The 63185-nt window shown below is 44.4% G+C and overlaps 1 protein-coding gene across 1 annotated transcript; it reads right to left on the bottom strand.

The window, feature by feature from the left end:
* Nucleotides 1–11383: 11383 nt before the first annotated feature.
* On the bottom strand, nucleotides 11384–20279 carry LOC126563525 (chaoptin). The gene is made up of 5 exons (XM_050220174.1): nucleotides 20006–20279; nucleotides 17895–18208; nucleotides 14782–17755; nucleotides 13019–13308; nucleotides 11384–12175 (listed from the first exon to the last, which is right to left on the bottom strand). Exons 1-5 carry the CDS (start codon nucleotides 20277–20279, stop codon nucleotides 11459–11461), a joined length of 4569 nt encoding a protein of 1522 aa, XP_050076131.1. The 3' UTR covers nucleotides 11384–11458.
* Between the last annotated feature and the right edge of the window lie 42906 nt (nucleotides 20280–63185).

The following is a 63185-nucleotide window of genomic DNA, read 5'->3' on the forward strand; positions in this document are numbered from 1 at the left end:
TCAAAAAGTAGATGTTTTATTGTCAATTCAATTTTTTTCAAGTTCTAGATCAGCACAAGAAGATGTGGAGAAAAGAGAAAGAAATAATTGTCGCATCTTAAAAATAAAACAAATTAAATCATCCGATGGTCCTTTGCATCAATAGCCTTTCGAAGCAATCAAAATCGTCGTTAACGTCGAAAAATCAGCTGTTGCACTATTTTGTATACACAAGGATAGGAAAACGGCCTGGCTGTCGTTAAAAAAATGATAACTTGTACTCTCAAACAAAAATTCATATTCCCGTCAAAATATTCAGAATATTAAATGAAATTTTGTTTCCCTAATAGATTCTGTTCAATCTAACTGTGTAAAGAAGTGCCCCTTTCTGCTAGACTTGTTTGAGCGTTTCAGTTTTATCTTTTTTCAGCTTTGCGTTTTCGTTTTGCGTTAATAAAATGGCCAAAAGGACTGACCGTTCATGTTACATTCCGTACAATGTTACTTGCCTAGCGCCGTGTGCGGGTGTCAGTGCTTTGAACCTTGGGAAAAAAAACGTTCCATCATCGATGTCGTTATCGTCCTTGTTACGAGTGTACGTGTACCAGGACGCAACAAACCGAAACCAGTACATCGGCCGGAAACATAGCACGACCTACTAGCACCAGCGTTCGGTATGAGTGTTTAATCGATCGATTGTTTACGCTACCGAGGACGGAGGTTGTTCATTCTACCCATTTTCAGCTCAGTTGACATTGACTATTATGCTTTTGCTACCACTGCTGACACCAAAAAAAAGATGTAAGAACAACATCAACAGAGTGTGAAGCACGAACCAAGCAGAAGTAAAATTTCAGTCACATTAAAAACACTCACCAAACGGGTAAAATACTCTCAAAATGTTGCTAATTTGTTTTAGACAGCAACATCGCAAATATCCGTTTTTTTTTAACGACAGGGAAGAGACAAAGTGAAACAAAATCGAATTGTGACTGTGCCATTAATGCATCGATACGTAAGCATGAAAGGAAAGCAACTAAAGCGCACCCCTAAAGGCACCTGTGGTTGGGGGAGCGAAAAACACGTTCGCTGAAATACACTCGTAACGGGCACCGGGCGCCTCCATCCTAACCAGGCACGGCAGTGAAAGGCACCAGGCGCCTCCATGCAAAAATTCCACCACGCTCATCTTACGCTCCGCTGTTCGGCTGGAACGGGGAGGAACAAAGATGGATGCTCTTTTTGCCTGTCGGCATGCTTGCAGCGTACGAACGGCCGGGCATCGCTGACGGGCGTATTGTTATTTAAAATAATGGAAATGTTCGCGCGTGGTAATGATCTTATTTTACGCTCCAAGTTTTACATTCCATCCCAGACAGAGAAGTAGCACCAACATTCCAATGGTTAGACGGTTTCGGTTTGTTTTAGTTTCTCGTACTGTTATCCCCCCTGTTTTGTTGCTGTTGCTAGACGTTTGGATTTTAAACGGACACATAGACACCGGCACCACCCACACAGACAATTTTTGGATGGTTTGGTGGTGCACTTCACATTATGCCACTCATTGTACGGTTCGCGGGGACATCATAATAACGAAGCACACACAAAAAAGAGGGGGCAGTCACATACTTTGCGCTCTTTTACGCTTGCTCATCGCTCCGGAACGAAATGATTCACAGTAAAATGACACACACACACACCTACACCCAACACTCACAAGCACAATAAGTGTTTTGTTGCAGGTCACAGGATACGACCGTTTCGAGTGGTTCATGTTCGCTGCGATGGTCCGTTTTCACACAAAACCCCGAGCCCCGAGTAATGAGATTCCAGCTTTGCTTCAAACCCAAAAACACGTGAAACGTACCCCAAGTGAGACGCAGGGGATGTTATCAGAGGAAAGGGAGGGGAGGATCCAGTAGTACTTAGTTGTCTAGAGCATCCAGTATCCTTCTGCGTCACCAAACCATGCTAAACCATGAAAGGGAGGAGGGCACATACACCCCAAAAATTGGCATAATGGAAAGAAGGAAGCTCTCCCCACTCTCTCACCAGCTCTCTCTGTCTCTGTCTCTCTATCTCTCTCTCTCTCTTTCTATCCCTCTTACCTACCCCTGGCGGTGAAACTATCGGCAGCAACAGCTGCAGCTCGTTTGGCGTAGAAAACATTATACGACTTAATTTCCAACCCTCCGAACGCGAACCGGAGCAAAAAAAAACATCGCTTTGATGCCGTGACCAGGATACCGATAGCAGTGTGCTGCTCCAGATCTACCGGACAGAGATCTCGTTTTGCGGGGCATCTTAGTTTTTGAGGGAATGCCGTTCCTTTTTGGATTCGCGAGCTGAATGACAGCCTCTAAACCAAACAGACTGCTAGTTTTGTGGCGTAGCTTGGCGCTTGTGGAGTAAATTGAACTCTCTCGTGTTCCTTGATTTCTTTACAACTTATTTTTGGTATTATTGGACCTCTCAAATAGCCCAGCTTTTGTTCCACTACAAACTACACACACTCATCGTTTGCCAAAACCCGTTAATCTAGCGTTAAGATTTCGGGTTTCCTCTCTAAACCTCATGCCCCAAACCCAACCGATTCATATAACCGGAGGGATGAATGCGGCTTTTTCGATGCTCTTTTTCGTACCGCTCCCGAATTGTCGATTGTTGAGGCCCATGCGGCATCAACCCCCTAGGAAGAGGTTATACTAATGAGACAAAACTAGCAGCACGAGTCGAATTGGGTGCTTAAAGTTGAATGCATTTTCGTAATGCGGTACCAGCGGCTATCGCTCGCTACCAGAGCTCGATTGTTGGTTAGCGGAAGCAGTTGGTAGATTGTTTGCCTTCAAGACACAAAAACGAAACAAAACGTAGTGAAGAACATCAGAAAGACCTCATACATTATGCCTCTAAATTGAATCCCTGGTTTCCTGGACCACCGTTCCTCCACCACCTCGACTTTCGATAAACTTTTCCCTACCGGAAAATTGCAGTATACCGTGACGTTTCGTACCTTTTGCATCGCGAATAGTCTAACTTTAGGCGCCGGGCTTTACCTTTACTAACCGACACACAGATCGCGTCTGGCAAAACGCAGATAACAAGCAACAACCGGGCTAGTAGGCCTGTCTGTGGCTGTGTGTGTTTTCTAGTTTCGCTCTACTTTACTCCTTACATCCTACGTCGTTGCTGTTGTGTATGGTAGTTAATTTTGTGCTTCCGCGTGCCAGCACAGCCGGAGAAAATTCTCCAAAAGTGGCAGCTCTGATAATGATGCGTTCAGGGTTTTGTTGCTTCACCAGCCACGAGTCGGTGCATCACTGGTTGCAGAACGTTACGCGCCAGCTTTTGCGCTAGACACTACCGGTGAAGGTTTGCTAGCTTGCTTCTTTCAATTGTTATCTAAGAAACCGCTTTTGCGCTTCCTTTGTGACCGTGTTGAGTTGGGTTTTTGTGGGATGAGTCAGTTTTGTTGTTCTTGTTGTGTGGCGCCCGGCACTTTTCTATACCTGTATGCATGCTGTACGGTAGGATGATGGGAAGACCCACCTGTGGGCTGCTGTTCCTCGGATGCCAGTTGATTGTGGGATCGGACTTCGGCTCGTCGGCTGTCGACAAGCTTTCGGTGAGGATATCGTGCTCGTCATATCTTGAGCAAGCTGGTAGATGAAGATATTTAGCCGATAGAAGCTTTAATTCACATTTGGTTACGTTTCCGGCCATAAGGCTGCCTGATGGAAAAGACGATTGAGTAAATGGAGTACAAACAAAAGTGATACAAGTTTTTTGTGCAGATCGCGTAGAGCATCGTTACTTTAAGTATCATTGATATATTTGTGGCTAATCATAATCATGCTTATTCTTGGCATAATAACTTCTAAGGTCACCCCGTCTTCACTACAGGGTGACGGTGTAATAATAGGGCGGCCCTTTGTTCAAAAAGGATCCAGTCTTCACACGGTAGGACCGGGGCTTAAATCTCATCCGAATCACCCCCCACCCCCGCTTCCCCTCCTGACCCGTAGTTAAGACTGATTACCATTCGATGAACTAGGTCGTTAAGCCAAGAAAAAGAAGTTTAATCATATGACCGTTAAAAGGTTGGATAAAATGTTTGAGGGGTTTATGATTCAAAAACCCTCACATCCTATGCGAAGTCTACGAAATTCTTCTGCAGATTTGTGCCGTTTTCCTACAACTACCACTTACTAAATCGACCACCGACCAGATCTTTGCTTTACATGAGAGCCGCTTGCCATGGCGAGAGCCAGAACCTAGCGCACCTGTTCATTGACTTCGAGGCGGCCTACGACACCACAGATTGGACCTAACCATGGAGCACCATGCAACAGTACGGATTCTCAAGCAAGTTGACAGACACTATGGTCGAGGTGTGAGAGTTTCGAGTGTTCGAAACTGTTGGTATCTATGGCTTTGCGGAAGACTTAGACATCCTCGACTGGACATCTGGATCTCTGGAGGATCAATGCTACGAGCACAATTAACATGCTTCCTGGAAGCTTTGTCCGTGATAGAGCCCGATTTGGAAGCTGAGTTTCAGTAGATCATTTTTGAACGACGGTAACTTCGGACAACAATCTGGACATCATCAAAATCTGAAGGCGCAATCTTGGCGCGTAACTCCTACAATCCAGAAGGCTTCAGCAACACACAAAGTGAATGATATGTTCCACAGTGATACCTCAGGTTGTTTTTTCTTGAACTTTAACGTAAGGACTTGCTTTGGCGGTTTGTGCGAGCAGCGCATGTGGAGACGGAGAATGAACCACGAACAAGCTAAGCTGCTTTTAAGGTACAGGTATCCGGATGAAAGTCAATGCTGGAAAGCAGCACAGCGAACTCTTTGTATGGAGCTGGTAGATATCTGTTGCAGTCCTGGACCGAGTTTCCTGGAAACGCATTGACGATCTGGCCATACCATCAAGACGTGCTCATCTCAGAGCAGGCCCAGTGTACGAAAAAGAATAAGAAGCTAAAATTTTCCCAGACCAAGCAGCCAAGCAGTTTCATATAACTTTCACATAAGTATATGTGCAGTTTTAGTAAGTATTTGGTCTCTGTTTCGTCGTAATTCGAAACTAATTTGCTATTCATTGTTTTATGTTCCAAGTATACTTACAATAAAATACTAAACTAATCACTACTTCTAAGCACACCAGCCTTTCGCGTGTGAAAAGCATTTAATCGGTAAAGGTGTTTGTCGCTACACTCACTCCATACGCCGCGCGTCTAGGCAGCCATCTTACTTTTGTGCAATAAAACGAACGCGTTGAACTGTGCGGCAAATCAAACACTTCCTAGAGCAGACCCGGGTTTTTGCCGTCCGTCCGCTACGGTTGCAGATGATTTGGGTGAATTTTAATTAAAAAGCAATGTTTCGCCATTTTCTTCCTCGCCATCGTTCCCCGTGGTGGGAAGGACACAAACACTGAATAGGGAAAAGAAGGTAAAAGAAAACCTCACCGGACGCTTGGGAAAGCGCGTTTTAGCTCAACATTGTAGCGCACGCTTCTGCGGCGAATGTACCCCCTCCGTCGGGAGGGGGGACGGGAGTAAAAACGGGGGAAAACCGGAAGCGACGAACCGGAACCAGACGATGATGAATGAAGCCCGTTGGTAAGCTTTTAATTGATTCGTTTCAAAAGCACAACACTACACCAGAGGCTCCACCGCTTGGATTTTCGGGCAGGGAAAACCTGAAAAATGGTTTGGTCGGCAAGTTTTGCTATCAAAGTGTGAGGGGGGGGGGGGGGGGGGGGGGTAGTGGAGTGCTGTTTTTCGGGATGATGAGTGAGAGACGGAAAGAGACGGGGAGCTTAGGTGTAATTGGTCAACCAAGAGTGTCCTACTGATCCGACACAGGAAGCGTGAGCGAAAGCGTAGTTTGAGGGTTCCGTTCGTGGAGGTCTTGGAAGCCTTTGAATTACATTAAGACGCTTTCTGTTGTATGTGTCTGGCGTTGTTGATTTTGAATTCTTTGCTGAAGAAGCATCATGGCTTGGAGAAGGAGTTGTCTTGCGTAATGTCGGCGAAATACTAGAATCTGTTGCAGGCAGCTAAAAAGAGGTACGATCTTCATCTTCACATGCCGTCAAGGACTTAAGGAGATCAGATGGAAATTATAGTTGGAGCTTATGAATCGTAGATTGGTGTTTGCAATGCCTTATGCAATGCTGATGCCAGGTAGGTTGAATGACGTTAATAATTTCATTTTGCAATTTTCTCAAGCATGCGACCGAAGAAATTGATGGATATATCCCATGAAGAGTTGAGTGAAGAGTTGAGTGAAAAGTTGCCTCGGTGTTGTTTAAGTGCCTGGATATTCTTGGATATTAATAACATCGCCGATAGATCGATGAAGAAGTTGATATTGAAATCTAACAAAAAGGGGTTCTGTATGCAGAGAAGATCATCAAAATCTTCTCATTGCAGCATACTCAAACTGTATGGTAAACAATCCTGCACAAGGAGTTGTTGGCTTTGATACAAGGGAGAGATATTTTCATGAGAATCTCACTTATCTCATATTGTCTTGTGGGCGTCTACTAAACTGCGTCATCTCAATTGTAGCACGAGGCTGTTAAAAATGGATTAAGGAACAATACGACGACGACTTTTTCAAGGATAGGCAGGTTTTCTGCATGAGTAGGAAAGAAGATCTACTACGCTAATGCTCTGCTGTCATTTGCAAGCGACGAGTTGTGCATCAAAGCAGAGTTTGTGAAGTACTTTGATGAGATCCTTTAAGAAGAGAGTCCTCTTGCTGATTACCTACAGTTGTGGACCATACTGACCGCAAAGACGATTGATTTATCCAAGCATAAAAGGACCAACCAGTATCCAGTACTATCAAGAGGACTCCTTTCCGACTCCTAAAAAAAAATCTTCGGATAAAGTTATATGCAGAAGAGCTATACGAGTTAAACCTCACATCCAGTTATGTCCGTTTATGAATTTTTATTTGTGTTTTAAGGATCATTCACTTCACACCACTGTTCGACCGTTACAATCTGGTACTTCTGCTTATGCGATTGTTCATAATTTTTTCTCCACCGCACTTTTTTTTTCTTGTCAGGCTACTTACAGTCAAATTTTAAATCTTATTATTTCGTAATTGCTGCCCATGTCCCCTTTCAAACTCGCCCGCCCATTCCTGTAATAATTATACGCACATGCACGCAGCAATACACAAAACGCTCCAGACAACCCCAACCACATACATACACGCACACTTACACTGTCATACAGGCTGTGGGGTTCAACGTTTTGTCGTTGTTTTCTGCTGTGAGTTTTGCTTTGTTTTGTTTTCCGGTTTTGCTACATTCCACCAGATCCTGCGAGCCTGTTATAGTGTTTTTTTTTTTTTGTTTTAAATGTTTCTTTCTTTTTATTTGCTTTGCACGCTTTGTTCGCCATCTTCTCGATTGCAAAACGTTTCATTTTACGCAAACTTCAGTTAAAACACAAATTCTCAATAAATACAATTTTATTTGCTAACTTGTTTTCTTTTTTTTTAAGGTCCTAATTACACGCTTCCCCTGCTCTGCGTTTCAACGTTTCGGTCGTCATCACTCGCTTCCAGACACGTTTTGTTTCTCACTCTCGCTGCTCCTTGGGATGTTGGGATGGAATGGATTTACCTAAATTTTAATTTATTTTCTTCAATGTTGGTTTGGCCTTTGGTTTTTTTTTACTGCTGGGACGACATGCCAACATCTTTGCTATTGTAAGCCAACTTCGTATAATAAAAACAGATCTGTCCCTAGTGCATCAAATGTCTGTGTTTCTGTGTATGGATTTCTTTTCCTGCGTCCCATTGTTTGGTACACCAATTTCTATGGTCAGGTTTTATGTCTTAGGCATTGGGTTTGATTTCGGTTGCATTTGTTCTGTGTTCTTTTGTCAATTCGATGATCTTTTGATTAGTTCTCAAACTTGTCTGGTTGGGCTGCAAACTTATAAAACCCTTTATCATTCGCATAGTTTATTGTTTGAGTAGCGTAACAGAGCGCAGTAGTGGGAACTAGTGCCAATTTCCATGCCTTTTATGTACAATGTTGGAAGAGTATATTTTTGTCGTATTATGTGGGCTGGTTTTTTGGTTTGATTTTGTTTTTAATGTTTTGATTTTTGTTGTCCGCAAAACTCCACTCCACATGCACGTTTGTTTTAGTTGGTTTACCCCCTCCGGGGGTATTTCTTCTCACATTTTTCAAATGTACGAAAAACTGTTTTTTTACCTTAAAATTTTGCTTTCATCTACCGCATTTTGTCCAGCTAGATACGTTCGTACGTTCGATTATCACTTGTTGATTTTTGTGTGTTTTTTTGCTGTTGTTGTAGTTTTCTATACATAAGTGATACCATCCAGCATTCATTGAAGTGTATGAATTTTTATTCCGTTTCTAAATTTTCTTTGAAATATTTCGATTTTAACCACTCTTGGTGCAGTCATACTTTAACTGCTTTGCAAAAGTAAGTTCTTACTAGTAATGATTTTCAATTTTAAAAAAATAACTGTTACTTACTAAAACACTCCCTCTCACTCTAGCATCAACTGAGTTCTTTTGAATATATTTCCAAACCAATGGATCGTTGTTTTGTTTTTCTTTTTTTGGTTTGCTAAAGCTTTATCGGCTTCATTAAAGTCTGAATTTAAGGTTTACCTCAACCACATTATTAACTCTGCATTAAATAAACGATAAACTTTGTGTTTTTTTTTACATTATGTCAAGTTTTATGAAAAATTAAAAACACTTTCCAGTTTTTTTATAATTCCCACCAAACTCAGTGCCAGCTGCGCAGCGAACTTATGGTAAATTTCGCTCATTTTCTAATCAACATGTTAAAGAACGGGGACAAAAACTGCAATCGATCCAATCTTTAACTAGCTAGCACCAAAATTTTGTTTCACTTACATTCTAATGGCTTCCTTCCCTTTCCCTTTTTTGTAATATTTCCTAGCAAACGGCAGCAAACAATGTTGTTGTTTTGAATACATTGCTCGAAGCACTAGCACTATCAGTTTATGTGCCATTTATTAAAAAAAAATGAGCCTAGAATCATTCATTATTTTCGCCTCAAAAATCATACGAAGAATACAAATTCTTGATACCAATGTCTACATGAATGTGTGCAAGTTTGAGTTAGAAAAAAAACATTTTCCCGAACGTGTTTCATAATTTCAAAGCAATTCGATAACGCTTTTAAGTGCTTCCACATAATCTTGAACTTCAAGAATCGCCTGAACGCATTTCTTTTCTTCTTCGAATAAAACGCACAAAGAATGTGTGTACGAACTGTACAGCGAAGAATACAAAACAAACTTCTGCTAACGGCAGGAAGGTATAATGTACAAAAATAAAACTCTCATCTCAAGGATTACACGCACATACAAACGTAACGCACCTGAAGAAAATTTCTTTGTAATCGGCCGTTAAAATTTCCCTTTTTCCTCGGACTAATGGCATTATCGGCGCTCGGTTGTGTTTGGCTCAAAACGCCCACCAAAAGTCCTTTTTTTTTTTGAAGGGGAAGAGACGCGATTCGATAGACATTCGGTGAAACATACGTACGAAACATCGAAAACAATCATTTGGAGGATAATGATGAGAAAATATCGTTCCACAGTGCGAATTATTTTCTCTTCACTTCTCGGTAGGACACAGGCGAGGAAACTCAACGTAAACAAGAGCGCTGTATCGAGCGCCAGCGACAATGGTAAACTAAAGTAAATAAAAACGGAAAATAAAGTTCAAAGCGAAACGAGAAATTTTAAAAGGAGCTGGACCAAGACAGACAACGACACAAATCGAACTGGTTAATAATGTGGCTTCCCAAGGCTTCCCACGAGAGCACATAAAACGGGGGCCGTTGTGGGGGGAAAAAAAGTAGGATGCATATCGTCACTGGGGATTTTTTGTTTCAGTTTTCCTATTTCACATTAGTCGCTAAGAAAACGATAACACAATCAAATAAGAAATTTCAAAAGAACATCCGAAAACTTTTTGTTAAAAAGAAATCACCTCGCATTGAATATGGATTGCTGTCCAGTAAGAGCTTTAGCTTCCATTCTTCCCGCTTTGTGTTCTTTTGTCGCCCAAATAGGAAAAGCCAGAAACGGATACAATCAGAAGCTCTAAAGCACGCTGAAGAGACACAGAGGAGCAGTGAAAGAAACCCAATACGCGTGCCTCGTATTTGCTTAATCTTTCTTTTCGCCCTTAATCCTTTTCTGTCAATTAATAGGCAAGGACTATCGACAAAAAAAAGCATCAAGCAAACTCGTTCTTTTTGAAAATGGAAAACCACAAGCAAAAACGTAAATTGATGGAATTTTATGGTATCGATTCTCGGTATGGCGTGGAAAAGCAACAACAAAAAATTAAGAAACCTGGGCGAGTTGTTTTTGGGTTCAAACGGGAAAAGAAAAATTAAAAAAACGACGACGCAATCTCTTTGTTTCAATTTTGTCAACAGTGGTTCATTCCAATCATCTGTCCAATCTGCTCGCTAGGATACATCGTAGTAAAGCTCAAGTATCTTGTTTTCTACAAAATTATTTACAAAGTTCTAGTATATCGCTAGAGGAAATAAAAAAAACCGGACAGTTTTGACTGCGCCATCTTGTTAATGAATATTTTGGTCAATATTTCATTTTTTTCTTGTAATTATTTCTTCTTTCTCTCTCCCTCTTTTGTCTACACTCTAAGCTTAATTATCCATAAGAAATGAAAAAAAATCGAATATAAATTTGAATATTGTAAAACGATCTTAAATAAAGCTTGATGAATTTTTATGCACCATCAGCAAAAAGCCGAAAAATAACGGTCACTGTATTTTTTGAAGTATTGCCCCTGTTAGTAAGCAATACTTTTTACATACATGGGACTTTCTTCCACATTTTAACAAATTTCATTTGTATTTAAATAATGAAACACTTTACATGAGATAAATAAACACACGTTAATCTATTTTATACTTTATCTTTTGCAAGACGATAAACAGTAGCTGCAAAAGAGAAAAAGGGCGCAAACATTCCATAAAGAGAGCTTGAATGCCTTTAACAACATAAACCGTTCTGCGCATGTAAGAATTGTAACAATCGAGCAAATGACTGCTTCTCCTTCCTTTGCCCCAATTTTCCTTTGATTACACACTATTCACTTCTGCTCCTCGCTCAGACAAACACTAATTTTCTGTCCATTTTCTTACCACGTTTTTTTCTGTTTAAGATTAACTATGAGTTTTTCTTTTTTGGATTAGAACTAGTTTCGTTTCGTTCGCAATTGTTTGCTGTTTTGATTTGTTTGTATTAGAAAATCATACTCCCTCCCCCCCTTCTTCTCCCGCCTCACACCAGCTCCCCACCAGCGGGTTCCATTCGCCGCGCTTAGCTGTAATTGACCAGATCAAGCGTGGAAAGGGAAGCATTGACCCCATCCGTCCGGCGCCCGTTTCAACTGTCGGTAAGGAAAAGCTTCTTGTGCTCGTCCGGTCCACCACCGTTCATGGTGGTGGTTGTGCCGAGAACGGCACCGGAAATGAACGACGGATGCCCATCGAGCAGGGCAACACCCCCGCTACCACCGCCACCGGCACCCATCGCACCGGCCACCCCATCCCGGCCGTGCTCGTCGTTCGGGATGGAAAAGTGTCGGTAGGAAATGAATTCCGGCTGGTGCGGTTGCTGCTGCCGTTTGGCCGCCTCCAGCCGTTGCTTCTTAATCTTCAGCCAGCCGAGCACGGAGATGAGCACGATAAAGACGACGATACCGAGACAGCAGCCAACGATGAGCCCGAGCCGTCGGGTCAGGATCGAGTGAATGATGCTGCGGCCGGACATGCCGTCCGCCTCGGCCAGCGGGTTCGGCCCGATCGCATCCAATGTGCGGACCTCGGTACAGCGGGACGTCGGTGTGTCCATCATCAGCGAGAGCAGCGTGTTCGAGAGAGACGCATCGAGTTCGCCGGCCGCGTAGCCACTGTGGACGGCGGAGCCACTGTTCAGGATCTGGTTCTGCAGCTGGTTCGATTGGTTGAGCAAACTGTTGATATCACTGTGGTACGTTAGCCAGCTGCCGAGACCGAGCACACAGATCAGGTACCGTGTGTTCGAGGACAGGCGGTTCAATTTGGCCGAGTTCGAGGAACGGTTCATCGTTTTGCCGCGTATCTGGGTCAGGATAGAGTGGTAAATAGATGTAATATATATTGAATGTTTTGCTACCTTTCACATGAATTGTTTAATCAACTGATAATATTTTGAAACTCTTCGTTCACTCAGACTTCTTGTAGTCAGAGAGCACCCTATATAATGGAGTCCAATGATGGCTTAAGCCAAACAAGAGCATCAGTATTAGTTCAACATGATACTGAGATGCTGATCCGGTCTTAAAAATCTCCAAAAATTCAGAATTTTCTTGTTTCTTTCTTGTTTTAAAAATGCTAGGAATAATCTATCGCCAGATGTGGTAGCAATCTCTGCCTAAAGCCATGATAAACTGCAAAACTAAGTTTGCATCCCTTCCTTACTGGAGAAGGTTTAACCTTGCAAATTGCATAAATTTAGGCGTTGGAGAAATAAATTTTGCTATCATTTTCCCTTGTCTAGATCATTAAATCAAACGAGTGGAAAATATATTTACTCGAAAAGGACATCTCAAACAGTTCATTATGATAAAGTTGTCATAGACTATGGTTTACTTTAGGCGTTTACTTTTCCTTTACAACACACTCACTCTCAGTCACACACAATCAGTGATTGTTCATCCTTTCTTTGCACAACTGTAGCGTTGTTTGCTGTAGCAATTTCCTCTCAACACTCAACAGGAGCACTACTACTAGCTTGCAGCTACTTCTTCATTAACTTCATTCATCGTTCATACCTCGAATACATCAAGAAAATCAGTATCAACGAACCTCGTTCACCGGTTCACCCGACGGCTAATGGATCACTTCCCGATCTGTAACAAGTCAACACACACACACACACACACTCCAAACTTTCTCTACTTACATCCTCGACCGTGTCCAGCGAATGGTAGATGATGTGGTACCCGTGCAAACCGGAATGTTCCCGGCTCTGCCACGACACCAGCACCGAATACGGCTGTATGTCCTGGATCGCAATCTTCAGGATGAGCGGCACGTCGCAAAACTCTTGCGGTTCCATCGTCAACAGCAGCTTGCCCTGCACCTCGGCCGGCTGCTCGCACCGTACGTTGTCGTAACCGCGGGCCCACTTCCGGTGGTCGCTCAGCCACTCCCACAGCTCTTGCGTATCACACGAGCACACGAGCGGATTATCTGCAACAACAGCACCAACGAAAAAAAAAAAAAGCAAGGAGAAACAGAAAACGTGTAAAAACAGTAAGTTCCATTACGTGAACGGGAATGTCTGCTAGCAGCTTCAAGAAACAGTTTTCCAATCGACAGTAAAACAGTCACCAAAGTAATCGCTGGAAGGTGGAAATGGGGTACGGGCGCTCCACGGGTGAGTGGGAAAAGTTTCTGCAAACTTTCAAGAAGGGTTTGTCCTGCAAACCCATCCTCACAGGACACTAATGAACGGCTCATAATCGTAATCGTTAGCAGAAATCGAAAAATCAAAATGTCCAACGGCATTAGCGTCAGCTGGGGGTTTATTGTGACCGGACCGGTATGTTGGTTGGCTAGCCGCACAAAACTCCAATCAAACTTTGCCACATTAAGACAGGACGGGGCGAGGAGAGGAAACCGAAAAGCAAAACGTTGGAAGGATGAGATAGACGATAAATATTTATGATAAACCATCAATTCATTTATTTTACTTTAGACGATCTCATTTTTGTGTCGACCGGTGACAGCAACGGGCATCGAGGATGGGAAACGCCCGTTTAAACACCCATCGTCAAAGTCCTGGGAGATATCAACTATTTCGTCTAGATTACGGTGTGGTTTTTCGGCTAGCACAACAGGTTCGTCATTCCCACCGAAACAAACCCCTTTTCGAGTTTTCTTTTTTTTTTCGTTCGTCTGGAAAACATAAAGACTTGCCTGATTGTTTTTCAGCGTACGAAGGTGGTAGAAATAGTACTGGGACAGAAGTCAAACTTTTGCTTTGAACAAATCCCAACCACCGAAAAGTAGCCGTCCGGTGGGAGTCCTGGAAGTTCGGTACAAGTCGATTGTCCATTCGTCGACTTGTTGCGTCGCTAATGCTTTGGTGTTTTTCGGAGGGCAGGAGGGGAGATAAGAGTAGGGAGGGGAAAGCGGGGTAGGGGGCCTGTCTTTTGCAACATGAAGCAACATGCTGCTAAGGGGGAAGCAATAAAATCGATTCCGAAGTTCCAGCAAACCGAGCCAGCAGAAGGACTGGCTGTGTGTGTGCGTGGTGGTAAGAGTTGCGTACGGAGTCACGAACTACCACATACCACATCAACGGTAGAGTAGAAGTTTCTCAAGTGGAAAGCGCTCCAATGAATGGGTTCGATGCCTTGCAATCGGTTTGACAGGTCATCGGTTAGGTTGCTGCACGGCTGTCGTTATGTCAGTGTGATAGCAACGATTCATTGGTTGTAAATTCTGAGACATTCGCTAACAATCAGATAGTCTTTGCCCATACAACACGTAACATTTGAAGATGAACATTTAGCTCAGTAGGTTCCTGGAATACATATCAAAGGATTGATAGACGAACAGTGAACTAGTGAAACCCTTAAATAGCATAGTTTGCCTTTCCCATTGCATACTTCTAGGGGAGAAAAGGATACATTTCCATCAGCTCATTGCTCAACCTACCTTCCAGTCGCAACTGCTGCAGATGTGTTTCGAGTGGCTTCAGCGCACGAAGCGGTGCATACTCAAAGTAGTTTTTCCGCAAATCCAACGTCGTCAGCGCTCGCAACGTACGGAACGCATCCGACGCAACCGTTACCAACCGATTACCGTACAGATATAGCTCCTGTAACGCACCCAAATGTCTTAGCGCGTTCTTGTTGATGCGCTCGAGCTGATTGGCGGACGCGTCGAGTACACGCAGCTTCTGCAGGTCCTGTGCAAACTCGTCCAACTCGCGGATACTGTTGGTGGAGAGATTTAGCGTCTCGAGTAGCCGCAAACCCTGCAACCGTTCCTTCGGCAGCAGCTCCAGCTCGTTCGCGCTCAGATCGAGCAGCTGCAGGCTGGCGAGCGCAACGAACGCACCGGGCGAGATACGATTGATGCGATTGTGGGATAGATGCAGCCTCTGGACGGCTGGGTACAGTTCAAAGTCTTTGCTCGTCACGATCGACAGGTTGGTGCGGCTAATGACGAGTTCGCGCAGATGAGGAAAGCGTTGCTGGTCGGCATCGGCCGAGATGCGTTGCAGTGGATTGCCGGTCAGATTAAGCCACGCTAGCCGTGCGAGCGATGCCTCCGATAGGGCGAGGTTAGGAATGCGTCCAAATCGGTTCAGTGACAGATCGATACGCTGCAAGCTTACGGAGTGTTTGAAGAAATTCTCCGGCAGCGCTAGCAGTAAATTACCACTCAAATCCAGCGTATCCAGATGAGGCAGCGTATCGACTGTGAAGCCGCCGAGTGTGGTTATGCTGTTCGCGTGAAGATCCAGCGTTCGTAGATTGGGCAAACCGCTCAGCTTATAAAAATCAATCCCGGTAAGCTGATTCCGGGACAGAGTTAACACCTCCAGCGTAGAAACATTCAGCAGCGCAAGATGCGGAAAATCCACCAGACGGTTCCCGTGCAAGCGTAGCTCCTTGAACACGTGCAGCCCGGCAAACGATCCTCGGCGCAAAACACGCAGCTCATTCTCACTGAGATCCAGTCGCACGAGATTAACGTTGCGTTGGAGCAGTGCCGTGGGCAGATCGCCGATAGCACATCTTGCCAACTCCAACACCTGCAGCGAAGCTAACCGCTCGAGCAAACCTTCCCGCACGAGCGAGAAATTGTTGGCCGAAAGTCGCAACGTACGCACGGGACTAGCATCCAGGTGGCGCAATTCGCTCGCATGTAGGTAGTTCTCTTCCAGCGTTAACTCTGCCAAGTTGGATAATCCACGGAACGCACCGGGCTCCAGTCGGGTAAGGTTGCATCCTCGCAGATTCACACTGCTCACCGGCAATCCAGGCTGCAGTGAGTCGGCACCGAGTACTTGTAGGTTGTTGTAGCTAAGATCTAGTGTACGCAGACCACGCAGCGTACCGAACACATTGGCACGCAACGCACCGAGCAGATTGTGTGAAAGGTGTAATTCTTCAAGCTCACCCAAACCACGGAACAGCTCCGGCTGCAGATCGCTCAACCGATTCCACGACAGATCCAACAGCTTCAGACGCGTGAGCGCATCGAATGTACCGGGCTCCAGTGCTAGCAGGGAGTTGTTGCGCAAGTATAGCTTCTCCAGATGGACCGTCTCGGCGAACAGTTGGCGGTCAAGGGCGCGAAGCTGATTGTGCTCTAACCATACCATCTGCACGCTCGTCTGCCCACGGAACGCTTGTGCGTGCAGGTGTCGGAGAGAGTTCCCACTAAGTTGTATCGAAAGTAGGGCCGATTCACTCACGCTTTGCAGTTCATCCGGTATCGAGTCACCTTTCGTGCTGATTAGCTTACCGTGTGTCGTAACTGCCATTAGCGGTGAATGGGCTGGTGAGTGTGGAGGCCCACCGGCAAACACCGCGTCCAACTCTTCCAGCACATTATCCTGCAGGTTGACGTACTGCAGCTGTGGACAGCCTCTCAGTGCCCCGCGCTCAATCACCTGCAGCTCGTTGTTCTGCAGGTGCAGCTCCATCAGATCCGTAGCGGGTGCAAACAGTCCTGCCCGTATCTGTCGCAAACGGTTTCCATTCAGCCGTAGCTCACGCAACTTCATCTGTCTCCGAAACAGTCGCTCGTCCAGCTCGAGCAGTGCGTTTGCGTCGAGCGCCAGTGACGTAAGGCTCGGGGTCGACTCGAAGAATTGTACCGGAATTTTCTCCAACAAGTTGTGGCTAAGAAACAGTTGCTCGAGATTAGCGAGCGAACCCAATGCATCACCGTCGAGCCGTTGCAGAGCATTGTGCTCTAGATAGAGCACCTTTACACCAGTCGAGTTGGCGAAACAATCATCCGTCAGCTCGAGAAGATTGTTCTCGCTAAGGAAAACTTCCCGCAGCACTGGCAGGTTGGCGAACACTCCGCTCACGTAATGCACGTGGTTACGGCTCAGATCCACCGTGTGGAGGCGCCGATTGCCGGCAAACACATCCGGATCCAGGTAAACGATCCGATTGTGACTCAGGTCTAGTGATTGGAGCTCGTGCAACGACACGAACGCATCACGGTGTACCGTTTCGATGAAATTGTTGTATAGCGAGAGAGTCTTCAGGAATGGGAATGCGCCGAAGATATCTGCATACAGCTCCACGAAGTTGTTGAGGCTTAGGTCAAGGAATGAGAGTGAGCCGAAGCGTGTGTAGCTGTCGTCTGGTTGTAGCGATGCAATCTCGTTCATTGAAAGACGCACCAGGCGTAGGTTTTCTAGCTGACGGAGGGCTAACGTCGGAAACTGACGTAACCGATTCTCGGACAGATCCAGCTCGGCTAGCGACTCTTCCAATCCGGCTAGCGCGTTGGTGGGTACACGTTCGATCTGATTACTCTTGAGATTGAGCTTCACCAGATGTAGACCATGGAACGCATAGTCGTCCAGCGTGGTAATCTCGTTTGCGTCCAAATCTAGCACCATTAGCTTTTTAAGCCCTACTATCGCTTTTGATGGAACCTATGTAGACAAAAGGATAGAGTTATCTTAATCAGGACTAATCCAATCAAATAAATGCTCAAAACTGCATAGGTATCTGAGAATGTTTCATATTATTAAAGATACTCTAAATTTTTGGTCGAAATAGTTCAATACATACCTGTGTCAGCTTCCCATTGATAATGCTAAGGCTCTCCAGATGCGAACGTAACGGTAGCAGACTATTCTGCTTCAGCTGCTGCAGACTAGAGTGAGAGAACTGCAGATGCCGGATGCTAACGTTAGCACCAACAGCCAGTTCCGAACCTATCCCGCCACCGGACACCGTTGACGATCCCTGGAACAGGTCGGCGGTAAGCGTCTTCACCGATCGGTCAAAGTCATACACGGACAGTGACTGTATCGGCGATGAGATGACTTGCAATGTCGACCGTAGCGCCGCAAACGTAATGCCCGGACACTCGAGAAAGATGCCTGCGAAGGTCGAGCAAAGGAATGATCAGAATGGAATGCATTAGTGTGGTATTGCTAAATTTTGGATGAACTATTTACAGGGCCATACAGGCGGGAAGATTTATTTCACCTTCACCGAAAATTACACTACCCGGAAGCTGGTGGAATGGATGGGCGGATAATGAGCGGAAACAGGCGATAGAAGCCGTGTTTCCTTGCTAGCTGTGAATGTCCTTTGCCACAGCTGGCGATTATGGCGATTATTGCCACAGCCGTTGCGTAGAGCAGTTCCGGTACCGGTGTCGGTAGGGTTATCTAACGCCTGAATCTATGCAACCAAACGGTATAATGGTAAAAAGGGATGGGAAAATCGATACGTACGCAGAGAGAGAGAGAGAGTGAAAGAGCGACTTGGAGTTGGTAATAAAAAAGTACATACCATAACTGCTTCATGTTGCTAAGCATGTGAGCATCCTCCCGCATCTTGCAAAAACGCTCTCCTACCCTGCATGCTTTCTTCGGTTTCTTTCCCAGCTCCCATATCTGCTGTGAACTGTACACTGAGCTCACGCTCATCATTCGAGTGCTGGCACAGACTTCGAAATGAAATTATTACGTGACGGTACATGAAGTACGGGATGCGGTGTGAGCGGAGGATCAGTTATCTGGTAAAAGCATTGCCCAGAGTTACGAAACGCTCGGCCAAACACATTCAACCAGTCATCGTCTTGAATGGTACCTCGGTACCATCCAGCCAAAGGGCTTGATAAACGAAGCACCTTAACGTAAGATTTCAGTGCTCGGTACACCGATCCGGTCAGCAGCGGGGCACCGGAAGAGCCGGACATCACCCGAGAAGGACCAGAAATCAGTCAAGGATGAACTATGACATACATGACCGCATGTCCGATCGAGACAGATACACACGCACGGCACGAAAGAAACCGGCTTCCGTACAACGACACGGATACAACATCAACATCACACATGCCCATTACCCGGCACTTTCGTACTCGGCGTACCTCATAATCTCGTTCCTGCGTGCGGTGAAGCGATTTCTCTAGCCATCCGACGTTTATGACGAAACAGTTTTGGGCGGGCGAGGGCAACCGAACGGTCACAGCAGCCGTTCCGGTTAAACATGCACACAGACAAAACCGAATGTGCTGTTGCTTTTTGAAATTTGAAACAAGCGGACGAACGAATAATCCTGGAATTGTTATGTTTCATACTGCTGGTTCCCTGCTTCTCTTGGCCCCGTGACTGCAAACGGTATTTGCTAAAGCGTAAGCCAAAGGCGAAGAGTAATTTGCTCGCGTCAATGTTCTGCTTGTATTTTCGTTTACTCAAGTCCTCCAATCCCAGTACAACTCCCCCCCCCAACTCCCCTGCTCCCCACCCACCTACATGTTTACTCCATAAAATGCCTGCATCCCCATACTGCCATGTAGATCGTCTCTACTGGCTAAGCAACCCGGTACGGTAATGTCTGCTGTTTGGACTAAGACCTCATCGTTGCCCTATGCGTTAGCTACTTGCAATTCAATCTCTAATCTTTAAGCTCTAAAACGACTAGAAATTGCACAGCTCAAATCAACCGAAAATATGAATTTGCTAGCTTCTATTTTTGCCATTTATTGCGGTGTTTGCTTCAGTTTTAGTCAAGCTAAATTAGTTTCAATATTTCCGAATCATCTCTTACAAATTAAAAACGAATCATTTGTGAAGGCGGTGCATAACTTTAGGCTCTCAACAATAAAAAAACCAATGGCTCACATACATTAAATAAAGTTTCAAAAAAATTATAACCTCACTTACCGTCCTCGAATTTGTAGCACGGACACGCTGAATTTTCCGCAAAGCTCGGACACTCGATATCGTTCACAGCGTACATTGGGGCCGATCCAATTTGCTGGCGGCCCTTGGTCGCTGTCTCGGATGCACCGCCCCGAAACCGTGTCGTACCACTGCCCGAGCTACGCAGCTGCAGTTCCTCCATCTGGCCACTGTCGACGAGCTGTATCAGCAGCACGAAAGCTACTGCTAGCAACCGGCGCCAGCCAGCGCCACTGTACCCGGGCCACAAACGCATCGCTTCGCAATACACTCACACGTCGGACGACGTAACTGTCGTGCGTTTCTTACCACTAACCGTGCGCGCTTGTACCGGGTGGCTTTGGTAGGGGAAATTACGATTACCGGGCATTCCGGGCCAATGGGTGTTGGGAGTGTGGGAACCGTGTGTGAGAGAGATAGAGAATGATGGAGCGAAAGAGCAATTGCGGACACACCACACCGATTGTATGATGAATTTCGGGCTTGGGGCACTTATTTTTAACACTTTTTAGCACTTAGTTTTCCACTCTGCTCACTGGCACAGTGATTGTGGGAAGATAAGCTGTAAAGACACAAAATAAGAACGTTTGATTAGTTGACTGTTACTGCTACTAAACGAAGAAAAAGATTGCATCTAACATTTACATTACGCCTACATGCATGCAATCAGCACAGATTGAACGGGTTGGATAGTTCGGAATCATTCGCATGACATGACCAACCAAGCGGGGATTGGTAAGTCTGAGTGGCGCCGTTGTCGCCTGCACCACCGGGCCACCCCTAACTCAGTCGCAAAATTTACAGTGTCTATAGTACTATAAGAATCTTATAATCTTATCTGTATAAGATCTTAAAAATTAAACGAAAACCTTGTCCCAGGACTATACACTAGCATGGAAATAAAGCTATCAGCTACTCATAATGATGCCGAAATAGTAACCAGTACAACAACTAGTGCATGCTCTATTCACTAGAAAGGGACTGTGTTGCCAGAAATTAGTACCTCTATCAATCTGCAACTGACTGCAATGAAAACTACTCCCCTCCCTCCTTTACCCGCCATTTTACAGAATTGTTCCTGGAATGCTGGAGCGCATCACAAATGTTTCAACTAAAATGAGCTAAAACACCACATTAACCAGACAGTTTTCCAACTCGGTAATGTAAACTCTTGCTCACATCCTTGACCATGCTCGTTAACCTTACTGTAACAAAACTATAGCGTTACTGAAGCGTTCGCGCCTCTTCCCATTGACTTACTTATGAAACCGTTTAATATCAACAAACGGCAATTTTCGCTTTTCACATACCGTACTTGGCTAGTGCTAAAGGGGGTTTCCAGATTCTGCCTCTTTAACAGCAAATTTTCCTAAGCATTGAAAACAATTTTCATTTCAATACATTTTTTATGCACTGCTGTGTCGTTTGCAAAATGCTCGGAAAAATATTACAACCCGTACTTTCTCGGTTTTTCATTTGTACGTTAGTTTAAATGCTTTGAAAAAAAAAAGAAGAACCATTCCATCCAACCAACCGACCCATTTCCTTACCCAAAAGGATAATGATTTCCTCCCGGCTTTGGTTTTTTTGATTTTTTTTTTTTTGTTCAACTTTTTCTATTTAACAGTTTCCTGCATCGGGTCGAGTTTGCTTACTACCGAGAGTGCAGACGTGCGCAGACTGATGCCGCTAACTTTATTTTTACCTTTACACCAGCTCGTACCGGTACAGTGGCGTCGGCGTCATACCGCGGGAAGGGCGCACCACGGAACGGAACCGTGAAGGCAACAAGTAAACTGCCACGTGTTAATTTCCAAGAAAATGAGCACCGCTGGTAAGGATGAAAGTGACCTGATGTTCGCTAACGGTAAAACGTGGGAGGCGCAAGGTTAAATTTGTGTTGCCTTTAAGAGTACGGCAAACCTGAACCCGAAAACCGTTGCGGAAGTGGCACACTTTGATGACTTTTTATGTTCGAGTTTCTACGGCCAGTATGATGTGTCCATGTATGTGTGTGTTTGTGTGTGTGTGTGTGTGTGTGTGTGTGTGTGTGCAGCAAAAAATATGGAGAAAATAAAAACGATTCGGTACGTCGAACTTTAATTTGTGTGTTCTGAAAGGAAAATTTTTGATCATGGAGATCTCTAAAGCTTTGTGAAGTAAAATTTACTTTACTTGTGCAGCGTTCCAAAAAGAATTGCGTGCGAGGAACATCTTGGAATAGGAATATTTATTCAAAAAGCTTCAGTGTGGCAAAGCGTATGGTTTTGCTTATATGATATACTTTTATTAAATTATTGAAATGTACATGGAGGCGCCTGGTGTTCTGGCTTGACCAAGATGCACAACTTCAAGATTTATTAATTCAGGATTTCGGAATACTAATTTAATTGCATGGTTTTGATACTTCTTTTGTGAAGCAAAAAATTTAATAATACGATGATCAAATAAATTATTGATAATCTCTAAGAAAATCGGTTACCATCACAACAGCACAACCTTACATCAAAATTATGCAACAGACAACCCATCAATCCAACAGAGTTGTCCACCTGTTCCACGAAAGGGGTCCCATTGTTTGCCCTATATTGGAAAATGTAATCTCTTACATTCTTGCAGAAAACCTTGCTCAAGAACTTGCCATTTACTCAACAACATCGAGCAAAGTCGCTTGAAGTTTTCAATAAATAATGCCAATTCCAATGAACAACTCACCCTAACTTCCCACTGCATACGAAAACAGCATCCAACGGTTACCCTTATCTCTCCTTCACTCCCCGTGCGGGTTTACTTTGTGCACAATCTTTAACCTGTGTTCCCCGTTTTGTCTATCTATTTTTGCCGCTTAATTCTCTATTTTCATAGGACGCGTGGGCGGTTGGGGAGGGGGTGGGGGGGGATTGGAAGGGCTCCGCAACGAAAGCATTCACGTAATTGGTTGCACACAGCAAAAAAAAAAAGACCAAAAAGCACACACTAACTCAAGTTCGCTCAAGTTAGCTGCAAGCGCTCGCTACGTGCGATATCGAAAGAGCGCACAGCACAGAAAGAAAAAGTCATCCTTCATGAAGCACGCGGCACAAAATTAGGGCAAGCCCTTTGGGATTGTGCGTCCGCTTCCATCATTCATCTCAGCTCCACGTACCAACTCTCTTCCCTCCATTCTCGCCCTTGTCCCTTGCAAGGGACGCGCTTGATTCGTTCGGTGCGCATCAGTGCTGTTCTCTCTCTCTCTCGCACTCTCTTTTGCTCTCTGTCCCTAGTTTCGATTTTATTTATTTTGTTCTATCCTTGCCCTGTTCCAGTCCCAATTCCGTCGGGCGCAAAAATTCTGAATAACGCTTTTGTGCGGCAATTGAATAGGTTTGCGGGAAGTTTCGTTTACTGCTGCTACTGATGAGGTTGCGACGCTGGTAGACGGTTGCAGGAAGCCTTCGCCACGCTCCCAAGGCGGCTGGTGCTTTATTCATTCGTTTGTCTCTCTATATTTCTCTCGGTGTCTCTTGGTATAATTTTGACAATTTAAAATAGGGGAAATAAGAAAATCAGACAAGTAAAGGTAGAAAATCCTAACGATCTATCGGTTTGAAATTACTGTGAGTTTAATTTGTTCCCGATTATTCTTTGTAATAATCGATTGTTTTTGTGGCTTTTAACTATTATCGTCGAAATTTCATACATTTCTTTGCTTCTTTCGTCTGATTTTATATTTTACATTTTGTCATTGTATCATGCCTCTTTATAAAACTGTTAAATTGGAAAGAAAAATCAAACCAAACCCTTTCTTAGGCAACACGCATTACGTGAGTTTTAGCACAACAGGATAGTATCCATTTTGCAGCGATCTTGCAGTAGAAAAGCACCATCCATAACTAACAAAACGATGCAACGCACGGTCGTTTGTCATAGTGTGAAAAAACAATACCACACGCAATACTGCAATGCTTGGTTTGGTTTGATTTTTTATGCGTTTTATTCAACCGAACTTGTTGTACGCTTCTTATCTACCATGAACAAATACACGCTACAAAACAAAATCTTTTTCACCCTACTAGCTAGCAGGCACGAGTAGCGCAGCCTTCGTAACGTTAAATAAATAAACAGTACAGCCCGCACACATTACTGTTTCCTGGTCGTAGCAGCAGCAGCAGCAATCGCAAGCGGTGGTAGCAACGGCAGCAAACCCACATTTCATCAAATATGCATATCATTTCCAGCCGAGCGCACACAACAAAACTTATCACGGCATCCTTTCCATTCCCACTGCGCTAAGGAAACACAATGGTTAACACGAGCGTAACGAAAGTCAAGTCAACGCGAAAGCGCAACGTGTAAAATGAAGCCATCAGCGGCGGAGTGCGAATCGCTGCCCTACCCCCTCCCCCTCCTCTCCCTCCACCCACTCCCCTGTTTTTTTTTTTTTTGCTTTGTTTCACAAACCGAAAAACCCCACCGCGTAACGCGCCCGGGATGGACGGACACACTTAAGACGTTGTAAATTTTAATAAAACCCATTTGTCTAGCAAAACACGCACCCCACGGGTACGGTTTGCCGCTTTAAAGGGGAGCAAGGTAAGCTCGCATTTTCTTCACGCTCTTTTTTTGTTTTGCCAACGAACCTTCGGTGGCTCAAATTCACCATTGGCAAGCGAATGCTCCGTGCGGCTGAGAAGCGTTATAGCGAACTAGCTGCAAAGAAACACATCATCTACCCAGCCTCAGCGTTTGTAAAAAGGAATGTTTGCGCGTGTGTGTGAGTGTTTTTTTTTTCTATCTGCTCCACTTTTTTCCCCTTCAGCGTTATGAATGACACTGCAGCAAAATAGTTGCCTTTTGCCATCCGGTGGCAGAGCAACCCGTGTCAGGATCCCGGAGGGAGCGATATTTTATGTTCTGACCCGCTTTTCGTTTTACTTTGGTCAATGCTTTTCTTGTGCTTTTTGGAATCACATAAGTGGAAGTGTGTGGTTTGAGCTTTTTCACAAATTTTAAAATGGTTATTCACTTTGAAAAGGCCACACGCTTTATTTAAATTCAAAACATGAAAACGCCTACAAGTATGCAACAAGTGCACACAGTGCGTTTGAGTAAGTGATAATCTGCACTTAATAAAATGAAAAATCATTAAAGAGGTGTTTGCCGCACAACATCTTTTAAATATCGTATTTGTGCTCCTTTAAAATGTGTGAATTACGAGATCCGAAGAAACTCATTAAAAGTCTCTTTATCGGAACTTCCAGGCAAGACCAAAAAAATAAAAAATAACAGCCAAACGTATGATTTATCCAATTTTTAGTATTCTTTCATCGAGATTCAGCCGCCCAAGTAGAGGGCAACTCGATTTGCGTAGGTTGGGAAGAGTTCAGAACCAGAGATCTCGAAGGATTGTGGAACAAAGACACGGTGGTATTGAAACCATTTTCCTAAACCTTGGCCGATGTCTAAACCATTCGTCAAGCTGTATTTTGCTCGTTGCCCTGTCCATTCTGTTACATCCTTGACTAAAGCAACCCAAGCCGCAAACCATTAATTAATGTAATTGATGATAATCCTAAGCCGAAGTCCAGTGGTACTACCCAAATGCACGCATCAGGCGCGCTGGCTCTCTCTCTCTCTCTCTCTCTCTCTCTCTCTCTCTCTCCGTCTAGTCCTCTTTTCTCATTAGTGTAGAGTACCACTTTTCGGGCCTACTTCATACATCAATCTTTTGACATACTAAAAAGCAAACAGCAAAACTTCGCCACTAATCGGCCTCAAATTCACTCCTAAGTTCACCAGTCCAGAGATCCAGAGCGAAAAGACACATCCTCCGCATTGCGAATCGGACGGACGGATGGACGGAATACACGGTGTCGAAACGAATTCTTGAGCTTGTTGCTGATAATCTATCAAATCGCTCAGCTGTAGCAGTTCAGCTGCCAGCCAGCAAAACACTGGAACCGACCTGTCCAAAGCTGTCACCAAACAGCGTGCAGCTTGCGAACAATCCATCAACGGGGATGCGACCTAATACAACACCACTCTGCAGATGATCTGTCTTTCTAGTTAACGAAAAGCATTACGGAGTGTAGCACAAGGGGTAGAATTACATTTTTGTATAGTAACAAGTCTCGATTTCAATACAAATCAAAATATTTTCAAGAATTCATATGGCGTGTGACAAAACAGGGGTGCATTATTTTCCTTTTGTAGCTTAAAAAGATTTAAATGAGCATCTTTTTAAGCATTTGTTGCATGCGTACGTATATTTATTTCTTTTTCTCCTCACGCCAGAAAGTATGCAAGCGAAAATTCAAAGGATTCTAAAACTTGATTGTTGGTTTGAACTTCAAGCTGTGAAAAGAGTGATATGAAGGATCGTCGTTTAAAGTTTGATTTAGTTTTAACAGCCTTTCTGGTCAACACTTTCCGTTGGCATGTGTTGGTAAAAATTATTTCAATTTCTTAAGCCTGAATGTATGCAAAGCGAGTTTTTCAAAAGCAAATGATTATGTTGTTGAAAATCATTGCTCCTAGAGTCGGTGCCAAACCAACATCGCATTAAAGCAGTGGCAAAATGCATTTCCTGAAAACGATAACTCTTCTTGCAAGAAACCCAGAGATAAAAGATGAATGTAATTAAGGTAACATCAAATAGAGAAACAACAGAGGAGAAGAAGCATACCATCATCGCTTCGCCGAAGAAAAGTATAAAATGCGAGAAAGAGTTTGTGTGTTTTCTCTCGCAGAGAGAGAGAGAGAGAGAGAGAGAGAGAGAGAGAGAGAGAGAGGAAGAGAACCTCAATACCAGCTTAAAGTCCTGGCAACATCGTACCGTGCCACTAATGAAAACTCCCCATTTCTTTGTGTTTTCCCTCTCATCAGGAATGTCTGGTACTCGCCGGCTGGCACACCTGAACGGTCCTGCTCCTGGCCTTGCTTCGACGGATAATCGTATGTTCAAAAAGGTATGCGCTTCATTGCACAGTACACACACAGACTCACGCTCATCTATACAGCCCCGTTACTGGCACAAAAAGACGATCGGTATGGAAATTATCCCATCGAGTAGAGAAATTTATAAACGGATGAAACGGCAAACCGATCCACCAGCAAGCGTATTCATCCTTGCTTTCTGTCCCATTTTTTTTATTGAACACCTTACCTCGACAGAATGAATGAAGGAGAGAGGAGCTTGTGGTGGGTGGAAAACAGGGAAGTGAAAAAACAACGGAAGGTGAGCAAGCCGAGAGTGTGATGCGCACCGCTACGGTTGAAGGAATAAACTTCATCACCGTATATTTGCAACCAAAGACTTCAAACGAAACACCGAAAAGAACAAACGGAATGAATAAAATTGGAACGAAGCACCGACGAGGCCACAGTCTGATTACTGAACACTTTTTTCTCTCTCTCTCTCCGCTCTTTTGTTTGCACTCCAGCAAAGAAGCAGATAGGAAAGGAGCGGGCGTGATAGGGGAGGTAAGGGGAGGGGAGGGGTGCGTGTGAAAATAAAAACGCAAAGAAGAACACAAGAATTCCCCCAGGGATTCACCTTCGCTTCAATAATGCTGCTTTGTAAAGCGTTCGAGATGTGCGAGATTGCAATTGGAAAACAGATCGAGGAGTGGAAAGGGAGTGAAATAGGAGCGATTGGGGGAGAGGGGAGGAGGAATTATTGCCCGAGTAAACAGGAAGGAAATATACATCCTCGGTGAGAGGTGGGGGGGGGGAGGTGGTCGCCGGACAAATGGGAATGGATAAATAAATTATGTTTTCATTTTCCCTTCGTTTGACACATGGCATAGCGGGGGTCATACAGAATGGCGGGCGGAGTAGTCTGCCGGTGGGAAAAACAAAAGCGTAAATTGTTGATGAAATGAGGGGCAGAGGGGAGGAGAGGGGAGGTCAAGGTGGTAAAGCAAAGAGATTATAGTAGTGTGGGGTTTTTATGGCGAAAACACCAGTTACATTCCAGATCAATGTGCAGTGCAAGTGTAGATCCTGGTCACGGCACCAGTGTATAAATTTCTCCGCGTTGAAGGGTGGCTCTGTAGTGTATTTGAGATCGAGCTTTTTTCTATGATCTTGTACCTAGTTCCTTACATTTTCTTCTCGCAAGCTGTGTGCCGTGTTCGTTGGCTACTCGTCATCGACTTCAATGGCGATTCTTTCCAATCATCCACTCTGGCCTCCCTCTCCGGGTAATGCTCGTGACACACGGCCGTCCATTGTCTGCAGCGCTGTTCTGCCGTATCGTTGTGGCCTTCTTTCGAGAGTATTGTATTACTTAGGCGAGTGTTATATTGAAATATTTCACCACTTTCGCTTTACCGTCCGGTTCTGTGGTATGCTGGAAGGAATTCTGGAAACATCGCACCGCAGCGAACCTTTCCCGCTACGAAGAAACCCATCCCTCCAGGGCTTAATATCACGACGCTCGCTGACGATCACATACTTCTAGTGCCGAGAGCAGTGGATGAAATTGAATGTCTGCTTCAATACATTCAAGCTCAAAGCTCCTTTACCAACGCAGCAATTCCAATCGCACGTGTGCAGTCTTCCAAAAATCTTCCAGTCATGTAGTTTACTTTCCTTTAACCTGAGATTATCTACTCAAAATCCGCTCTCGCTCTTCGCTCGCTCTCTTTCTCTCTCTCTCTCTCTCACTCTCTCTTCAAATAAATTAGTCAAAATGCACTCAGTGGCATGCCAGCAAAGAAAAAACGAGCCAAAACCCTAACCCGCCTCAACCTCCGGCGTACACCAGGAATTTCAAACCGTCCATTCCATTCTGCTTACCATGTGCAACATTCCAAAAACCCTCGGAAACACACGCTCAACGACGACGACTGTTGGGTTCTGTTTTGTGGTCTGCTTCAATAAATTGTGCCCGGCGACATTTATCAACTCGCTGCAGGTTTCGCAACGGCGCAGCGCCATTTTTCCATCTTCCCGTTTTCAGCAACCATTTTCATTGCGTTTGTTGTGCCCGGTCCGGTGTTCGATTTGAACCTATCTACATGCATGGGGAGGCGAAAAGCAGCAAGCACATTGCTGGTTTTTTTTTTACCGCAGCGAAAAGAGCGATTCATCTCCCATTGAGCATGGAAGACACTTTTGATCCTTACCAGCAACTTACTTCAATAGGTTTGTTGTTGTTGAGCTTTAATGACTATAAATCAAGAGAGATGCAAGTTTTTGGTTTTGTGTTAATTTATCACTTGGGGCAAAAATGTATCACAGTAGAGGATCATCTACAAAGAGACCCGGCTTTTATAGTGCATAGATTTGGAGAGGATTTGGGAAAAATTAATTTTCCAATTAAAGGTTGGTATTAATGTTTACATCTAGTCTTGTGTAAAGTAGCTATGTTTAAAGAGGAAAGATAAGCTACTCACTTACATTATAAGAGCTACGATTCCCTAAAATTAAATTTTAACGATTAAAATCCCTTTTTACGGACCAAATCGTTACGGAAATTACTTATTTGGGGTGATTTCAATCACAAATATTCCTAATGTTCGTGCAGTCTGAATCAAACCATTTAAAGAGTTATTATTCTCATTTCCTATACATAAATACGGACCACAACCATAATAGACTCTCGCTTTTCCTCTACTCTATTGCGACTTTTGCTTTAAATTTCCACTAGGAACGTACCTTAACCGAAGAAGAGTTGTTCAAGGAAATCCAACATATTAGATAAACAACAACACCCACACACGCAAACACACACACATACAAATATATTGTTTTCCTTCCCATAACTCTTCATTCGGTTACACTGATTTACCTTCCTGCCTAATCCACCACCACCCCAATGCCCCGTTTTTTTGAGGGAAATGAGTGGTTTTTCTCGATCTTGAAAATAAGAGGTGGGAAAAGCAAAGAGAGTAAAATTTATTATCTCACCCTCCTGCCCTCCTGGTTTCGGGTGACATTTGTAGTGAAGTTGGTGCTGCTGATGCTGCCGAAAAGCGACCACAGCTTTTGCGCGAATTCCCGAATCTCATTACGTGTTGCGAGCGAGAAATATGTTACCTTCCCACTTACTTACTCTCCCAGCCCCACCACTATAGCCTTTCACATTTTGGGTGTTTTTGTCCCGTGTTGAAGAAAATGAAGACATTTTTTTTAATGTTTTAAAATCCTCACTTAAGGACACTTTTCAGTCGTACGTTCGCTGGAAACGATATCAATTGTTTTCCGTGCTCTTCGTTTTCTCTGCCATTTTTTTATTACTGGGTGTTGATACTACTACCCTTATTTCATTTCGCACCAGCTCAACTTAATTTTTAATGTGTGTGTGTGCGCGCGCGTTCTGTATTTTTTTATTCTACTTCACTCCCTCAATTATAAAGAGGACGAAGATGGAAATTGTGTCACTAGGTTTTCTGCTCACGGTACAGTCTACGGCCAAGTAAATATTCACCAAAGAACTTATTACTTGTTTTGCTCACTTTTTTCTCCCTAATGAGAACTTTCGAAGCACAGGCAAGTTGGAAGATGGTGGAAAACAGCGGGAAATTCTGATGACAGGAAAGTCTGGTGCTCAAGGCGAACAGTCTTGCGTAAGTGCTGACTAGAGAATGGTAATATGGGCGCTACTCGAACAGGCTACTGCTGCTACAGTGTATGCAAACTTGGGTGGAAAACACCGGAAAGCAAGACGACACGCCCGAGGAATGCTATTACAAATGAAAATTTAATCCCTATTTAATGAAACGTGCTGCTGGATTCGTGTGCGTGTATGTGTCTTGCTTTGACACACACACACACGTGTGCTGGCAGTGTCATCGTGCTGCAATCGTTACGTGTCAGCTCTTTCCAATACCGAACCCACTGATACCAGCCATGACAAATGGTAGCAATTTCATGCCATTCGCTTTACAGCACACAGGAAGCACTTACCGCTTGTTCGAACGGGCTGTAAGCGAAACGATGCCCCGATGAAGATGGGACAGAAAAATTAGTCAATCGAGCTATTAAAGACCTGACACCAATATTTCACTGCCTTTAAAGTGATGCACGTTGCATAGATAAAGGAGGGAAGCTAATTCGTCAGCTTTAGCGAGCTTACCGATGTGTGAATGATCCAGCTTAATTGGACACAAATAAACACTTTACACAAATTACGGCAGGAAAAACGGGATGGTGGCAGAGTGATAAAGTCGCAATAATGCCGCCTTAATGATTTGATTAAAAATGTACCAAAGCAAATAAGTGTAAGAATGTATTACAAAATGTATTACAAAACTGCCTGTAAAAATAGAAACCTTTATTGCGGATTGAGATGTTTCCTAATCAATTAGTTTGAAAAGGCACTCAAACTTGTCACACGCCAAAAAAAAATTACGATCGTTCAGTCAGCAACAATATACAGCTTGTAACACGCGCTTTTTTGACATGTTTGCTTCACTCTAAGCCGTATTTTATCACTTTTAAAAATGGTCAGAGCAGACATTAGCCGAAACCATGCAAACAAAAATTCTCTGGCATTCATCCAGCACAGTCAGCGGCATTCCATGTGCATTTGCTAGACCCTTCAAGAAGGTACCGTTTTCCAAAATGATCGTCTAACTTTTCGACCCTAACCTGGATGTCATCGAAAAGAAATGTGATATTATTAACAGAGCAACAGATTTTTTTTCTTCAACACTTCAACACACGGACAGAAAGAAATCCCGCCTGCATTAAAGGGGAACCTGGATGGAAGGAAACCCCCATCCAGAACTGCTGCTCCACGGAAAGCTTCAAACATAAAAACCCCGAAAACAAACATAGCACGATACCTTTTATTCACCACATTCCAACGCTTTCGGCCTTCCGGATTCAATCATGTCGAAAAACAATGCCCCCAATGCCTAATTCTCATGGCCAGGGGGGGGGGGGGGGGGTGTAAAAAGGAAAACTACAAAACAACAGTCGTAATAAAAAAAAACACACACACACGACGATGCACCAAAAGAAAAACAACAACCGACAGCATAAACTAGAAAAGATCCTACAACAACAACAAAAAAATAAACCAACCCCAAAGCGACCCTTGAAAGGACGACCTTTTAAGAATTGGTTTTCCAAAGCTGATAGTCAATAGAACAACCAACAATAGAAGCGACAGCAGCAAAACAGAATAGAAAACACATCGAGACCCCAATGCGTGGCACAACGAAACTAAAGCATCGTCGTGCCCTCAAAAGCCCGGTTCCAAAGGGATGGGAAAATGGCGAAAGCGAGAGTATTCTTTTACATCGATGTTCCGACACCAGTAATCCACCCAGATCTCTAAACGGGTGACACTCACGTTTCCCCGCGTTCAAGAACCCTCAAATTTCGACGCCCTTAAAGAAAAAATCCTGCCAACCTTTCAGTTAGGGTTGAACCGAAAGGGATAGAGCTGAACAGGAAAAAAAAATATTGGAAAAATAAAAGTTGATTCAAATAACTGTTCCGAAATCGACAGAAAACGCTACCATCCACCCCCAGTATGCTTCTCTCTCACCGCGATTTGAGATGGTGTTTGGACTTTCCACTTGTTTCTCTCACTCCGCTCTGTGTTCAGGTTTGACAAACGAATCGAGCAAGTACAAGAAGAAGGCTGCTGTTCGTTTCGATATTCACGCCATCTTATACTGCTCGAAACGCAACCCCCACCCCAGCTTTGAAAGGGTGAATGAGGAGCAAGCAGGAGCTGAAGAGGATGTTGATTTCCCAGGAAGAAAAAGGGAAACCCAGTTTGGCAGTACCCCCCTTCCCCACCCCCCACTCCCCATTTCCATCACCTTCCCGTCACCAATGGATTGTAGTTTTCTGTCACCACCATTCCGATGATGACCGTCGGCCATTACACCGATCGGCCGGTTTTCCGTGCGTATGGTTTTTTTCCCCCTGTTGGCTACCATTTTTTTTTTTTTGTACATTTCGATTACATTTTCGTTTCATTTTGCCATCGTGTAGGCCGTGCCTTTTACGTGCCTTGTTTTGTAAATGTTTCATTTGACGGAGGGTCAAGAAAAGTCCGCCTTTGGCGGCAGTGTTTTGGTTAGAAAGGGAGTGATAGCGGGTAGCGGGCGTCGGAGATGTTTTCCATTTTTGTATTTTTTGTTTTCTAGCTTTACAAATTTTACACAACACAGCCTGTGCTAGTGTTTGTCAGATTTTGTTATCAATCGTTGTTTTGAGGAACAAACAATATAGCAAACACGTTACTGAGAACTGTTAGATCCGGTCTTATGTTCACCCTTCATTAGGTTCATTTTCCTGATTCTTTTGTGTTGTGTCTAAGAAAATTTGAGATCGAATAAAAAAAAGACGCTTTTCAAATCGTGGCCAATGGAGCATATGCGGGCCACACCGCACTGATTGCAGCAGTACGATGATAGTCTTATTTGTAAAGCACACTTTTTTTACATTTAATAACAACCAGCACTCGTGACCAGAATACAATAGTATAATTTGAAAATCTTGCTCGTAAAAACATAAAGAACCTTTCTCTTTCACAACAGCTTAACCTGTTCATGGTTATAGTGTATGTATCCTTTTCAGAATATAAATAATTTAAAAACTTTTATATAATATATTTTATTGCTTCAAATAGACATTGCTGTAAAAGCTTTGCCCCGACTAGGATAATTTCAATGATGTAGTTTTCACTTACGAATTTACGATTGAAAAGTAAAATTATTTCCCTCAATATTTGAACTACCGAACCTTTCAATTTGACTGGTTTCATACCTTCCAAAAGGGTTTATTAACCATAGTGAAATAATTCGTCTATTTTTCATACATGACTTTAACACTTTTGAATTTGTAAAAGTCTTCATTTCTATGAACTTAAGAGTTAAAAATCTTATCCTATAATGATATGGAGTTACGTCAAGGGCGATGCTGCTTGAAACAAGAATTTACAAGAAATAGAACTGCAGAACTACGACAGCCAGCATGACGATGACGAGGTACCCCCGCCATCCTTGGACGAAGTCATCAGTGCCATCAAACAGCTGAAATGCAACAAATCATGTTACAAAGCGATGGGCTGGTGGCCGAACTGCTTAAGATGGGTCCGGAGAGGATTTCCGCCATCATGCATCGGCTGATTGTTAAGATTTGGGATCAGGAAGACCTACCGGACGAATGGAAACTGGGTGTCGTACACCCGGTGTACAAAAAGGGCGACAGGATGGACTGTGCTAACTTCCGGGCCATCACAGTTCTGAATGCTGCCTATAAGATCCTGTCCCGAATACTCTTCTGCAGACTGGAGCCCCTTGCTACAGATTTCGTCGAAAATCCAGCTACCAAGCTAGATTTGTTGGAGGCAAATCGACAAACGACCAAATCTTCACTCTACGGCAGATCCTCCAAAAATGCCGGGAGCATCAGATCCCTACGCACCACCTGTTCATTGACTTCAAGGCGGCCTACTATACCATAGATGCAGCAGTACGGATTCCCTGGGAAGTTAGTACGGCTGCTAAAGGCCACTATAGACGGGGTGCAGTGAAAGGTAAGAGTTTCGAGCATGCTGTTGGAATCGTTTGAATCCCACCTTGGTTTCGCGGATGACATCGACATCATCGGACGGATAACTGCGGCGGTGTGCGAGGCGTACACCCGACTGAACCGCGAGGCCAGTAGAATTGGATTGAGCATCAATGCGACGAAGACAAAAGATCTGCTTGCCGGAGGCTCTGACCATGATAGAGCCCGACTCGAAAGCAGAGTGTCCGAAGGCGCATTACAGGTAAATCGTGCCTACTTCGGACACTACAAACTCCTGCGATCTAGAAGACTCCACCAACACACGAAATGCACGATTTACCGTACCTTGATACGTCCGGTAGTCCTCTACGGGTACGAGTCTTGGACTATGCTGACGGAGGACGCCAATACACTCGCCATTTTCGAGCGGCTAAGGACTATCTTAGGCGGTGTGTGTGAACAGGGCGTGTGGCGAAGAGAATAAACCATGAGCTAGCTGAGCTGTTTGGCGGTTCTGATATCCTGACGGTAATCAAAGCCGGAAGGATACGTTGGCTGGGGCACGTGATGAGGATGCCGGACTCATGCCCCACCAAGAAGGTGCTCGTCAGCGACCCGTTTGGCACGAGGCGTAGAGGAGCACAGCGTGCTCGGTGGCTGGAGATCGGATGCAGCCCTAGTCCGAGTTTCCTGGAAACTGATTGGAGACTGGGCCATGTTGACGCAACGTGCTCAATCCTGAGCAGGCCAAGAAGAAGTAATACTTTGATCATTTTGTTGTCAACGATTTGGATCTTGAAGGCTACACAACTGGTTAAATTATTGACTTTTTCTGTTTGAAAGATTTCTGATGCTGATGTAAGAAACAAATAATCAATTGCGTATTAATTATACAAACTAAAAGGAATATCAAAATGTTAGACGGATCATAAATAATATTTATTTGTTAACCACCAGTCTTTTTGACTGGTTGCAATAGAGTTACACGCGCCAAAATCACGATAGTTCTAGTGTTGATCGTTTCCAGTGCTATTTTAAAGTACCTGCAATGTGTGACGAATGTTGCACTGAGCAAAATTTAGCAAGCCAAGAAGGGTCCGATTTTATTAACATATTCAGAGCTTTCAACAGATTTAAAAATTTACTTCAATTTACAGGGTTTATCAGACCATGAAATAAGCATTAGAATAGCCGGAACAATGTAGAATTTGAAGAATTGATAACACAATGTCTGATCATGTTAAAACACCGTCAGATTCGGCACATTTTCTATACATTTACGATGGCTATGTTTAGCATGCGAAGGTGAATTCTTGGATTGTATGTTTTAAACTGAGTGATTTAGAATCCAAGCGTCTTGAGGAACAAATCACAAATTCTAAACGGAACACCCGAACCGTTTGGAATCTGAACCGATAACCATTATCTAGGTATGGTATTGGTCTTGAATTCTGCATTGTTTAAGCTATTCTAACGCTTGTTCCATGGGCTGGTAAAACCTGTAAATCGATAAACTAACTTTAAATCTATTTCACTGCAGTTCTTCAATAGTAAATCGAAAATCAATGTAAAATGCAGCATAACAATAAGCTATTTGCTGGAATATATTTATACGCGCCCATCGCACGTTCAATATTCTTGTCAAAACATCAAATCGTATCCATTCACCCCACCGATCGAGTTTTTGTCGTATCAAACGCCGAGCAATTCTCCTTTACGACCGATTATCGGATCGGTTTTCGGCCATCTTATCGCTAATGACGGTACGCGGGTTCCGGGTTCAAATGGGTTATACAGCCCGATCGCGTTCGATGGACTTCCAACTCAATTACCACCCCGGTTGGTTGGGGCCTTTTGTTTGCATTGTTCGGCCTTTCTTCGGCGGCATCCATCAGTCGGTAAATTGGTGAAAATGGTAAAAACACACAGAACCTGCTTACCTCTTCACATACTTTCCTACCCATTTCCTGACGGTTGTGCAAACAAAAAGGGAAAACTGAAAACATTTACTCTAGATGCTGAACGGAGCTGTGAACATCCCGGTGTTGGAAGAATTGTTGCTTATTTTTCTACCTCAGGCTCATTTTCTACCGAGCGTTTACCTTCGGTTGTGCGCATTCATAATTTCCTAGCGGCAAGAAAAAGGAGATAAAAAAAAACACTTTCCATCGCAGGTCCGAGGAAGTAAAACTAAGGCATGGAGCGATTGTGCGGAAAAGGTTGTAACCACCGCACACGACCTTTTCCGGATGGTCTTTTCCAATCATAATCATCATCATCATTATCGTCATCGCCGACAGCATCATCCTAGCAGTCGTCGTAAAACCTAACGGCTACAGTTTATGCGCATTGACAACCCTTGGTGAGCGTATTTTAGGTTGCGGAGTGTGCGAGATTCGGAGATTTGTAGTCACACCGAACACCCCTTCGTAAGCGTTCACTTCAACTCGCAACACAACACGGCCCGGAACGGTATCGAACGCGAATACACTGAGCTATGAAGCCGACTGTAAAGTGGTGAAAAGCAGGCAGTTCTCCAAAACTAACCTCCAAGGACACGGGACACTGACATTCCGTCGTGGACTCGACGAAACCTCGCGGGGCATACCTTTCGGTGAAACATTGTAGCCTGTGCTGCATTAAATGACTCATTTCCGGCATTTTTCGGTCCCATTTCGCCCAACCGACGGGCTCTCTTGTCATGTTGCAGCTGTCAGACGCCAGCTGAAACTTCTCGATGACATACAGCAACTACCTTACAAGGCCAAAAATTTCAGAAAAGGAGAAGTAAAATAGTTACTTTATGGTCAAACTGTTACGCGAAAAACAAATCATTTTTCTGGAATCCTACTGGTCCCGTGACCAAGATACAGGCCTTGCCTAAATCAGCCTTCAATCACAAACTGTGCTGGTCAGCTTTTGCTTCCTTTCTCGCCTACAGTCATTGGTCACAAAATACCGAACACGTTGCTCCCAGAGGAAAAATGACTGGTTTAGCGAAACAAAAAGCTCAAAGCAGTCCAATAATCTCTACCAGTTTTCCGGCACGTGACCGTTGCTTAACGATCTTATAGCACTCTCGATTTTTCAAGCAACATTTTTCCGAATAAAGAGCCATTTAGATGAATTGGTGTTTATATAGCATACCCGTGTAACGATTTAAACCACTTCAAATCCAAACCTGAGTCTGCGTATCTGCCAAACGTACCTTCGTATCGCTGCCCTTTACAATCCCACCACCAGTAGGGGTAACAATTGGTTCCAATTAGCTTCGGCCACTTAAAAAGTGCACACCGATACGCCGATGCCAACACGACGCGATAAGCGTTTTGGCCAAATATACAAATTAAACCCAGACATGGGCGGCTCCCGTTCCATCCAAACGGAGCGCCGCATCAGCGCATCACGGAAAATCGGTGCACCGTACTGCAGCAGTAAATCGCACCGAAGAAGCTACCGTGCGAGGGGAATCACTTTAACCTCAGACACTGGTCGCGCCGTACTGACCTCGAAGTGCTGGTCCCGCAGCGGGGAACCATTTAGCCTTATTTTCGGCTGCCAACCGGTTCCCTTGCTGCTTGCGCTCTTTCCCTATTTCGCATTCAAACCGGGCTAGGCTACCAAACACCGGAGCTTTCCCAAATGCTGGCCGTTTGCCCATCAAATAGCAGGTTACGATGTGGTGATCTTCAGTTTGGTTTTGTGCGTGTAGTTCCTTTTTTTTTTTTTTGGCTCAACCCGGTGTGCTTCCTCCGATGCAAGGACGCGCTAACGTCTGGATGTATGCCAAACAGCCGTTTTCGGTCGACACAATCTCCAGTCTTCACAGTTTTTACTGCACAACCGGAAGAAGGAAATCGCTCACTTTGGCACACATACACTGGCGTAAATGTTTTGCAACTGTTGAAACTAAAATTCAGCTACCGGGAAGCTATTTCACTTGAGCCTGTAAATTTTAACTTATTTTCAATACTCCATTTGATAAGTTAATCAAAAGAATTGCTAGAAATCCGATAATTATATCCGATAGTTTATACTTAAAGGCGTATGACCGGCTAAACATGTTACCGACATTTTATTAGCATTTCTTAACCTCTAACAAACAAAGAATCCTCCAAGCCACAATTATAAACAGACAATTCATTAAGCTCAAATAACCTACATCAAAATGCTAGACGAACATTAGAGAAACCTACCAGCGCAGACTCAGCAAACGATCGATTTTTTTTTTTTTTTTTTTTTTTTGTAGTATGAATTGGGTATAAATAAAACTTCTAAGTCACTTGACCTCTTAGAGCTGTCTTGATAGAAGGTACGAAAAGCAAAACCTGGTATTCAATTCTTACTAGAGGTATGAGTGTCCCCTTACCTCCAACATGACTTTAAGTAGTCTGGCTGACTCCGCCGATGAGCATCGAGAGTCCCCCAGCCAAAGGTAAGGCCTCGAACTCTCCAACGTTCTAAGAAGGAAGATTCTTATCTAGGATCTTCAGACTCCGAAACAGGAGATTCCGTATCCAGAAAGGTTTCCCGCTGAAGCTCCTTTCTCCAGCGAGTTCTCCTAAACCCCCCCCCCCCCCCCCCCCCCGTTCTCCTCCAGTCAACGAGCCCTCCGCCCCTGATCGACGGGGTGTCCTGGTCTGCGAGGCATCCCTGGTCGTTAGACATCCCTGACCGGGAAGGCATCCCAAGTCGACTAGGCCCTTGGCGTAATCCGCCACTGACAAATACTACGAGTCGACATGGGTTTGATGGTTCTGATTCTTCTTCTTCTCCTTCGGCTTAACGACTTGTAAGGTCATGCCAGCCAACGAATGGCTTACTAGACTACCGATACTACCTAGTTGGATAGTCAGTCCTCACTAAAGGGGGACGGTCCGGATAGGATTTGAACCCTGGTCCTGCTGTACGAAGACCCGCGCCGCTGTCGCCTATACCACCGGGCCCGCGAAGGTTTTGATTACGAGCATAAATGATCAGGACGATGAAAACAGGACAAATTTGCGTTGATTTCCAATGTTTTGGATAGGTTTTTTTCTTCTTAACAGTCAAAACTGCTTCAAAACCAGGCCGAAAAGCACAACAATTTACGAACAATTGTTCCCACCAAAATCCAGATGCCTGTTCACACAGTATTTGCCTTATAAACCAGATAAATTTGACATCAAGTTCTAGTTTCCATACCTTACAAAAGACGACACGAATGGTGATTCTCAGGCCCTTGTCGAGCATGTACCGCTTAAACTCATGGAGCCATGCACCATAGCAGGAAGAACTGTGACTATAGACATTTTAAAATATTTCACTCACGGTATAAAAAGGCAAGCCCAAGATAGAGGTTTTTATTCTCAGCACAAAACATAAAACGATCAATGTAAAAACAACGGGTAAATGTTAACCAGAATTCATCAAATATTACAATAGAACAAAACATGACATGTAGATATGGCTGATCAGACAGCAAAAAATACTCCGTAAAGGCTACTCTCTGATTTTTTGTAAGATTTCAATTTTTTTTTTTAAATGTGAGGACACTGTAAAGAACAGAATTAAAAATTTCACTCAAAAGCTTCTTGCTTCAATTCGCAAAAGATCTTACAGTGCAGTGCAAGAAGAAAAAAATGAAAAAGATAACTCAAAATTATTTGCAAATGAAAAACTTTGAGTAAAAAAAATCGAATTAAAACAAGAAAATGGTGTCAAGTTGGGTATTGCCACGGCAATAAAAACCGTCAACACGTGTTACGTGTGTGACAATGCGGCAAGTCGTCATACTTAAACTAAATACGAAACGTGTTACGTGTGTTAAAACTATTTATATGGAGTATACGGCACCAAAAAAGGCATTTTTCTTAATGTAGTGTTTATCAAAAGAAAACTAACATTATCAACTCAATTGTTGGTAAAGGATAAGTAAACCAAAAACGGAAAATAAAACCATGATAAGATTTTTTACATTCCTCTGTAGTCCTTAGTTGTTCAACAAATGTCAAAGAAAACTTAATTAGATTATTCTAAATGGTGGTATAAGCAATAGTCCGCCAAATGTTCAATAATCAAGGCATGTAAAGTAAAAAATTATATGAAAATGTCTGCCAGATCTTAAACATTGTTAGCTTGGAAACTACCAGCCGTTTTGACTCATTTCAATACAGTTGCAGTTGTCGAAATCGAGGTAGTTCTTGTGTTAACCCTTTCACGACCAAGGGAAATATTTTTCCCACCTACAAAAATCGTCACAGTTCATTCAATTACTACTGTATCGAGCTTTTAGAAACAAAACGTCAAAATTAAACGTATGTCAAAAGCAGAGAGACATTCTCTTTGAACGTATAAACAAAACAGAACTGTCAAACTTTATCCTTATCCAAAACCAAATCATTCGTGCTCTGGGCTAGTAGTATTTAGAAAACCTTTAAGACTTGAGGAAATACAATAACTGCTTTGCATGGTATCGTGTGTGTTTACATATTTTACATTAATTTTTTTTACAGAAATAGCTTAAAGAGGAGGCAGAGAGTTTTATATTAAAGAGGATAAAATTTTGCAGCTACTTATGGCAGATTTATTTATTTATTTATTTACAATTGAATATGACGGTCCAGTGCCGTATTGTCAACACCACTTGTGTTGATACTTATGGCAGATAATAGTAATCAAAAAGATGACTTGCAGTTAGACGCAGAAGACCATCAATTTATAGCTTAATGTATAGAAAATAGATTCAATGTTATGGATCAGATCTTGGATGAAACAAAGGCATTTTTTGACATGACTTCCTTAATAAGTTGTCATATTTTACCAACTCATACGAATTACAAGTTCGCTGATTTAGATTGCTAAAGTTATGCCAAGGTCTAGATTTGAGGAGATTCGGCGTAAAATAGGGCACACAATAAATGTGTTTGTGCAACGTCCACTTGTGATTTACAAGCCCACATCAAAACCATTCAATGCCAATTCGAGGAATATCATAAATAACTCCTCATTTTGCTTTTCTGTGAATTTTTATAATAAAATTCATATAAGAAAGTTATAAAAGAAACGCCCAAAACATAATAACATCATAACCCGAACGAATTATTTATTTTCTTTAATGGTTCGTAGAAGAAAATACTGGGTGAATATTTTGTTGTTTTGGCCCTTTTTCATCTTGGATAGATTCTGGTCCTGAAAGGGTTAATTAATAAAATGGTAATAGGCTCGAGAAGCTTCCCAAAATACCTACCCCTTTCCTGTTTGACCATTGGATTGGTTTGGTTGGATCAATAAGAAGAATCGATGTTCCAAACCGGGATGTAAACCCTCTCTCTTCCCCTCTAGTCACTGCAGACCTCTGGAGAAGACGAGTCACCTACTCAAATGCAGGAAAAATACCCAACGCCCCTAACAATATTTTGTGTACAGCACATGAAAGCACACTGTGCAATTAAATTGACAGCTGATACACACTAAATATTCCAAAGAACCTTTTTGAGTTCAAACCAAGCCACAACAAAGCGCTACATGTGGTCTTAAGCTATTGTTAGCTCTTATCGGTTTACAGTACAGGAGAGCGGGGTTTTTGTTCAAGCAATGTTCGACAAATCGACACGTAATGGAAAAACGGTTTTCCACCATTTCACCCGGCTCGGTAAATAAACTGCAACTGAAAATTAAGACACCGAGCCAGCGAAAAAGTTGCCAACCTTCACACCGAGGCGTACGAGCAATCCAAAAACCCCGTTGTGGGCTTACTGCGCCCGAGAAAATTATCAGGACAAAAGTCTTACGTAATAGTGATCGAATGAGCTGTTTCCCAACCAGTGCTGAAGTCCCGGGAGTCGGAAACCAGCGTTTCATTCTGATTATCACTTGCACTTCGTTGGAGTCGGAGAAGAAAATCAAACTTTTTCTATTTTCTTTTCCATTTTGTGCTATCTTTCATCGTAGCACGGCGCTGCTAAATTGATCGACATCGGTTTAGAAAATGAATTCGTTTGGCAGCTGAGAACTAAAGAGCTAGTGTGTTTCGGAATGGTGGGAAGAAAAGTGATTAAAAGAGCTTTTTTTTTGGAAAGCATCAGTGAGACAAAAAGTCTGAATAAAAGTACAAGGATTTTATTTTTATTATGATCTCTTCAACAAAAAATAATACACTCAAAGTGCTTTACCGATATTTGCGCTTTGTAACACACAGAATCCTTTTTTTATCAATATTTCATCATACACGCGTGCGATGGTGGAAATTTATTTGATGAAAATAATGCAAATAAAACAATCCCCACTATGGTGTTTGACCGTGAATGATATATTTTCCTAGCGAAAGTGTATGTGTGCTTCTGTGTAGAGCAGGAAAAATGTACCAAATAAAACTAATAATTCACGATATGACATTAAACGCTACTGCTACGCACACAACACCGGCGACAGGTTCTACTCGAACGACGCTCTCCGTGAACCAGGAAAATGACCAAAAAAAACACACACACAAAATGGCGAGAAATTGTTTTCCACACCCGCCGGATCGCCTTTTGCTGCTTCGAAAGCAGCAGGAATAAATCCTTGCCTTTCTCATCGTGGGGAGAAAAAAAACCCACCACAACTAGCCGAAAAACACACACACACATTTACTCTCCGGCCGTCTGCCAAATATCCATCATCGCTGAACCCGAAGAAAACGGGGGCAGCACATTAAACGACCATTACGGTTGATGTATAACATCGGTTTTAGTGGCGATTCCTAGGGCTGACCGATCGTCGTGCCTTGTGTGTGTGTATGCGCGCAATGGCAAAATAAATTCATCGTGCGGAAAAAAAAGGGAAACTGTCTGCCCATCTACCCATCCTTCCGGGATCCGTCCGCTTTGTGAAACCGTGGCACCGATATCGAGCCACTAGCAACGCAATGACAACTCATAAACGCACACGGTTTACCGTTCACAGGCAAAGCAAGACGTTTGCTAAGCGTTTAATTTTTCTTTGCTCCTTTTTCGTGTTTGTTGCAGCTCAAATTGTTTCTTTTGGTTTTGATTTTTTTTGCTACAAGTGTTTTAAAATAAATGCTTTAGCACATAATTTGCACCGCAAGAGATGGTTTAAGATGGCAGCTACAAAATTACTGCTTCCGTAAGACATTGACCACTCGATTATGTGTGTTAGGAAAGAATTTAAATTTGAGAAAATGGCTGACTAGACTTACTGATACCACGTCGTAGATATTATTGAACGATCCGGGAAGAATTTGTGCCCCAGTCCTGGCGTGTGAAGATCATCGTCGCTGCCGCCTCACCACTAGATCGTCTGTAGAAAGATGTATAACGCATACAAACAGAGACGGATTTAGCCCAACTGAAGGACCCTTTTTGAACGTACTGTGACCGGGGGCAAAGGCGAATTAAAGGCCTTTAGCGCAATGGATATCGGGGCCCATCAGTATGAAAACCAAAGTACTGAGCGGAGAAGCCTTCGTTGTTCATCAAGGCATGTTGATCACGGGCTATACCATCGTAAGATTAATCTAATGTCTTAATACTAAAAACTATAGTAAATTGAATGAGCATTAAGGAATAAAAGAAGGAGAATGTCTAGAACGTAAAGAAGACAGAGAGATGTCAAAATGGTCTGAAAAAGCATTTAAATGACGGAAACTACCAACGAATCTTTTAAGACAAATACTGTGTGGCGCGCAGGAATCATTAAAGGTGGAAAAGGACGAAGGGATCGGGATGGGACATAGCGAGGAATAACAGAAAGGAGGAATAGCGCGTCAGAAACTCCAAGAATCAGTCCAGCGATAAATATGGCTTGAACGCCTGGGAACGTTTCGATTCCAGTGAGGCGAGCTCAAAAATATGGCACCGAGTTGCCATATTATAATATGGCAATGCGAGTAAATAGATTTTGTACCCCATCTAAAGCGTTCTAAAGCACTGAGGGTCCGAGAACTCCGACGATAGTTTTCGGATTTGTCCAAGTGTCCGATAAGCCAAATTGCTCAACTTCGCGATGTGGTCGTCGAAAAGAAGCTTAGTGTCAAGTGTCATCGCGTAGATCGCGATGACTTGGGAAACACGACTCAGCGGGCCCATTAATTGAGTAAACGAACCTCCAGGCCAGAGAGGAATGATAAAAGGACATACACATACACATAAAAGGACATAAAAGAACACTACATTTGTCGATGCACAGGAGAAGGAGATTGTCGACACATTAGGTAGAACAAAAGATTGGAGAGAGGAACAGTTGGTGGCGCTATGAATAGGGAGGACAATTTTCAGGTCATCAGCAAAGAGCAGATGACCGTCACTGGGGAGGATGGAAGAGACGTCATCAACAAATAATACGAAAAGAAGAGAACTATGGACACTGTTCCAGGGGAACCCCAGATGAGAAGGGAGGCAGCTATCGAGGCCCTGTCCATCCGGCAGTATGTACAACAAGCAATTCGTTTTGGGTTTCAGCTCGAGGACCCTTTAGAGCTCTACGTGTCCGCTCAGTCCGCTTACAGGAAGATCCACGCCTCTGCATACAAAAGCACAAACATTCTCGCTGGACTTGAAGCGCAAAGGTGTGCGCGAAGATGGCTTAGGCTCATCCATCTACTCCGTCTCCCGCTCCAAGGACTAAGATCGGACATGATCGGTTATTCAGCAACCACTACGCTTCGCCATAACCTGAAATATCTCCGAATAACTCTCTGCCGGCAAAAGCACCACGGTCGGCATCTAGAAGCGATCTGCAACAAGATGTCCCGCATTATAAACATCTTGGTCGTATCGATGCCGAACAAGCACAGTTTTAGAAATAGCCAGAGAAGACCAACAACAGCTATATCGCAGCAACTTGGCCTAGGCCTAGCACTGGAAGACGATATAAAGGTCGCATCGCAATCGGGGCTGCTTCTGGTGGCCAGCAGTGTCTTACTACGCAGCCTGTGTAGTCACCACTGATTGAACAAGACATCCGCTGCTATGGCGAACAGACAGCTACAGGAGACTCGTGTTCTGACATCGGAGCATCACCGGAAATGAGTACGAGACCTGATTCAGGAATGAATATTTTAGCCTGATTCGATCGGAAGCACACAGAGCTCACGATAGCGACGGAGAAGAGTAAACGAGACACAAATCATCGGTTCCAACAGTAACAAGGGGTCGGGCAATTGTGGTCTGGCTGGCTACACCGGAGGTAAAATCGCCACAGAGAAATAAATAATCGCAATATTATCAAATTATATCAATAATTTACAATTGCCATTTCATGTAACCGTTAACACCTACAAAATCTTTTAAAAAATTTTTTTTCCCTTTTTTTATTTCTCTTTACCGAATCATTCCAAGCGGTCAACATGACAATAAGAAATTAAGATTTTCTCATAGCAAAGTTTAACAACTTTCTTGTCATGGAATGCGTTAGCTCACCCGTGTAATATATTTGTCATTTTAATTTGATGTGCTGGAAAACAAAAAGGAATTTTCCATCTATTTTTTGCAACAGCAAACAACACTCCTAGCCACTGGGGTTTCTTTTCCCTTTTTTTCTCATCTAAAAGGGACAACAAAACGCAAAAGTACAAAAATACTTCTATCTCAACTCAACTGATCGCTTGTTTTCGGAAAATCGAACTAAACGCCCCAAAAGCTGACGATAATAATTGTACCCTGCAAGGCGAGCGCAAGCCGTGAGGGAACAAGCATGAAGTACAGCCAAACAAACAACAAATTCAAAACGCCATCCTCATCAGTAGCGAGCAAAATCGAACGAAAGCAAAGCAGGAGGGAAAAAGTACAAAAAGGCCAACCCACAAACGATTCGAACATCCGGCAACGGAGCGGAAGAAGTAGAGCAAGCGGGGAAAATCAAGGCCGAAAAAGAGCATAAAAAATGAATTATGTAGCGTAGCTGGTAATCGAATCTTGTCAACTATTGCTGATCGGGTCAGTTGAAACCGATTTCGAAACGAAGCGATGCTGCTTGCGGTGGAACGGAAAAGGAGCAAGCAGCATTGACAGGCCGGCAGCCCGAAAATCGGTGTCCATGGGGATCGAGTCGAGGCGTAGCAATGCTAGAAATATCACATTTCGCCGGGTTGCGAAACCAAAGTACGTTCCACGAAACAAATAAATAATAATCGAACGAAAGAAATGCATAATCAAGGAAAGAAAAATGGTGATTTTGATTGGGGGAAAATGGTAACTCGATTAAAACAAATGTAAGAAGGCAAAAAGAGATCCAGTAAAAATGAAAACATTGGAAATAATGAAGAAAAAACATTTCAAAGAGCAAAAGCGATATAAAAACGCTAGTAAATAAAAGTTAAAACTACCATAGCACGGAGAGCGAATAAAAATCGACCGATACATCGTAGAAAACAATAAACACACAAAACGTTAGCAAAATACAACAAAACAAGCAAAAAACGATTACGACAGCAAAGCGTATAAACAATAAAACATCATTGATTGAATTTCTATCTTATTATTCGGTTCGATTGCTCGATCCAAATTCCATCGAACCCTGTCGCATCCCTTTCCCTTGCGTAACAACCAACCTCCCTTCGCCGCCCTTCTCCCAAGCGCCATGAAAAAAGCCATCCCAAAAAATGGGAAAACTGGTGGCCAAGAAGCATGGGTGGCAAAAATAAATGTCAACCCCCTCTCATCCCTTACCACCGGAATGATGGAAAACGAAGGGGGAGGGTGGGTGGTGGGGAGGGCAAGCAGCAGCATGAAAAGCGAGCGGCCACACCTAAAATGAATGTCATTTTCTGTCAACCTCCGGCCAAAGGAAAAGCGCGTTTTCCATGACTCTAAACTCTATGAAGATCAATGGGAAAAGCATCCGGAAAAGGGGTTGCAAGGGGAAGCAGGAGAAGGTCCCACCCTTTTGCTTATCTTTCACTTTTCGTTTTCTTCTCTCGTTTGCTCTTGTCCTTTACTTGCTTAAGTATACTGTGAGTAGAAAACGTGGGACGCGAAAACTCTTCAATGCAAGAGCCATTTTTTCCCACACACTTTTATTTGCTTGGTTGTATGTGTGTGCGTTTTTTTTTTTGTTTCTTTGCACATCTAGATGGGTTTCCATTGTTTTTCCTCTGTTTTGTTTTTTTTTATCTGTTATTCAACCATCATTCTTGCTTCTTCTTGTTCCCGCCAGACGATTTCTCATTCACCCGCTCATTGAAGGGTTTTCTTGGGAGAGTTTTTTTGGAGTGTACACAACAAGCGAACAGCGGGACGGAGGGGTAACGGAAAAGACAAGCGAAACAACACACTTTAGCTTAAATTATACCGAAGGGGCTTTGAGGCTTTTGAATATTCATCAAGTTCAATTCGCTCGAAGCGCTTCGATGCCGAGCGCTTGCAACGGCACAGCGGCTGGCTGGTTGTTCGTTTGCGGAATCACCCCTTTTTATCTTCCACTTCGTCCTTAAGCCATTTCACTTAAACCCGAAGCTAATGCCTTGCACACAAAACAAAAAAAAAGCGAACAAGTCAGTCCAAAGGAGCTGCTTTTTTGTTTCTGCCATCCTGCATTGTGAGTCACTTTGGGCCCGCTTGATATTCTAGCAACGATTTCTTGTCCTGTCTTTCGGTGTGTGAGTGTTTTTCTCTGCTTTCCAATCCCGTCCTATGAAGCGAAGCAAAAAAAAAAGGGAGCAAAATTCTCGTAAAGCCACCTCATGAACCGTGAACTGTTTCTGACAGTCAATAAGTCAAGGTTAATAGCAGCACGGCACAGCGTAGGGCGATTTAATCGCGCCAACCGATTTGAAGCTTCCGAACGTCACCTTAGACACCAGTTAAGAATCAGATTACGTTTAATCAGCGAACGTGATGTACCTTAATCCAGAGCTCTGATGCGTCTCGCTTTAGTTTATTTCTGTTCTAGTGAGGCTTGATTAAGCTTGGTCTGCAAATGGTTCGATTTTCAGAGTTTGTTTTAATGATATTTTCTTTCATATAATTAAGCGTAAGCTTTAATAAATAAGCTACCCTTTAAGCAGACAAATACGAGCCAGCAGATAAAGGGAACGAAGCAAATTTTGAAGACATTGGCGCGTTGATCCTTGTAGAGAGTGAAGTAAACAGCGCAGGACAGTCAGTGCAGCCATGGACCTCCTATTTTGGAAGGTGGTCAAACAGGGACGTTATTCCGTTGTTAGCTACATTGGAGCATGAGTAGGGCTCATTTCAATTTCTTTACACACATCAGATTAGGATTGTAGCTTGTAGACGTACTTCATATCAAGAAAAGCTCCCAGATCCTTATACACTCAAGACTTTCAAGCTCATGTCTGGTTCAAAATGCTGATGTGTGAAACGATCCGCAAAGATCGGATAAGAATGGACCCAAGGATTATCAAGGGAAGTTCAAGCCTTCCGAGTATGCTGAGTTGTCTTAATACCTATGGAGATATCATCTACGATATAGCAGTTGATACAGTTACATGACGATACCAACAGAGGTTCGTAAATCAAAATCTCGAATAAACTCGAAGAAGACCTTCCTGGCCGTTTAAGAGTCGTCACAGGCATATCTACCTAGATAACCACAGAACGACTTCACGACCTCATATAAGCCTTCCAATTTAGGTTTATTCCACAATGAGACTTTGTGGTCTTAATAGCAAATTGATTTGAAACTCTGCTATTTTATATCACGCACGCGTAAGACACCAACAACACAATCTATAAAATTTGGCGAAACGATTGGGTTGCTTGGAGATTGTCGTACATTTTCATTAATTTTCGATAGTATCTTGATGCGAAGAGATTTATTCAACAGTGTGTGTATTTTAGTTTTGAAAATTTGCATAGTTATCTATGGGTGCTATTCGTCTAAAATTAGTAAAATAACACGTGTTTCCTTGAATATGAGAAGCGAAAGTGAAATGATGTAGACACCAGCAGGTTCCTTCAAAAATTTCCAATTGTTTTCTTTGCCACAATGTACTCGCACAATACGACTACAAACCATAAATAAAAGCCTTCGTCGATTAAAACTCACAAATTTAAATATTTTTTTGTTTAATATTTCATAGGGAAGAATTATTTCATGCATTGAATTGATACAAAACAAATTATCGCAATTTTTCATCGACAGAATGTCATGATATAAGTCGTCTGTAATCTGTATCACAAGGTTCTCATATCGGATTTTGTGTAAATGGGTATAATCTATGACCAATAAGCCTTCCAAAAGGTTGAACTTAACGTCAAAACTGTAACACGTAATCTACACTGTCCGTTTTTCTAAGCGGTTTTAATGTCATCAAAATGAGAGCCTCCTTAAACCGCTTGTTTCCTATTTTTCGCCTAAATTGTCTATTTTCTAATTCGACGATACAAGAACAAAATGGCAACCAGACGTGCAATAATGGGTGGCTAAATCTAATCGAAGTTGAAGCCGCAAAAAAAGAGCGAACCCCACGAAACATTAAAGTTATCCTCGTTAGCTTTAATCCCTGTCTGGACTGGAGTCTAAACGCTTCGAATTGATGATTCTTTTTCCTTTTTCCCAGCTTGAGTCGCGTTTTTACTGCTCTCTAAAATGACACGAAACTGACAAGATAAATAAGTATTCTGTTCACTTTATATTCAAGTACAGACGGCGAACCAAAACCCACCCAGCGCACGTGTGTGTGTGTGCGTGGGAGAGAGAGAGAAAAAGAAAGAGAGCAATGGCGAGTTCTCAAGTTTTCCAATGTGTTTTCTGTCTTTCCTTTCACTCATTTCTGTTTTTTTTTTTGTCTTGTTTAATCGCACCATCAGCTCCGCCTCACGTAGTCAGTCAAAACCTTTTCAAAAACCTGCCCACCCCCATACACCTTTCGATTTTAAGCGCGGGTCGGACGTGACTTTGCCCCTTTTTGTCACCTCATTTAATTGCAACGCTGGCCGAATTGCACGTACGCACCCGAGTTGAAAGCGGGAGCAGAGTGGTGGTGGGGGAAGGACGGGGACGTACATATTTCAATTAATTATCGCCTGTACGGGCGTCACCACGTCATGAACGACCGGGCGCCTCCATTTACACCACTGAGCGGGAACCGAAATTGAGCGGAATGTAGGTGTTTAGCGCTTCTTTTGCAGTACCTTTTATGCTTATACCAACGTGGTCTTTGTTCCTAATGCAATCGTAACACATCATACATCTGCCACAGCTACGGACGTTACGTGACAAAACCGTCAACCGTCGGTGACGAATCTGGCAAACCATGTCATCGGCTGGCAAAAGCGAAATATGACGTAAACGTTTCAAACTTCTAGCGGTTCCGTCCATAACACGAAGTAAGCGCGAAAAAGAAAAGAAAACACAAAAAGATTTTTTTAGAAATTTATTTTGAAACCCACCAGGCGTCTCCATCACTATAGGGGTTAGTGATAAAGTGGTGGTTTTCTAATCCTAGATCAATATATTATTTTCAATTTCGTTTTGCTGTTTCCCTTTTATATCCACCCCGAATTCATATCACTTACCGCAACCGTATGTTGCTGCCTTTCGCTTTTTTTCCTCTTAAAAGCAACACCACAAATTTTATCCGTAAGAAGTTTTCTCTCTCTAATTCTCTCTTGCTCGGTTAACTTCTACCACGCATCGCTTTGCCAAACTCAATCAGTGGATGTGTCGGATCGTTCACTCACCACTCCCACTCGCCCGGAAAAAAAACTCCCCCAACACGTACCCTTCGAGACGAAGGTTTTGGCAACCGCCCTAATTGCGTTGACCTGAAGCTGTCGTCACCCAAAAGAAATGCCTTAACCGATCTCGTGGGAATAACAGCGAAAACCAACGGAAAAAAATACTCTCTCCAAACCAACCCCAGCGAAAGAAAATTCCTCCCTTCAGCTTTGCGCTCTACGTTCGCATCTCCAAAACTGGGACCGAATTTTCAATCGCTTCCACAACACCCTTCCGGCACAACCACACGGCCTGTCCAGAACCCGCCGGTCCCCGGAGGCCTTAAGGGTACATCTGTCAAAAGCTGTCAAAATCCAAAACCCACCACTGTGTGGCGATGTGTTGGGTTGGTGATGTCATAACGCAAGATTTTGAACACGTACCATATCACATGAGAGTGGCAAAACAGGACAAGTGGGGTGGGGGAAGGGAGGCGAATAGAGAGGGCGGGTTAAGAAAAATGAAAAGCCACACACACAAGCAATGAAAAGGTTGAAACGTGGTGATGAAGGCAAAAACCTAGCCGTTTTTGGAACCCTTTTGCTCTCTCTCTCCAGTTCTTCGATATTGGGAGGAGCTTTCCAACATTCATGTTTTTAAAACAAAACTCCAAACATCCGACATGGGTTGCCGGTAGCGCTGCGAACGAGCGAGGAATGCCAAAAACAGGTTATAACATTTGCAGACTGCAGCAGCCACACACATTCAAACAGTCGTACATGAAGCATTCAAGCACCCAAATATCGTTCACCATGCGGTTTCCTTTCACTCTTTTTTGTTTTTTTTTTTTTTGTTTTGTTTCAAGGGAGAAATAAACATGGTCAAGTCAGTCCGATTGCACGTCATACCGAGTAGCGCCGAAAATCGAATCATGTCTTACCAGTATGTGTGTGTGTGTGTGTGCTGGTACAATCTTTCATCACATTTATTGACAGTTTTAGCCAACTGTCAACCGGACTATCGCCTTTGATTCGATGTGCATCGTTCATCGTCTAGCCATTCTAGTGGGTGGGTGTGAAAATTTCATAACAAAAAAAATTGGAAAAGGGAGGGGTGGAAAAAGTGAGAGAAAAATGAAAGTGCAACAGTAAGGTGGAGAAAGGAAGCATGACATCGGCAACATAAACCTCTCGGCTAAGCCTCTACACAACGCCAACCATGTGTGTATGTGTGTGCCATAAGGACCTGGTAAAAAGGAAATCAGACCAAAATGGTAGAAGAAACTAAGGATGATACATTTAGGGAGAGGTAAAGCACGACGGGGTTAAATAAAATTTTGTCAAACCTCAATTGCCCAAAACTGAAATGCCGGTGGCCACCTGAAGCTGTCGTCTGTCACATTTATGCTCACACGTTGCGAAAAGGTTGCTTGTTGCCAAATAATACCCCATCCTCTCCTCCCCCTCCCTCTCCCCCACTTCCTCACCGCCTCACACCTTATATCTCTTGACTACTATTTAACAGCATCCACCCGGGTTTTAAACCGATCGGCCAATAACGACGAACGAACGGTCTTCAAACACAATTAATTCACTGCAAAATCCCAGCATCGCCCGGACACGACGGCAAGCCAACCAGATTTTACGATCCCTCCTCATACGTTACGCCTTCAAACATCCTGCAAGTCAAGCGATACGCTCACCCCACTGTTTGCCCGTTTGTGCAGACGAACCGGCACACGAAGAAACTAAAAGCTGACTAAGTAATTTGGAGCGTTAGGTCCCTCCTCTTTGGCCATTCGCACACTCATACACATACTTGTCTAGAACATCCAAAATGCTCCTAAGTGGATCGAGTACTCTTCAACTTCTCACCCGTGCACATATTCTGCACCCCGTCTCCACCCATGTCTGTCTGACAAGTTCTTTAGGCGAATGTGTGTGTGTTTTTTTTCTTCTTCTTCCACCCAATTTTTCTGTACCTTCCATGCAACGTGCAAGTTCACAACTTCGTCTAGAGCATTTTGCTACTACGTGATGTTTTTCTACCCCTTTTTCTTCACATTTGCACACTCAGCTTGTTTTTCTTCGGCCGCACACATACACACGATTGACAATTGTGCAATAGAGAAAAAACATACAGCACATACATACACACAACATAATAATAAAGTGCAAAAGTTGTTTCAACAACACCGGCGCATTGTTCCTCGTGCATCGACCGTCGCAAGCCCGTGCCCGAAAATTGAGTTAACGAATAAAATACGGACGACATCAGGATCATGCAGCGTTCTCGAAAATAGCAACAAGAATACAACAGGTGAAGGTGCAAAATGACGGGCGCATTCAGAGAGAGAGAGAGGGAGAGAGAGGGGGCAGCATTCGCCGAAAAATTGGAAGCAAAGTTATTGTGTACCAGCGACGACAATTTAAAGCAACCTTCGCCTAGCAAGTATGCAATCTATTTGCATCGGTTCGGTTGCTGCTGGCTGGGATAAGTGTTCACGCCCCAAAAGCAATGCAACGCAAACACACAGACACACACACACATACACGGGTTTCGTAACAAGCACTATCTTGGCTGTTGTCTCGAAAACTGCTGCATGTCCTCCCCGATAGTTACTCCTGACAGGTTTCGTCTTTTCCCATATTTCTCGTACATTCTCTCCAAACTAAACTTCAGAAGCAGTTCAAAACACATGCAGTTAACGCCCGTCTTGCCCTGTCCTACTAAGCCAAACCCCCCCCCCCACCCCCCTCCACCCTTCCCACTCCCGCATAAGCCAACGAAGGAAAGAGAGGTCAAGCTCAAGTGGTCTGCCTCTCGCATCTTCAAGATTTGGCGAATAAACATAAACAAATATATTAAAACTAGCACCACGCTCCAGTGACGTCTTCAATCTTCTTCGCCCTGCCAGACATCCATCCAGACGGCGCTCCATCCACTGCAGAATCCGGTTTCCGCTCCGTACGGTGTATGGAAAACTTCGACGTCTCGGCTCGTGCACTGAGAAATTGGATAAATCAGTCTGTGCACATGCCACAGAACACACACACACAGCAAGGACACATCGAGGACTTTGACCACGGCTGCCACGACTGAAAGTGCTCACACACCAGGCGCCCGGAACCCGTATGTGACGGAGAAGTTTTGGCACCGCCAATACCCGCCGGCACTACCCTGGGCTGTTTGGGAAACGGTGGAATCAAAAGTCCGATGCTGCCTCGAAGTCGATTCTCCCCAGGCCCCAGTTCGAATGTGATTCGCAAGTACAGTAGTCGCATGCTGGTTGTTATTGTTTTTTTTTTTGTTCCCCTGTCCGTCCCGATCCCTTCCTTGGCTTCACCACGAACGAGATCGCTCAAGAATGCTCCTAGCATTCTGTATGCATCGCGGCACTCATGGTCGTCATGGCTTTTGCCATTGGCATTGACAACGCTCAATCTCCGTAGGATGGCCCCGCAAATGCAAAAAGGGACACGTCCACACAACGGAGGCAATCAGATTAGATACCGCAACCCGCCGTTCCAGTTGGTCCTGCACCGTCTCCCCTGTGTCGGTGTTCTCTAAGATATCTCCTTTCGTCTTCCTTCTTCCACTTTCGTCCTTTCCCTCGCATCGGCTCAACGTAAGTTGGAGTGAAATCCGTGCGTTCAAATGTCCACAGGAAGCAAATTTGCATACCACAATTGATTGTGACTCTGCCTGTGCTGCTTCTTTCGGTAAAACCTTACCCAGCAATCCTTAAGATACAAAGACCATCTACTATACTAACACACACGCACACACACACGTGCCACAGAAGCCAACAAACGACACATGCCAAAGTCGTCAAGGGTTTTTGCGTAGTCGTGTGAGTAGTTTAAGTGTTTAGTGCTAATGCTGCACAAAACACTCTGCAATGCATTGCGCCTGGGGACGCAAAGTTTTTGCCAAACCGAGGGTGGCCCTGAACAACCCTGTAGAACTCACCCCCCCCCCCCCCCCTCCGCCCAAAAGCTCCTGTTTTGTACCGAACACCCGACTTGGTAGCAGCACAATTATCTCGAAGGCTGAGACCAATATGACACACACATGTATCGTCTTCTGAGGTGTCCAGTCTTCACAACCCCGTTAGGAGGGTTTGGCGTTAAGAAGAAAAAGGATGTTTGATTTATGAACTGCTGACGTTACCGGTGACAGTCCTCTTCTGCGCGGGGAGGGGCGAAGGTAAACTGGTCACCAGGAAAACCTGGCCGACACAGCACGAACAACCAACGATGAACCATAGAGCATGAAATCAAATTCCTAACAATCTCCCGGGAGAGCCCGGGACAGTGAGGGAGTGTGTATGTGCCAAGTGAATGACCCACCTGAGCACCTATCCAACCCGTTACTGAACCGGAGCGGATTTTTTTTTCTTCGTTTATCGAGGCATTGAGTGCCGGAGCGGAATCGGATGATAAATGATAGATTTTAAAATGGACCTACGGTATGCTGGCAGAAGGGTTTAGAATCGAAGGAAACGGGCCGCTAGCTTTATTCCTCGGTGCAAGAATAGCGAGGCACGCAACATACTGACATTGTCATCAGGAGGCGCTTTCAGCTTGATTTGGATCGCTTCGATTCATTGGTACAGGTAGTGGAGGCAGTGAATTTGCAAATTCTTCGTTAACTTTGACATTTCGATTGCAGAAGAAAGCGTCCGACAAAAAACACACACACACACACACACACACACACACACACACACACACACACACACACACACACATACGGATACGGATACGAAGACGTAAGACGGTGCACGGTTGACGGGATGTTTTTGTGCTCCCAGTCTACCTAATTCAAATTGCCTGCAAATCGCCTTTTTCCGAAAGGAACTGCTGCGGTGTGGCAGGAGTATTGAACAAAGTGTTGGAATCACAACGAGTGCGAGTACCTCGAGTGTTCTGTTGGCAAAACGGAGCCGTTTCTCCTTTCATTGCCTGTGACGGAGCCCGAGCCTTAGGAGAGTTGTTGACGACACAGAGACACCTGTTGTGCGCCAAACAACTGATCTACCATCAGTTGCGCGGGGAGTTTGTTGTTTGTTAAGTGCCCGAGTGCGACTTTCTGTGTGGCTGTGCGACGTTAGTGACTGGAGTGTGCGCTATGTTTTCGTTAGTTTTCAGTCAATGGATTAGCGTCAGTTGCGTCCATATCTAAGCAAGCACACACTGATCATACTGCGCTTGTGTAAGTGAAAACAGCTTCGAAAGCAAGACCCATCACGCACACTAGCGGTAGCCTGAGCTGTGACTAAGTGAGGTGGGTCAAGACCCAAAGTGAACGTATGCGTGCGCGCTAGCAACTTAGTGCCTTGTGAGTGTCCTGAGAGTGTGAGTGTCCTGTGAGAGTGAGTGTCCTGAGAGCGTCCAGTGTGGGTGCCGTAAACGTTAAGTGTCAGTGCTTAAGGCTCATATCCACGAAGCGCGATCAAGCATCCCAAATGTGATGAGCAACCACGGTGCGAATCACCCAAATCCTTTGGGTATTACCTCCTTCTTTGGGAGGAGCAATAAAACCGTACGATCACCACCGGTAGGAGATGCCCAGCAGGATGCAGTAGAAACTGGAGATGAAGGTGGTGTGGCAGGTAAGCCAACTTGTGCTGTAGAAGGAGAACTGGTTGTGCTGGAATCGTACAGCAAGATGCCTGCAGATGATTCCGTGCAAATTGTAAGCCGTGACGAAGGAAACCATGTTCAGAGGACTGAGCCATTATCGCGTGTTCCGCTGAGCCAGGCTTTCCAAAAAAACATGGATCTGCAGGAAGCCCTGGAGACTGCCAAGGAATTGCACCTTTTCACAAAGGATCGCAACAACGTCCATGCTCCCATTAAGAAAATGGCGGTGAAGATCTTGGCATCCCTTAGCCGTGTAGAAAGTGACCTGCTCACTTGGAGGTTACGGGCGGAAAAGGCAGAAAAGGCACTCAGCGAGGCTCGAGACGCTAGAAGCCTACCTTCTACACCCTTCTTTCCGTTAGTGGGAGGGTCTAAAAGGGGCATGAAAGACCGAACGCCGGAAGCGGAGGAGGAAGAGGAAGCACAAAAGAAGCAGAAAAAAGGTGAGGCAACAAAGCCTGAAAACAAAACTGTGCTCCAAGAACGATGGACTACAGTAGTGAAACGAAAGCAGCAGAGGGCGATTCATACCGGCGAAAATGCAGCAAAAACACCAACTGGGCATATTGGCATTGAGCCCAAGCCGAGAAAGACTACACGGCCGAAGACGGAGGCGATCATGGTTGGGCTAAACGATAAGGAGTCCTACGCATCAGTTCTCCAGAAGGTGAAAGCAGATCCCAAGCTCAAAACGCTAGCAAAGCAAGTATCGAAGATCAGGCGCTCCAGGGAGGGCAACATGATCTTTGAACTGAAGACAGAGGATACTGCATGTGGAGCTGACTACAAGGATCTTCTGCAGGATTCGATAGGAGAAGCCGGCCAGGTCACCGTTCGCGGAAATGACGCGACTATTGAATGTCGCGACATAGACGAGGTGACAACCACGGAAATGGTAGAGGGTGTTTTGCGGAAGAGATTCGAGCTTGGCAATGTTCGGCTGGAAACAAGAATAAAGCCAGCTTTTAACGGGACACGAACAGCCTACATAAAGATGCCTGCTAAGGCAGCATCGCTAGTGGCTGCAGCCGGTGAAGTGGAGATAGACTGGTCTATCTGCCGTGTCCGCATCCTCCCCCAAACAAGGAGGTGTTTCCGCTGCTGGGAGTTCAACCATGTCCAGCGGGATTGCAAGGGTCCTGACAGAAGGGACAACTGTCTTCGCTGCGGAGATAAGGGACATCAGGCCCGCACTTGCGTAAAACCAGCCTTATGCCTGGTGTGTGCTCCTGACAACAACGCGCACCAAGTCGGAGGAATGTACTGCATGGCTGCAAGAAAAGCATGGAAGTAGTACAAGCAAATCTGAACCACTGCGAGGCTGCGCAGGATCTACTGTGGCAGACGATGCGCGAGGAGAAAGGAGATGTTGCCATCTTGTCGGAGCCATATCGGAAACCAAATGGCAATAACAATTGGGTATCAGACAAGACGGGGATGGCCGTAATCTGCGCGGCGGGAAAATATCCCATCCAGAAGGTGGTCTCTTCGACCTACGAGGGTTTTGTGATTGCAGAAATCAACAGCATTTGTTTCTGCAGCTGCTACGCTCCCCCAAGCTGGGATGAGCAGAGGTTCGAAACAATGCTAGACAACCTCACATCGGAACTCTGTGGACGAAATACGGTGGTGATTGCGGGAGATTTTAATGCCTGGGCGGTTGAGTGGGGCAGCAGGCACACAAACAGCAGGGGCGATGCGGTTTTGGAGAGCTTCGCCCGCTTGAATCTCGTGTTGGGTAATGTTGGCTCCGTACCAACGTTCACCAGAAACGATAGGTCCTCTATTGTGGACATCACGTTCTGCAGCCCAGTACTATCGCGTGACCTGAACTGGAGAGTGGGTGATACCTACACGCTCAGCGACCACCGTGTGATTCGGTACACCGTCGGAAGAAAAAGGCAGCCGACCCAATGGCCCTCTGTAAGCACTCGTGGTTGGAGACTACAATTCTTCGACGAGGAACTGTTTGTGGAGGCTCTAAGCTTTGGCGGCTTCGGAGAGGTGCAGAACGCCCAAGAGTTGGTATCCGCTCTGGCAGGGGCCTGTGATGCAACGATGCCGAGGAGGAATTTTGCTGGCTGTAGGCGGGCTCCCGTGTATTGGTGGAACGACAGCATCAAAATTCAGCGTGCCGAGTGCATCGCATACCGGAGAAAGCTACAACGTGAGACAAGTCCTGCGATCAGAGAGCGGTTGCGAGTCGACTACGTTACGGCCAGATCAAATCTGAAACGCGAAATAAAGGCGAGTAAACGACGCTGCTTCCTTGAGCTCTGTGCAGAGATCGCCCATAAACCCTGGGGTTTTGCATACAAAACAATTATGCACAAGGTGAAAAGCAGTCGCGAGCCGGTCGAGCGCAGCCCTTCAAAACTTAAGGAGATTGTAGAGCAGCTGTTCCCCACCCACGATCCTCCGGTATTAAGCTCAACGTTCAATACACCGGAGACAGAAGCAGAGCATATAACAACGGCCGAGATCCTGAAGCTAGCGGACCGCCTCAAACCTGGGAAAGCACCCGGTCCTGATGGCATCCCCAACGAGGCAGTGAAGGCAGCGATGCAGGCCTACCCCGAGGTTTTTCGAACGGTGCTTCAGTGTCCTCTATCGACAGGACAATTTCCAGCATTTTGGAAGAAGCAGAAACTGGTGTTGATTCCAAAGCCGGGTAAACCAGCAGGCGATCCGTCAGCCCTTAGGCCATTGGGACTCGTCGACTCCCTGGCTAAGGCACAAGAGATTCCAATCCTGGATCGCTTGGCTGTCTACACTGAAGGACGACACGGCCTTTCAGAGAGGCAGTACGGATTTCGGAAGGGGAGGTCAACGGTCGACGCCATGTTAGCTGTGCTGAAAAGAGGCGAGGCCGCGTTCAAACGGAAGAGAGGTGGAGCTCGCTACTGTGCCGTCATCACAATTGATGTTAAGAATGCCTTCAACAGTGCAAGCTGGGCAGCAATTGCGATGGCGCTGGATCGCATGAAGGTTCCCCCGTACCTGTGTAGGCTGCTAAGGAGTTATCTCGACGAACGAGTTCTGCTGTACGACACGGAAGAAGGGCCGAAAACAGCCAAAATAACCGCTGGCGTTCCGCAGGGCTCAGTTCTCGGTCCCACTCTATGGAACGCCATGTATGACGCAGTGCTTACTCTCTCACTCCCGCCCGGAGCAGAGCTCACCGGATTTGCAGACGACATCGCACTGACAGTCACCGGGGAGTCGATAGAAGAGGTTGAAGTGTTGGCTACTGAAGCGGTCGGTACGATCGATGCATGGATGCGGGAGGCTCATCTCCAGATAGCTCACTCGAAAACTGAGTTTATCATCATTAGCAGCCATAAAGAAGTGCAGAAGGCGACGATACGAGTTGGCTCGAGCAACATCGAATCTGTACGACACCTCAGGTACCTTGGAGTTACCATCGATGATCGTTTAAACTTCAAGAAACACCTTGAGGAGTCCTGCACGAAAGCGATGAAAATATTCAACGCGTTGGCGTCCTTCATGCCCAATATTGGAGGAGCAAGCAGCAGAATAAGACGACTTCATTGCAACGTAGCCACTTCAGTGTTGAGATATGGTGCGCCAGTTTGGGCGCACATTTTGCAGCAGAAGCAGCACCAAGACGCAGTGAACAAAATACATAGGCGGCTGGCTATGCGAGTCGCTAGCGCCTATCGTACGATCTCGTACGAAGCAGTTTGCGTGATTGCTGGGTTGACGCCTGTGTGCATAACGCTCGAGGAGGACTCAGAGTGCTTCCAAATTGCACGTACGGGGGAACCCAACGCGGGAGCTGCTAGAAAGGCTGCGAGGGCGAACTCCATCAGGATGTGGCAGAACAGCTGGTCCAACGCTGTGAACGGTAGGTGGACACACACGCTGATCCCTGATATAGCAGCATGGTTGGATAGGAAGCACGGTGACGTGGACTTCTTTGTCACCCAGATACTTTCTGGCCATGGCTGTTTTAGGCACTACCTGTACAGGTTTCGGCACACGTCTTCACCTCAATGTCCAGCGTGTCCGGATGCAGACGAGACGGCAGAACATGTCATGTTCCGCTGCCCAAGATTCAGCGCAGAACGGCAGCAGCTGAACGGCATATGCGGTACAGAGGTGAGCCAGTCGAACCTGGTGCAGCTGATGCTGCAGAGCAGGGAGTTGTGGGAAGCAGCGTCAACAACGATGCGGCTGATAACGTCCAAACTGCAGCAGTGGTGGAAAGACGACCAGCTACATAGTCGTGCCTAAGCATTAAGCGTTCAGTGTTAAATGGTGTGCTGTTTGTATAGTGAATGTCCGTAAATGTCTGTGAACGTTTGTGTAGTGAACGAGAGTGTTATAGTTGCTAGCGCGTATTAGTCAGACTAAGTGCACAGCACTGCCCCTCCCATGAAGTAATACCGCGAGGTGATCCCGTGGGAGGGTGCATAGGGTCCAAGGAGAGTTTTTTACTGGGTAAAAATCCCATGTCGCCTCACCAGGTGTCTTTATGAAGATTTTAAACTCCTTGTATAAAAAAAAAAAAAAAAAAAAAACACACACACACACACACACACACACACACACACACACACACACACACACACACACACACACACACACACACACACACACACACACACACACACACACACACACACACACACACACACACACACACACACACACACACACACACACACACACAAAATTCTTGTATAAAAAACACACACACAGGCGCACATATACACAACCACAAACAACTTCAAGCTCTGATGATGAGCATGGAATCGAAAAAACCGGAAAACTCCCACAGCCCATCACGCAATTCTGGCAGATGCGTGCCTAGGATGCAAGAGTCCCGGCTACTACGTAGCTCCAGGTTGACGCAGCACGTGACATTGCCCTTTTTGTTCATCCCTCTCGCTTTGCAGCCGTTTTCAGCATCCCCATCGCGCCACACTGCAAGGCCAGCAAACCGGATCTCGGACAGATAAATAAAATCGATTCGGTTGAGGAATTTAAGTGGTTTTCGATTTCGCGATAAATCAAATCTTGAAGCGTTTCCCATACCGGTGAACCCCACTTTCTCACCTAATTCACTTCATCTGCGGCAGGTTCAAGCAAGAATGATACTTGGATTCATCCGGGACGGTGCAACCGGAGACGGCGAAATCACGACCATCAGCAGCAACATTCGATAGCAACGCAAAAATTTGGAAAGAGAAAAAAAAACCCTCCGTACAAACTTCGCCGTGGGCAGCGATGAGCGAGCAAAACAAGGTGAGATAAATAATGGCAAACAACCCATCGCGAAATATTCCGAAAAAGCCCCCAGTCCGCAACCGTTTCGTACAAACATACAACAGCGTCGTCCCGTAGCCGTTTCCAGCGCACGGCGGCCTTTGACGCAATTCCCAGCTCCCGGGGGAGGATTTTTCGATTTTCGGGAGTAATTGCTTCAATATTGGGTGTAATCGTATCAGGATCGCCTGCTTTTTTTTCGCCCTTGTATCGCCAAACACCATAAGGATGATGTTTTTTGCCTTTCTAGAGTGTCTCATTCCTTCGTTTATTTCTAAGATTTTTTTTTCTTGCTAGCTGCCTTTATTTACTCCCCAAAACTAGGCAAAAACGCGAACGAGCGCGGCCGGAGTTTGTTGCTCGGGTGAAAATTGTATCAAGTAATGAAATTAGATGATACTCACGATACGCCCTGACATCTGTGCCCCTTCTTTCGTTTCACGTTTCGTGTCTGGTTCGGGTTTCTCACCCGTCACGTCTGCTTAGGGTCATCTCTTCACTCGCCTGTACCTGCCCATAGCTCGTGCTTCAATGAGGAAGATTTTTTTCATCTGTTTCTTTCTTACAATTTCTTCCTCTTCCCAATTCCCGCTGCCAAACGATGTACGCTTGAACATAAATTGTGCACGAATGACTGAATAGATTTACAGCCTTTCAAACGTATGTTACGTGTATTATTAATTCGGTACGATTATTGAAAGCGTAACGCTTCTTCAAGAATAGCTAAATTCCAGGAAGCTGTCAAAATGCGCCGCTAAAAGTGTAAGCCGCACTGTAGTCACCCGTGCCAGCGCAAGATGTTAATGCTCGTAAGCAGTTACCAATCTTGTTTACATATTACTTGCATTTAAGTGCACAAAGTAGCAGTGCCCGTCGATTATCGGACCCTAGATATGGATGATGACGGTTGAAGGGGGTTGACGGAGGAAGGGGGAGCTTTGGTGGTGATGTCCTGCCCTTTTCCAACCACTCTTCTTGTAATACTTTTTACAAGCACATATATATATATATATATATATATATATATATATATATATATATATATATATATATATATATATATATATATATATATATATATATATATATATATATATATATATATATATATAGCATACTTCCTACTCGAAGGATCATTGGGTAGGTCCTTACTG

This window comes from Anopheles maculipalpis, chromosome X, assembly GCF_943734695.1.
Source record: "Anopheles maculipalpis chromosome X, idAnoMacuDA_375_x, whole genome shotgun sequence".
Taxonomy (NCBI): domain Eukaryota; kingdom Metazoa; phylum Arthropoda; class Insecta; order Diptera; family Culicidae; genus Anopheles; species Anopheles maculipalpis.

Bases quoted from the DNA above. Each gene is read 5' to 3' on its own strand.
- LOC126563525 (XM_050220174.1), bottom strand. From the start codon at position 20,279: ATGCGTTTGTGGCCCGGGTACAGTGGCGCTGGCTGGCGCCGGTTGCTA. The intron at 17,756-17,894 runs GTATGTATTGAA...TTGTCTACATAG, and splicing joins TCAATGGGAAGCTGACACAG to GTTCCATCAAAAGCGATAGT. The intron at 13,309-14,781 runs GTAGGTTGAGCA...CTGTTGTTGCAG, and splicing joins GCAGCAGTTGCGACTGGAAG to ATAATCCGCTCGTGTGCTCG.